Source organism: Marmota flaviventris, chromosome 7 (genome assembly GCF_047511675.1).
Source record: "Marmota flaviventris isolate mMarFla1 chromosome 7, mMarFla1.hap1, whole genome shotgun sequence".
NCBI lineage: Eukaryota > Metazoa > Chordata > Mammalia > Rodentia > Sciuridae > Marmota > Marmota flaviventris.
The window spans coordinates 39,760,286-39,829,408 of record NC_092504.1 but is presented as its reverse complement, the minus strand read 5'-3'; the positions used below and the strand labels follow the sequence as shown (position 1 = coordinate 39,829,408).

General features: G+C 37.5%; 2 protein-coding genes across 2 annotated transcripts; both read left to right on the top strand.

Moving 5' to 3' along the window:
• Positions 1-9,117: 9,117 nt before the first annotated feature.
• Positions 9,118-25,294, top strand: Sgcb (sarcoglycan beta). The gene is made up of 6 exons (XM_027938531.2): positions 9,118-9,219; positions 13,152-13,361; positions 17,079-17,264; positions 17,995-18,186; positions 18,638-18,769; positions 22,211-25,294. The coding sequence occupies exons 1-6, from the start codon at positions 9,184-9,186 to the stop codon at positions 22,412-22,414; spliced, it is 960 nt and encodes a 319-aa protein (XP_027794332.1). The 5' UTR covers positions 9,118-9,183; the 3' UTR covers positions 22,415-25,294.
• A 2,796-nt stretch (positions 25,295-28,090) lies between these two features.
• On the top strand, positions 28,091-58,184 carry Lrrc66 (leucine rich repeat containing 66). Its single transcript, XM_071614276.1, has 4 exons — positions 28,091-28,603; positions 47,476-47,645; positions 52,689-52,878; positions 54,092-58,184. Exons 1-4 carry the CDS (start codon positions 28,111-28,113, stop codon positions 56,104-56,106), a joined length of 2,868 nt encoding a protein of 955 aa, XP_071470377.1. The 5' UTR covers positions 28,091-28,110; the 3' UTR covers positions 56,107-58,184.
• Positions 58,185-69,123: the final 10,939 nt, after the last annotated feature.

Genomic DNA, 69,123 nt, shown 5'->3' with positions numbered 1-69,123 from the left:
TCCGCTGCCGGGCGCGCCCTCCTGGTTCCCCCGCCGCCGCCCGCGAGCCCCAGCCATTTATATACCCTGGCGATTATTAAACAAAACTTGACGTGGGCAGGCGGCTGCCAGGGACGCCGCGTCGGGGCAACGCTCTTGCCACCCCACCCCGCCCTGCAGCGCCCGGCCTCTGGACTCAGCCACTATGAGCCACGCCGCTGCTCCTGAGGCTGCTTTTCCTCCTGCTCCTGCTTTTGTTGCTGCTTTTGGTGCAGTGGGGCGAGGGCGAGGAGCGCCAAAGCCACCCGGATTCGGGATCGGGCAGGGAACTGGAAGGCTCCGAGATCCGAACCGAGGCGGTGCGACCCCTCGATGGGTCCAGACCGATGGCAGTGCTCATTGAGGTGGCAGGAACCCTCCTCCGCACGCCAGACTCTGGGTGACAACACGTGCCAAGCAAAAGTTAACCCTCCATGGACTTTTTTTTTTTTTTTTTTTTTTTAGACTTTCAGGAAATCACTTCTTTGGCCCTTGCTTTATTCTTTCTCCTCTCAAACCTTTCATGCATCTGCAGCCTCTTGGGATTTGCCTGTAGGAAACTCACTGGAACTAAAACTTCTATCTTTTGCTTTATTTTTTTAGCCCACAGGGTGGGTGTCCAAGTTGATGGCACTAGGAGGTTCACAAATTAGAACCGATCCCTCAGGTTTGGATAGGATTTGGTAGTATGTGCGAGCATATTCGATTGTGCCATTACAGCTTCATTTAATTATGAATTCCTTAAATGAGACTTAGTAAAAGTTCCCACCGCGATCTGTCACTATTTCAAAAGAATGCATTCAGCCACAGTGAGTTGTAGTTTGAACTATTAAATTAAATCATTTCAACCATTAACATGTTAGAAGCAATCTCTTGTTTTATATACTATCAAATGATGTGCTGATTGCAAATCACCTGTTCATTAAATCATGGAGGTGAAGCTAACAACTTTAAACTCGGTTTCATTTCTTTAGGTACTTGAGAGGAAATTGAACATTGTGTATATCAGATTACCATAAAATTCAGAATTTGCACCACCTCTTGTTTTTATTCCTTTTAATTGCAGTGGTTTTAATGTTCAATAATGAAAATGAAAGGTTCATTTCTGGAGTCTGCATTCCTGCTAGTTTTTGTACACCACAAAATTGGGTGTGTCACAAAATGTTGGTGTGTCACAGTAGAAAAATTACTAAAGTAAAAAGAAAAAATCCTACTCATTAAACATCTCCTTCCTAAAATGTGGGAGCAGGGAAGAAGGAAAGGAATGGAGGAAAAACAGATTTCTTAATTTGGAACCAATTGCATATTCCAATAGGTAACAGGAATCTGAGCATTCCTGCTTACTTATAATAAAAAATGAAACGGGACAGTTGTTTATGATAAATTAGAGGCTAAATCCTTTTTCCTTGCTCTGAGCACTTTAATTAGCCTGTAATCCTTGTTTCATCATCTGTAAAAACACAATAGTTCTTACTTCATAGAGTTATTATGAGCCCAAATAAGATAATTCATGTAAAGTACTCAGCATAGAGTTTGGCAGTACTCAAAAAATTCTACAATTGGTATTACTAGGAATTTTGATCACAGTATTATATTAAATAAAACTAGGTTGAAATTATCCAAATTTCCAATAACAGGATGATGTTTGAGTAGATCATTCAATGAAATATTGTATAAAAAAGTCTTATTGAGGAACATTTAATATCTAGAAATTCTCACTATATAATATTAAGTGAAAAAGCAGGACATTACATTATATATTGTGTTAAATTATATAATACAAAAACAAGGTGTTAGCTCCTTTATAGTTTTCCAAACTTTTACCATGAACATCAATTGCTACTATGAATATTTATCAGAAAAAGTTAGCAAAAACTTTACCACTCCTAGAAAAATGTTAGCCAAATGGTTAAGCTGGTGATTTAAAACAGAATATGTTTTAAATCATATGTTCAGAAGAGAAATGATTAGATTATGAAAGCTGTAACCTCACTGGTAGATTAATCTATTGATGGATTAATCATTTGAATGGATTACTGGGTGATAACTTTATGCAGCTGGAACATGACTGGAAGAAGTAGGTCAGCTGGGGTATGACTTGGGTTACATCTTCCCATGGCTCCTCTCTGTCTCTCTGCTTTCCTGATACCATAAGCTGAGCATCTTTCCTTTCCAACGCCCTTCCACCATGATGTTCTACCTCACTCTGGCCCAGAGCAATGGAGTTGGCTGACCATGAACTTTGAAACCATGAGCCCAAAATAAATTTTTCCCTCTACTTTGTTTTTATCAGGTATTTTGGTAATAGTGACCCAAAGTTAGCTAACAGAAACAAATTTAGAACATGGACACCGTTGCTTTATTTTACACTCTATTTGTGAATTAATGACTTTATATGTTATTAACCACTATGAGTCACATTTCTTTCATCTATAAAATGAAAAGCATGGACTAGATGAGTTCTAAGATCTCTTGTAGTCCTGACATTCTTTAATGCTATTTTAACTTTTTATATGTTCAGGATCGAACACACCTTGCCCCTTGTTTCCATTTTTGATTCACAGTTTAGTTTGGACGCAGTCTTGATTCTGAGTTTTTGCTAATCACCAAATATGTTGTACTTTTAATAAATTTAGGCCTAGCTCCACTGACAGATTTCCTAACCCCCCAACCCCTAGAGTTCTTCACTCTTCTTCATATTTTCTCTAACTTTTAGACATTGTCACATTACATAATACTTATTTGTCTGCCTTCTCTATAAGCCTGTGTGTTTCTTGAAGGAAAGGGCAAAGGCTTATTCAGCACAGCCACTGGCTTATGAGAAAGGAAGGAAGGGGAGGAAGAAGGGAGAGAGGAAGGAAGGCAGGAAATGATTGGCTGAATTATATTTGATGTCATAATCCCACTGAGGTAGAAAAAATTTACCAGACAGTTATTCATCCTTAAGCTGTCATAATTCTACCTCACAGCCAGAAATCATTTGTTCTAGAGAAGTATAATGTGTCAAATATTTAACCTGGCAAAGACTTTCTGAAAGTCCTTAATTTTGTCTACTCTGAGTTTTATTTGCATCAATCAACTGGACGTATTTTTCATTTGAGATGTTAAGAAGCCAACAAAAGATTAACTAGATGAAATGAGAGCTCAGCATATGTAGTTCACACAACACTGAACATAAATATATGCTATAAACCACAAGGGTATACAGTGGATCCTCATCCTGATTCTTCCTTACTAAGGACAGTGGCACACCTTTAGCCAGTATGGTCATAAGAATAGTCTGTGTCCTGATCCTCTTCTATGTGTGCTGGGCTATTCTTGTCCTACTGCCGTCTGGGTTAGGATCTTGTTTCTTTGGATCAGGGCCTGTAGCTGACCCAATTGCATGACATTGTTTTTAAATACGGGGTTTATTGGTGGTACGCTAAGGCACTTTTCACTCAGAAGGACAAATTCTTATAGGCAGAAAACATTTCTTTGTTTCCTTAGCGTTCTCTAACCTGAGTGCTTTGTGTTCTCATTTCAGGAGCTTCATTTTTGTCCTTTTTATTTCTTTGCCAGATTGGAGGAAAAGTGAAGCAGGGGAAAGTCCCGTTCATTGGGAGGAAGAACTAATTGATGAAAGTCTGAGCTGAAGGCAGCTTCTCCCACTGGGCAAAAGCAAAGATGCTGTGTCCTGTGTGATCCCAATACCAAGAAGCATTTTCTGCTCAAAGCAGCACATCAGAATTTTCCTGCACAATTAAATCATGCCCACTATTGCTTAAACTACAAAAACAAGAGGGGAAACTTCATGTATCACATTGTCTCACCATAGCAGCCAAATAAACTACAAAACATTTACAGAAAATACAGAGTAAAGAGGGAAAATTAAAAGCAAGGTAGGTGTAGTGTGATATTTACCAAAATACTCCTATCTCAATCTAGGTTTCCATCATAGCACAAAAAAGACATCACTGTCCTTGATATTTTGGGCTCAGCTAGCCATATCAGTGGCAAACATAAAGCTTCATTAAATGGAGTATGTGAAGTATGAGCTCAGGATACATTAAGTTATTGCAGAGGAGCACAGGTCATGGCTCACCCACTAAGCATCTCAGGAGAGTGACATGGGACAGCGTGACGGCCATCTCTAGGATGAGGGACGTTGGAATAGAAACTTTTCCGCACATTTAATGAACATTTACAGGATTTCTACTGGGATACAACTACCTGACTTAAGTATGAGGCAAAATTAAACTGAGTTCCTGGTCTCTAAGGTGTCATGTCATTCAAGAGAAAACTACCACAACCATAGTTCACTGTGACAAGTTATAAAATTCTGTGAAAACAATGACTTCCCTTATGGTCTTTCCTGTTCTATTAAAGAAAGAATCAGGGAAAGTTATGGAAGAAGGTGACATTTAGGGCCAGTTCTGAAAGGATGGAGAAGAGTTCACCGTAAAGACGAGAGAAAGTGGGAAGAGGAGGAACAGTAGGTAAGAGGCGTGTGACTGAATGGAGAGTCAGGGAATGAGGAATCCTCACCAGTGTGACACAGAAGAATCAAGGAACAAGAGAAAAGGCCAGAATAGTAACCTATTATTTTGACTAAATATATTAGACTAAAAAAACCTAATTTTTATTTCATAGGCAGTGGGGAAGCAGCCAAGGTTATAAACAAAACTTATAGGATTAGATCTTTTTTATATCACATTGGAGGTCTTAGAGATTAAGTTTGGAAGAGGTGGGACTGGACCCAGGAAGAGCACTTAGGAAACAGAGAGATGAGGAATGATGAGGTCCTCCCCTGGGATGTTGTATGATAAGTGTTAGAATGGACACATGCCAATAATATTTGTTACCCATTAAAAAATTAACCCAGTATTCATTCATCAAAGTTAATTAGTATGTATTATATATTGGTTCCTAATATGTTCAAGACTTAGAGCGACATGGAAGTGATAACACATTACCCCTGCTTTGTAAGAAACTCACAGTCTAGTCAAGACTAAACTAGGGCAGGAAAAGCAAAATAACAGGTTAGTATATTAAGAATCAAATGGGTATCATAGTGAATGGGTACAATAAGTTAAAAGGAGAAAGCAACAATGATTGGCTGTAGTTGTCTGGAAGAGGTATAATTGATAAAGATGGGTAGAATTTGAAGAGGTACAAATACACAGATAAGTAAGACAGATGGGTAAGTAAATTTCCACATAGTGTGATTCATAATAGAGATGTACTTGAGGATCACAGGGAAGAGAATGGATATCAAGTTTGTGATAAGGAGAAAGATTAAGAAAGGTTTGCTAGAAAGGAATCCTTTCAGCTGGGTTTCAGTGGACAAGTAAAACAGCTCAATAAAAAAGAGAAAGATCCACAAAGGGATAGGCTCAGGGACATTAGAGCCTCAATATGTTTAGGCATATGTGTGTGACTACCAAATATTACATGATTGAAATTAAGGATGAGTTTTTGGGAAAGGCAGGAAATGAGGCTAAAAGAGGTAGACCGGATTCGGCAGGTAATAGCCCTAATGTGCTAATACAAAGAGTATAAATGTTATTATGGAAGGACTTGGGGTGAGTGTTTAAGCTTAAGGAGGAGGCGAGACATGATTCAATTTGTATTTTAGAAAGATCACTCTAGAAATAGTACAGAATGACTTTGAGGTGTATGACTGGAGTGGTGTCATTCACTAAGAGAATATAAGGAAAGCAGATTAAGGGGAAAGATTTATGAATTTCAATTTTGGATGTGTTGACCTTGAAGCATGTATTAGTGCCTGTGACTACTATGACAAATTACAACAAAACTTGGTGACTTCAAACAGAAATTATTTTCTCTTAGTTCTGGAGGCTAGAAAGTAGAAGTCAGCAATGTTGATTGCTTCTAGAGGCTCTGAGGGAGGAACTGTCTTTTCTCCTAGCTGCTGGTGGCTGATGACAGTTCTTAGAGTTCCTAGCCCAGTAGTCAGATTGCTCCAATCTCTCTGCCTGTGTCTTTCCATCATGTCCTTTGTGTATACCCTGTCCTCTCCAAAGAGACCTTCCCTTATGGGCCCACACCTCTAAATCCAAGGTCATCTTTTTTCGTTCTGCAGTGCCAGGGATTGAACCCAGGGCTTTGTGTATATTCCATAAGCACTCTACCTCAGAGCTACAACCCTAGCACTGATAATCTTATCTAGAGATCCTTAACTTAGTCTGTGTCTCAAGCCATTCAAGATGCTATAATAGAACACCACAGACTGATTGGCTTATTAAACAAGAGAAATTTTATTTCACCCAGTTCTGGATTTGGGGCAGACTAAGATCAAGGTTTGGAGTCTGATGACAGCACATTTTTAAAATTCATAAATGGAAACTTATCAATATGTTCTCACATAGTGGAAGGGACATATGAACAATCTTGGGTATAATATATAAGGGCATTAATCTCATTCATGAAGGTTTGAATTGGTTCCCCAAATTTTACGTGTTGGAAACAATCTCCAAGTCAATAGTGTTGAGAGGTATGACCTGTAAAATGAGTAGGCCATGAGAGTTTGGCTTCAGAAAGGATTAAGGATTATCTTGTGAAATTAAGTTATCTCAGGGGTAGACTCCTTGTGAAAGGATAAGGATGGCCCCTTTCTTCTCTTGCCCCCTTGCCTTTCTCACCTTTTGCCATCCTATGGTAAAAAGGTCATCATCATATACAGCCCTCTCAACCTTGGACTTCCCAACATCCAGAAACATAAGAAATAAATCCCAGGTATTCTGTTATAGCAGTGAGAAATGGAACAAGACATCTCCCAAAAGCCCCATTACTTCCCAACGTTCCACTTCCCAGTGCTATCGTATTTGGGCTTAGGATTTAAATATGAATTTGGTATTGGCAGAGGCACACAAATATTCAGCTTATAGCAAAACCCTATTTCCACAAAGATCACAAAAATACTGAGGGTTTTATGTCTTGGATATTACTTTTTTGAGGGACACTATGCAACCCACTACAAAGTGATTGAGAGGATAAATATCTTCATAGTCTGCTTCATACTGGGGAGTATGGGCTGTAGAGCTCTGCTTTGTGCTTCCAAATTTAATAACATACAATAGGCAAAGGAAATACAAAACGAAAGGCCGTGTTGTTTGACAGAAACAGTAAAGATTTGAGTAAGATGAACATGAGTTCAATCTTAGCTCTTTCTTCGTTGAAAACTTGGTCAGTCATTTAACTTCTACAAGCCTTGATTTCCTCACTTGAAATATAGGGACCTATCTCATAAGACTGCTGTGAGAATTATAGAGACATTAACAGGCACACAGTGGTCTCTAAATACCATTATGTCAAATTAAAAAGTTTGAAGATAATATACTTGATATTGCTTATGTTAAAGTTGTGATTGTATAAATGAGTTGGATCTTTTCATAAAGGACAGAGATTGGCATCAAGGACAATAGTGAAACAACCTATCAGAGACAAAGATCAACAATGAAGAATCCAAGAGAGGGAGATCTTCAGATAGCCAAAGGAACATTTGGCTTCAGGAAAATTTGCTGTAAGGGAGGTATCTGTTATCAGAACCCAAGTGGGAGCAACCTTGGCAAAATCAAGGCAACACTTTCTAGTCTCAAAACTGGAATATTAGGCATATTTTGAATAAATGTAATAAGCTTCATACTGTAGCAGGCATTGGAGATAAAAGGATGAGACATAGACATACAATGCAATCTGAAGTACTACACAAGGGTAGGAATACAGTTAAGAGAACTCCTAAAACAACCCTTGATAGCCTTGGAAGGATTTGAAGAGAATGAGACATTTGGATGGTCCTTGAGGATAAATAAAGAGTATGTCATCCAGAGAAAGGAGAAGGACTCTACAAATAGAGAAAAAGAAGCAATGCATAGGAATTAAGGGATACCTTTCCAGATTCAGAAACAGAAACTCAGGAACAATTAAAAGCCCAGTTATCCAAATTTATGAATGAAAACAGAGCCAGGCTATTAACAGAGATTTAGTGTTGCCTCCCAAAGTCTACACCCATATTTTTTTTTTTAGTCTTCCTGACTACAATAGCAAGTTTTTCCTAGGGTCTGAGGCAAGAGCAAGCCTTCAGATGTGAGTCAGATAATTTCTAGCATTTGAGAAAGAAGATATGCCGATACTGATGACCAGCAGTCAGATACAGACCATACATAAAACCACAGAATAGTAGGCAGAAAGATTAGGAAGCATTTACTACATTGAATTATCTAATTTAAACTTCACATTAATCCTCTAATATACATTACAGCCGTGAAATAACCATTCCAGCCATCAAAAAGCAAAACTGACCTAGTTCCTGGAGAAAGGAAGCTTTCTGCTGAGAGTCAGCCCTGGGTCCCAGGATGCTTTCTAAAAGTGATTGCCGCTGTGAGAAACAGTTCTTGCACCTTGGTTGCTACTCTTCATTACGTTTTTCTTTTTCGATGAAAGGGTTGTTGGGTAATATCAACGACAAAGAACAATGAATATGTACTCAAGTTACTTGTACCTATGGGTGGCTTCCTGGTGTGCAATAAATGTTAAACTAGGTTTTCTAAGGACATAAATCTTCAACACTATTTCCAATATTATGAGGGAAAACCACCCCCAATACCGTAGGGAAAAAAGCTTCAGATTTCATAGGTCCTCCAAAGTTTAGAAGCAGCCCTGAAGCGACTCGGTGTCGTCCCTGGGGACACTTTCCAAGATTTTAACCAGCTATTGGCAACTTAATTTCTGTCCACCTTGTCACATCGCGTCCTCGCCCATGAGTACGCAGGATGTCACCCCTTCCCACCCTAGCCAGGGAGACGCTGGCCTGGAGGACGTCACAGCTCGGGATGGCAGCAGCCCTTCACCAGGGGGAGTGGAGTGGAAGGGGAGAGGCGAGTTCTGTATTTTGGTGGCTCCCTTTCGGGGAGAATCTAGGGGCGGCTGGGGGTCGCCTGGGGTCCCTGTTAGACCCTTTCCTGACTCGGCGCGGGAAAACTCGCCGCAGCCGCAGTCGCAGCTCAACATCCCGGGAACGCAGCTCCGGGGCGCGGCCGGGCGGGGAGGGGTGGGGCGGGGGTGTGAGCGGCGCCCGCCTCCAGTGCGCAGGCGCGGGCGCGGCAGGCGAGGCCGGGCCGGGAGCGCGGCGGCGGCTGTAGCGGCAGCGGAGAGCGCGGGAAGATGGCGGCAGCGGCTACGGCGGCGGGGGCCGAGCAGGTCTGTGAACCCCGCTGCGGCTGGGGCTAGAGGAGCGGGCGAGGCGAGGCATTGCGGGTAGGCCACCGGAAGGGTGGCCGGCGGGGCGCGAGGGCCAGCGGGGAGTGGACTCCGCGGGGCGGGGCGGGAGGAGCTGTCCGCCACCGGGATGCTGGCAAAGGCGGGACGCGACCCCGAGCAGGAGCTCCCTTGCCGGGAAAGGGGAGCCTGCCACGGCCCTCGGCCTAGCTTGGCTTAGCTATCCATCGTCGGCGGTGAGAAGCGGACACTGTCCTCAGGGATCGGGAGGCCACCGTGCCAGTCTGGAGCCTACTCCGGGACGTGCCCGGCTTGGCAGCCAGCAAAGATGCGGATAAAAATAACCTCAGTCCCGGCCGAGAGGCTCCCCAGACACCAGCCAAGAAATGGTCAGCTGTTGCCTAGTGTCAGATTGTGGCCACGTCTTGTTTCTGCCAACCCTGATATGCAGACGTGCCAGATTTCCCCTCCCACTTTTTGGTTTTTGGAGATTTAGTCGCCAGTATAAAACCTTTCCTGTCCAGTGGGTTTAAAATCACTTTTAGGAATGCATTATCAAGTATTTCCTGATCTGCATTGTAAACTTGTAACTTAGACTAGTTTCAGAGCCCCTCCCCATCAGCCTATATTCATGCATACATATACATACATATATGTGTACATACATGTATATATGGATGGTTGCTAGAGCGGTAATTTTCAGTCACTTCTTAATTCTTGTTTCCCTTTAAAATAACTTTTTAGTTTATCTTAAGAAAGTGTCATTCTTCAACATCGTTGCAAAAATAAATGAGCCAAGTTGCAAACATTCTTTTTGACCTTTGGAAAGATTTTCGTAGGTGATTAACTTTTTAGGGACCTATTAGTTATATGTCTGGAAGTCTCATTCTAAGGGACAGAAAAAAATAGGAAAATGTGAAGTCTGCCTTCAAGGAGACTAAAGTCAAACTGCCAAATAAATGAAGAAAAATCAGCTAAAAACTCCAGTCAAGCTGCTAATTTAGTGATAGTTAATGTAAAGGAATGAGTGAAATGTAAACAAGTTTGGGACTGTTGAGATTAAAGCTGTTCCTTAGCTCTCATGACTTTCCTCCTGATTAAACAGCTTCGTTTTAGATTGTTCTTTTGCCATCTGTCATACCCTCTGATACTCTTGAGATTCTTGATGTTCTATTCTTCCTTTACACATAAGCTGGGTATTGTGATCCCTCCTAATCTTCCTTGTGAGCCATCTTAGACCCCTCTGTATCACACTCACATCCAAGAAGTCACTAAGTCCTCATAGTTCTACCTGTTAAATCTTCTCCCCAGTCTTCTTTTCATCTCCAAAGCCATGGTTCAGTTAGGCTCTCACTTGCACTGTTAGAGGAACCTGCTGTTCTATTCAGTTCACCTCTTTTGTCATGATTTTGCTTGATGTAAATCTGAGTTGTATCACTCATAATTTTTAAATCTTCAGTAGTTCACTGTCTTTTGCAAAAATTCCATTCTTGCATTAGTACTTAGTGTCATTTACTGCCTCCTGCCACCACATCCCTTACTTCCTCTTTTGATTCATTACTCTATACCTATCCTCTCCATTCGCATAAAGTTACCAAAGTTCCTTGACTCAGAGATGACTTGAACTCTAAATCTCAAAGTTGTTCCCTATGCCTAGAATGCCTCTCCCTGCTCTTTTGATGGACTAAATCCTGACCATCCTTCAGAATTCAACTTACTGTAGCCTCCACCCCCTAAGAAGGTTTGCAGTCCTCTTCTGTGCCCTTTTGGTATTGCTTTCACTGCTATGGTACGGCACTTACCATGTTGTACCGCAATTGTTAGTAACCTTGTCTGTCTACCTTATTGTCCTATAAGTAAACTCTTTGAAGGATATCTTGTTTACCAGTTTGGAGTAACTGTTACCACATAGTAAATAGTCAGTAAATGTGAAATACATCAAATTGAAGATAATAATGTAGATGAATTTGCAAAGACTCCATTTTGCCCTTTCTCTCTTATCTGTGGACCTATATTCATACTCAGCCTGAGACCTTTAAGTTGCCCATCTATTAAGCTATCACAAGCCCCTACTGTTCTGTACAATAAAAGAAAGCACTCTCACTATGGCATTTTACTCCCGCAACTACAAAAACAATCTAAATGCATACTCAATTCTAAAATGTTTGCAGGTCATGCACCCTCTTAGGTGTTGCAGCCTCACGAAGTACCCAACCTACACAACTGTATTTACATCTGTTTTGTTATAAAATATTTTTTTAGTAGATTATTTTACTTTCTACAGAGCCTTCCTTATCATTCCTGATCTATGTCAGATCTAGCAATGTGGGGAGAATAAAAGTTTTGGACAAGTAGGGCATGCTGAGGAAGTTGTTGGATAGCAGAGTAGTTTTTTATGTTCTGTGGAGCTAGAGGTCACCAGTGGTTTTTGATCATGAATGACTTATGTTTCAGGGAATGAAAAAGGTAAGGCCATCTGTCAAGGACGAGTGAAAAGGGCAACTGGAATATTAATGTGGTGGCAGAGGTAGCAGGCTGATCAAAAGCTCATAAAAAATGGGAAAAAAGGGAAGTATTTGAGAGTTATATCTGACCCACCTACTCCTCCCCGTTTCCCTAGAAACTACAGCTCATCCTGATTCTCTCCCATTTGAAGCCTGCAGCATGTATTGCTATGCAGTTGGTTTGGCACCTGAATATTCAGAGTACTTTATTGCACTGTTAACTATTTCTGGCATAGGACTGTAATACATAGAGAATAAGGATGCTGGCCTATATGTCTTGTATCCCTAAGTATGATATTAATGTTCAAGCATAAAATTCTTAATACATATCTATTCAATAAGTGAGTTTTCTCAGAGCTCTAAAAATTATATAAGTTGAGCAGTGTCCATTTCTACCATTCCTTTCATGCCTAATTAAATAGGATTATTGCCTAATATGTCATTCAACCATAGTCTGGTTTAATGGTTCTCAAGTTTTTTTGATCTTCTATCTTTACACTTTTAAAAACTACTGAGGTCTTAAAGAGCTTTTGTTTATATAGGTTACATTCATTGATATTTACCTGATTAGAAATCAAAACTGAAAAAAATTTGAAAATACAAGAATGTACAAACATTGCATTATCTCTGAGAGTAATAATGTCATCACATATGATCATGTACCCATTGTCCATTCAAGAGAGGAAAGTGAAAAAGGAAATGATATCTTAACATTATTTTGAAAATGTACCTGGCATTCCAAACCCTGGAAGGGTTCACTTGACCCCATCACAGCCAACACACACACACACACACACACACACTTACATATACACACTCAAAGGACTGCCCAATCTGCTGATCTATGATAATATTAGCTCTAGTCAATGGAGTTTTAAGGAGCAAATTATATCAAGTACCAAGTTCTTTTGAAAATATGCATATGAAAAAATTAAACATGTTAATAAAACATTAATAAAAATAAATTATCCACCCTAAGATATGTTTGTCAACTCCAACAAGAAATGAGGTGTACACCTGATTGACAATAAGACTGTTGAAAGCAAAGAGGGAAAATATGTTATTCAACAGTCACACTGAAGTTTCTGCTACGCAGTGCCTCTAAGTATAGTAATGTCCTTATTTGGAGCCTGCAACGCCATGACTTGCAGGGTTGTAGTGGAAAATATATCAGTAACTAGTTTAGCTTTTTTTAAAAATATTTTTCAGTTGTCAATGGATCTTTTATTTATTTATTTGTATGTGGTGCTGAGGATAGAACCCAGGGCCTCACACATGCCAAGCAGGTGCTCTACCACTAAGCCACAATTCCAGCCCTAGTTTAGCTTTCTTTAGTTATGAATTTGCCCTTAATAAATGTATCAAAAAAGTGTGTTACAACTGTTCCATTGTGCTGTATTTTGTTTTTAGCCAAGTTCCAATGGTCCTGTAAAGAAGTCCATGCGTGAGAAGGCTGTGGAGAGAAGGAATGTTAATAAAGAACACAATAGTAACTTTAAAGCAGGATATATTCCAATTGATGAAGATCGGCTCCATAAAACAGGATTGAGAGGGAGAAAGGGCAATTTAGCCATCTGTGTGATTATCCTCTTGTTTATTCTGGCTGTCATCAATTTAATTGTAAGTATATGGTGCAGAATATTCTCTTTTAATCACCAGGGGAAAATTTTCATCTTGCTTTATGGTGATATTCTGAACTTAGTTTCTGTCACTTGTTGGGGCGGGGGCTGTCTTACTTTCTGATTTTCTATACATGTTTTATCTCGAATAGGCTTTAGTCAACATGTATAAAAAAACCTAGTAGGCTGAGGAGACAACACTAATTGCAGGAAAAGTTGAATGAAAAGACAGGAATCTATTGTTTTAGGAGAGGCAAAGACAATAAAATCATGGCAGAGTTCTCTTTTTGACATGACAGATTCTTCCCTTTAAAGGACTTAACTTTTAATTAGGATAGAGTCAACTCAATAGAGGAGAACTTTGCCATGATTTTGTTGTCTTTGTCTCTCCTAAAAAATAGATTCCTGTCTTTTCATTCAACCTTTCCTGCAATTAGTAATGCCTCTTCAGCTGGATTTTAAAATCATAAACCTTTTTAAAAATTATGATTATTATTGTTATTAACACCATACACAATTTCTTCTTATTTTTTATTTTTAATGGTTAATGGCAGTAAAGATTTGGGTTTTGTAGTCCCAAGTCCCTATTGTCAAGAATGAAAGGATCTGCTGGGTGTGGTGGTGCATGCCTATAATCCCAGAAGCTCGGGAGGCTGAGGCAGGAGGATTGTGAGTTCAGAGACCGCCTCAGCAATTTAGCGAGGTGCTAAGCAATTTAGCAAGACCCTGTGCTCAGTGATTAGGCACCCCTGGGTTCAGTCCCTGGTACCAAAAAGAATGAAAGTATCTGGTAGGTCAATTCATACTATGGTGCTGAGGATCTATAGCCACCTTTTCCAAAGATATTTACTTTTTTACAAAAAGGGCTTATTAGTCTGAGTTCATGACTCTGATGGTTAATTTTGAAATCTGGAATGCATTTAGGTTGATATTTTTATTTTCAGAGAGTGATTAATGGTATACATAAGACTGCTCATAAACATGATCTGTAGCACTTCAAAAGTGAATTTATGTTATTATTACTTCTAATGCTCTCAAGTCAGCCTTGTATTCTATGTACATTCAAAACATTTGTGTCTAATTATTCACTAAAGTCAGCAAGAGCTAACATTATACATTTTATAGTAGGTACCATAAATAGCTTTACTAGGAGCACATATTCTAAATTTATTTTTATCTTATAACCTTGAAGATTTCTGGTTAAAATGGCAGAACAAAGACATTTCTGTCCTCTTCCAAAAAAATTTATCCCAAAGTGACAATGTCGAAATATCTTTGAAGAGGGTGAAAGACAACTGAAGTCCCAAACCACAATATATGAAGACAAAAAGTAGGAGAAGGGATGCCAAACACTTGTCAGTGAGGAGAGATTGCGTGCCTGTTTGTTGGGAGGGGTTGTAGGGTGTTAGTGAAGTGCCTTGCTGAACCCTGCAAAGCCTCAGGAGTTGGAAATACAAGTACTTTGAAAAGCAGAATCAAGACAGGACCTGAACTTGTTTGAAAAAAATCTATAGTAGTCAGATGCCTAGGCCTCCCTCTGTCTCAGCCAGCAGTTAGGCAGCCGCCCCTCTGAACACCATCCCAAACTGGCAGGTGTCTAGACACCTTGGGCCAGACAGGGATCTTTGTGCCTAAGCCTGTTGTAAAAAGGTGGGTTTCCAACCTGAAAGCAGTGCACTGAGGCTGCCTTTCCTGAACTCCCTTCTCCTCCTCCTTCAGCTCCCTGGCATCAGCCAAGAGGCAAAGGAGCCCTCCATAGGTAACTGAAGCACCTAAACAAAAGATGTGACAATAGTGACTTTTGGCAGGTCCTAGTGAAAAAAACATCGACTCTCACTATCATGAAGCCAATAAGTCACAAGCCCCACCCCACATAGAGAATTTCCTATGATCTTTTTCTCAAAAATCACTGTTAAGTATGAACACTGAGCCAGAGATCAATAGATTTTTGAAGAAAGCTCCAGGAATTGAGAAATGAAAAGGACAAAATACCCAAGTCCTGGGGAAGTATAAACTCAAATTTAGGAAGATAAAGAAAATGCAATGATTGACAGAAAATATTAAGGATATTGAGTCCATGAGACAAGAATGACATACCATATAAAAGGAGCAATTGAAGAATAGGAAGAACTCATAAAGATATACACACAGATGGATGAATAGATTTTGGAAAACAAAGAAAAGTAGCTCTTCCAGAATGTTCAACAAAAATGAAGAATCAGTCTGGGAGTTTTCTATTAATAGGAGATTCAGAAGCAAAAACAGAAAAACATTGGAAAGTTATCATAAGAAAAATTTCTAGAAGAGATTAAAAGCTACCATTCTAGCTCTGGAATAATGCATCAAGAAAAAAAAAAAAAGAAATCCAGGCTCTTACTATGAAATGTTAAAAAATAAATAAATAAAAATAAATCATAAATAAAGACCTTAAAATCTTCCTAAATTTTTTCCAGGAAAAAAAAAATGACTCACTCTTATATAAACAGTAAGTCAGAGTGGCATTGGACCTCTCAAAAACAGAAGAGAGCTAGGCATGGTGGTGCACCCTGTAATCCCAGTGACTCAGGAAGGTGGATGAGGCAGGAGGATTGCAAGTTCAAGACCAGCCTGGGCAATTTATCAAGACCCTGTCTCAAAATAAAAAGGGATGGAAATGTAGCTCAGTGGTAGAGTGTTCCCGTTCCAACAGAAATATTTTTTAAAACTAGCAATGGAAACTGGAAGGCAATAAAGCAATAGCTTTCAAAGTTCAGAAAGAACATCGTTTAAAATCTAAAAATGCATACCTAGCCAGAGTGTCAGTCAAATGCAACATTCTTGCCATGCACATTCTTCAGAAAATTTTGCTTCTACTCTGTTTGTGAGAAAACCACTAGCACTAAAGAAAGTTGGAGATAAGGAAACTGGGTATCTTTCTTGCACAGGAGAAAGACAAAAGGAAATTCTAGCATGAAAGAAAATGAAAAGTACAGGGTTACAGCTGTGCAAAAGGCCAGAGATTGGAGCAGGAAATCCGGACTAGAGCAGGAAGACAGGGGTTCCAGAAAGATTTTCTGAGAGAGAAAAATAAATACATTATCTGAGGAGTTTGGAAAGAACATTCATGGAGAGATTTATAGAAATGTTGGAGGGTTTGAGATTTAGTTATATTTTCAAAGAAGCTAAGCAAATTAAAGAAGTATACAAAGTACAAGAAAAGAACTGCCATCATAATATCATATTTGCTTTAGCAATGAGCAGTGTTTACATGGTCATAATACTGAAAATACCGAACATAGATTCATCTGAAACTTGAGGTTGGAGTTGGGAGAGAAAAGAGGTAGAAATAAGCTAAACTTCTCATCTGCTAAAATAAGAAATTTCTAGATAAAACCTAAATTTGATAAATGTAGAAATAATAGTATACATATATTATTTCATATATTATTTAAAAACAAGGAGATAAAGCCCACAGCTAAAATTGTTGAAAGTGATTAGCCTGGGGAATGAGACCTGGAAAGGTAGAAGAAATTATAAACCTTTCCTTGGTCTTTTGCATATAATGGCATGATAAGAATAAAATTGGTTTTGTTTATAAGTGGAAAATCAATTAATATATTCATCTTACTGATTAAACATTTTAGTAACTCTTTAATATTTTGGCAATGATTTTTTTCTTTTCATTTTCCAAGTGTGTCAAGTGTATACCTGTTAACAATGGGCTTGTGCTTTTTTTCAGATAACCCTTGTTATTTGGGCTGTGATTCGCATTGGACCAAATGGCTGTGACAGCATGGAATTTCATGAAAGTGGTCTGCTTCGATTTAAGCAAGTATCTGACATGGGAGTTATACATCCTCTTTATAAGAGCACAGTTGGAGGAAGGCGAAATGAAAATTTGGTCATCACTGGCAACAACCAACCTGTAAGTTATGACATTAATTGAAATGCAGTGTAAATGAGAAAGTGGAATTAGAAAACAAGTCTTTGTAAAAACCTCGAGTTGATTATAGGAAAGAGATATCTTCTTTTAGAGAAAATTAATATATTCATTTTATATTCACAAATGTATTCAATATTCGTAAATATTTAGTACTCAATAGGGTTGGTTTTATAATCTATTAAAGTTATATGCTTTCTTAGTATTCTAGATTTTGTTCAATGGTAGCATTGACAGATATAATTAGTGTAAGAATGGGTAGATTACTAATCTCCACAAGAAGCCATTAAGGAAGCTCCTTCCTGGGTTAGAATATCCCATGTTTTCTGATAATCTGAAAGAGAGTATGCCTCTCTGCTCAGTAGCAGGCCATTCCAAGTGGTTGCTCTAACATAGGCTTTTAACTGAGTGAAACCTTAAGAAGGTATTCTCACTTTCATCCCAGCCACCTTAGGCCTTGAGCCATGTTCCATATGTTCCTCTCTTTATTTATGCAGAGCCAAATAAGCAAATAAACATTTAAGTTTTCATTTTAAAGAATTCTTCTCCCAAGGAAGTAGAGACAGAACACATGCATTTAAAATCATTTGAAGTTAGTCTATTATTATAGTTAGTTAAATAGTGTTTCATAGTATTTTTTTAGAATAATGTTCTTCATGAATTTTGGTTGTAATATTCTTTGAAAATATATTCACAATAGAGTGTTTTTCTGAAGATTGTTTTTCAGCAAGGGACAACAAAGCTCAGTGTAGAAAAGAACAAAACTTCTATTACAAGTGACATTGGTATGCAGTTTTTTGACCCGAGGACTCAACATATCTTATTCAGCACAGACTATGAAACCCATGAGTTTCATTTGCCAAGTGGAGTGAAAAGTCTGAATGTTCAAAAAGCATCTACTGAAAGGGTATGATTTCTTTTCTTCACTTTACTAATGGGAGACAGTTATTGTCTAAAGTTATAAAGTGGGAGGAGAGTTTCACTTCTTTTTTTTAAATATTTATTTTTTAGTTTTAGGTGGGCACAATATCTTTATTTTATTTTTATGTCGTGCTGAGAATCGAACCCAGTGTCTCATGCATGCTAGGCGAGCGCAGTACCACTTAAGCCATATCCCCAGACCCTAGTTTCACTTCTTTACAGTGGTATGAAAGAATGTATTCCAGAACATTGGAAAGGATTAGTTCTAGATCTTTCATTATCTAGTTTATGTGAGCAATATCAAGTCCACTCTTTATTATCAGTTTCCAGATGTAAAAAATTTCCTATCCTCTCTCATGTTTGAAATTCTCATTTATCTGAGATAAATAGTCTCACATTATTTAGAAAAGCTTATCAGTATTTTTTTTAATTTTTAGATTACCAGCAATGCCACCAGTGATTTAAATATAAAAGTTGATGGAAAGGCTATTGTGCGTGGAAATGAAGGAGTATTCATTATGGGAAAAACCATTGAATTTCACATGGGTGGTAATATGGAGTTAAAGGCTGTGAGTATTTTCTTAAGAATTTTAAGAGAGTTATTAGGTTCTTGGATACATAAATCCATGTGTAGAATAGTATACAGTTACTAAAAATAGTGATGTATTTTTTTGTCATGAAAATATTTTCAAAATGGATTGTGAAGTAAAAGAAAGTTACAAAACAATTTATGAAATATTTCATTTTTATTTTTTAGGACATATCTGTTTATAAAAACTTACAATAATATGTCAAAATATCAACAATATTTAGTTATGGGTAGCAGGAAAACAGACAATTTAATTTTATGTTTATTTCTGTTAGTTTGTATTTTCTGAATTTTGTTGGTATTAGTTTAAAAGGCAAAAAAGAAAAACCCAAACTGGAAGATCAAAGTATGCATGCCCTAAAGTTGTTTTGTGTCTTCATGTCCTTTCCTGTTTTTTATCCAGTGTCATGATAAAAACAATTATCAAATGTATCAAGTGTATTTTATTTAAACATCTATTATTAATTATATAGGGAGAAGATTTTTGCCTTATTGCAGCTGCTGAAAATTAAATTTCTTTGTGTTTCACAGATTTTATATGAACTTTAGCAGATATCATACTTCATAGAAGGGAGCCATAAGTTCAAAAACTTTTACCAGCTCATAATTCTGGTCAAATGCCTTTGGGCACTTCTATATACTACTTAAGTAAAACTAATAAATTTGTCTTACCAAGCATTGCATGATAAAAGTCACTTCAAGCCTAAAGACTTATTTACTCCCTTTTTAAAAAAAGTGAATTGCACATTTTTTAGGAATAATGAACTTTAGAAAATGAGGTAGTTGTTTCACTTTCATAAACAAATTTTTTCCCTAAAGCTCATAATTTCATTTCTAAATAATAAAGATAAGCAGAAAGTGTAATTCTTGCTAGAAACACCCTAACATTATTGAGTAGTTTTACTTGCGTTGTACTAAGAAGCCCTTCCTCTAAGAGAGCAATGTTGAGCACCAGCCACAGCTGGGCTGTTGTTTTGTGCATAAGAAAGCTGAAGAGAAAAGCAAGAGGTGTGAACCATTTGTAGAGACCATACACAAATTGTTTAAATATTGAAATACTTGAAAATATGTATACATACCAGTTTCTTCACAGCTAAAAAAAAATGAAAAGATAACTAGCTTTATAATTCAGTTAATATCAATGGTTAGTTTTAAAGAATATAAGCTACTCATAAGAATTTTATCAAACTACCTTTTCAAATCCCCTTTTTCCTCACTTTCTCACCCTCTCTCTCTCCCCCTCCACCCTCCCCCCACCTCTCATTTTAATTTTTCTTTTTTGTGGTACTGGGAATCAAACCCAGAGCCTCACACACATGCTAAGTAAGCATTCTCCACTGAGCTACATTCCCAGCCCTTATTTTTCATTTTTAATTAACATGTCGTGTACATATTTATGAGGTACAATGTGATGTTTTGGTAGATAAATACAATGTGTAATGATCAAAATAGAGTAATTAGCATATCCATCACCTCAAACATTTATTGTTTCTTTGTGGTAAGAATATTCAAAATCCTCTCTTCTAGCTATTTTTAAGTATACAACATATTGTTAACTGTATTCACCCTACTATGTGATAGAACTCTAGAATTTATTGAAAATGCCTAAGTAATTTAAAGAAAGTAAAATTAATGACCACAAGATGGCAGCATTGCAACAAAATTTGAAAACTAATCACTTAAGAATTATATTTATTCAGTATGTAGCTTGAGCATTCCTATTCCAAAAATTTGGATTTGGAATACTTGACCAGTAAAATATTCCAAAATCCAAAACACTGTGAAATGTGAAACACTTCTGTTCCAAGCATTTCAGATAAGGGATATTCAGCCTGTAACACCACTACATAGTACATTAGCCATTTCTATTGCTTTTTAACCATCTTCCTGTCATCTCATCTTGTAAATACCCTCTGCGAGATGATTTAGAACTCCTGCCTCAGCCTTTCCTCTGAACTAATTCATATACACAAATGCCTACTTACTTTCTCCGCTTCCATGTCTAACAGCACCTGAAATCTAACAAGTCTAAAATCTTGATATCCTGCTTCCTCACCAGTCATACATTTCTTTCAGTGTTCTGTCCTGTAAAATGATAACCCATCAACAAAGCCTTCTGGCTTTACTTTCAGAAGATGTACAGAGGCTGGCTGCTTCTCATCACCTCCATCATCACCACTATGGTATGAACTGCCATCATTTTCCTGCCTGAATTGTTGGAACAGCCTCCTAACTGGTCCTTTTGTGACTTTCTTCACACCTGTAGTTATTTTTCTGCCTTTCAACCAGAATGATTTTCTAAAACAGTCACATCACTTTCCCATTCGGAATCCTCTATATGGCTTCCGTCTAATTTCAAATAAAATCTAGAATTCATTCCTTTGACTTTCACGTCTGGTTCCTGATTATTTCTCCTCAGCCTCTGTGCTCCATTCATAGTGGCCACCTTATTGTCCCTAGAACGCCAGGCACATCTTTACCTTTGCATGTACCGTTTTCTCAGCTTGGAATTCCCTTCCCCAGTTAACCTACCTGACTTAAGTTCCTCACTTCTTCCAGTTTCTGTTGGAATGTGACCTTATCAGGGAGGCCTTTCCTGACTTATAAAATACGATCCCCACTTGCTCACTCTCTCTACTTACCCTGTTTTATGTTTCCCCAGAATTTATCCCGTCTGCTGCCTTATGTGTCTTACCTCTTCATTTGTTTATTGTTTGCTCCCCTCCCTGAAATGGCAGCCTTCTTTTTTACTTCTGTGTCACTAGCACCTAGGATAGTGCCTGGTACATAGTGGGCACTTAATAATTATTTATTGAGCGAATGAAAGAGAGAACAAAGAAAGGAAAGAAGTGAGATATGCTTAGTGTTTCCTCTTAAAACAGGGGTTTTAAGAGCCTATGTTATAAAAGTTTTTCTGGAGCAATGGCCTTAAAGAGGAAAAATCTCCAGACAGTTTCCTTTGAGTATCTGGTTTTCTAAATTATATGGTTTTAATCTAGTTAATTCAATCTTCATTAATTAAAATTAATTGCCTGTAAGAGAAAATGCCTTCTTCTTCTCATCATCACAAACTTATCAGTCAGTACCTTTGTTAATATTCTCTTAGGAATTAACAAATGAAAATGAGACATAATCAACATTAGTTTTATTATACACTTAGGAGTTTTGATGTAACTTTAACTAACAATTGAGAGTTATATGGCAGGTTTATTGACATTTAGTCGAACTGAATAAACTAAGAAGTCACCAGTTGAATCTTGATGATTGTTTTGGTTTTTGATGCTGCCATTATTGTTTTGGTCGTGATTTTACTCTCTAACTGCCTTCTTTTCATGTTAATATTCTGGCAAGTTTTGTTTAATAACTTTGTTCTATACTCATATGTGGAAGTAAATAAATTGTACTATTATCCTTTTTGTAGGAAAACAGCATCATCCTAAATGGAACTGTGATGGTCAGCACAAGTCGATTACCCAGTTCTTCCAGTGGGGACCAGCTGGGTGGTGGCGACTGGGTGCGCTACAAGCTCTGCATGTGTGCTGATGGGACTCTCTTCAAAGTACAAGTAACTGTACAGAACATGGGCTGCCAAATCTCAGACAACCCTTGCGGGAACACGCATTAGAAGAGCCCAGAGGTCATCAGTATGTTTATATCTTGACTTGACCTTTTTTTTTCCCCCTAAGTATGCATGCAAATCATGTTTTTACAGAGTTTGTGATAATTTGTAATTATTTTAACTGAAGAGCACTACTGTATCTATTATGTAGTCTCCATATTTAAAATATTCTTGAGAGTCTAAATTCTAATACATTTTATTAAGTTGCACTGATTTTTCAAGTGACAGTCCCCTAAAATCATTATAAGAAGTTAATAAAATCAAAATTAATCTTTAAAAAGTGTTTTTTTTTAAATTCTACTATCCTTGACTAAAGGATAAAGGGCTGACACAACTATTTAGATTCACTGTAATCAGTTTTTGATAATTCTAATGGGAATAGACCCATTAGAGATGTTTAAAAGGCATACCATCAGTGTTTCATGTTCTATCTTTTAGTTTCAAAAAGAAAAGATGTGGATTTTTAGGGTATTAACCTTGAACCATATTCTCACATGCCAGTAAGGTCATTAAAGAACTTGACATTTGTGAGAGAATAAACTGTGGTTCCTTAGCTTTTCACTAAGAAGAAAACACTCTGTGATAGAATGCTTATTTGATATAATGATAATTATTGAGAGTTCACAGTATGATAGAAAGCAGACACATGCTCAGTTTTAACTTTTAAGTAATGATAGCTTTTAAGTCATTTGTTGAGTGTCTTAGATTTCCCAGGCTTTGCATATTTAATGTCTCTAGTTCTCACTGAGGCTCTCTGAATAGGTGTTATTATCCCAGTTTTACCCATTAGGAACTGAGGATCAGACAAGTTAATAAACTTGCCTAAGATGATATAGTAAATAGCAGAGTTGGGATTGGAATGCAGGTGTGATTCAAACCTAAATGTAATTGATTCCAAATACCATGCTCTTTTCACTATCTTCACTGAATTCTCAATTATTTAAAACTCTAGAAAGATGAAAAAGGAATAATTCTAACTTCCCTAAGGTAAGAAAATCAAACAAAACAGTTAGACTACTCTAGTTAAAAGAAATAAATCTTATATCAGATTAAAAAAAAATCACTGTCAGATTTTAACTATCTTTTAAGACAATTCCAAAATACTATTCTATATAGAGGTGTAATTGGCCTACCTATGACTTACCAGTTTTCCAAATAAAGGTCATTGGCACACTGGATTACCTGAATAGGTTCCAGAGGTACAGGGACATTCTCACCCTTCGCCCTAGGGCAGCTCAGTGCAGTGGGAGACAGTAGGCCTAGCCAAGTCCTGCTGGTTTTACTACAGCATACCACACTAATGTCACCCTTTTTAATGGGTCAGGATACGGAACTAAAGGCAGGAGATAATACACAAAATTTTTGAGTGTAAGAAGTTATCTTCTAATATCACTATCTCATTATAATTATACCCTCAAACCAGTTGATTTTTAACATATTTTGTATTTGATATGAAAGGAACTCTCTGGTATTATTAAGACACACACAGGATCAGGGACAGGGACCCCAAAGTAGATTGCCGTAGAATAGGCAGTATAGGTACATATCATAGGTTCTGTTTGCAATGAAATATAACCATGTTCTATCATGGTCACTTTGAACTGTGTAGATAAGAAAATCAATGCAAAAAATTGTATTCAATATAGTCATGGTTCTCTTTTACAGAAAAACCGTATACCTTATAGATTATGAAGTCAATAAATTTTACTGAAATAGGATTGATTTACTATATAATACTGAGAGCAGTTTTTAAGTGAAAAGAAAATGAGAGATTTCTGACCTCTGAGTATTATTAGTTACAGTGATATTTGAAACCTTTTGGATATCTTTTAATGTCTGAATGATTCTCAGAAAAAAATCATTGAAATTTTCATTTAGATGCTCAGTGTATTTTAAAATTGTACATTCATTACTTGTCTATTTAGATTTGTTTTGAAAGTTTCTTTAAATATTTTTATTAAAACCACAGAACACTATATTACAAAGTATTATTTATTGAATCTAATTCATGATATAGTCTATTTTTACTTCTCTTTGAGAAATATTTGTGTTTTTGATACATTTCCATTAAGTGCTTTTGACATGAGAAGATATTTTGGTGTTTTTATAAAACTGACTGTTATCAGGTATAGCATTTTAGGATATTCTATAGGTAGTCTTTGCTTTTCCACTGAAATGTAGACCTGGAAAATTTATTGGGAAGCAGAACAAGAACAAACCACCCATTTTACCTGTGACCTATTTGATTCACAGTGAAATTTCAGCAACTCAATAGCACCCCCTGATGGTGTTTTTCTATAAAGGGATAAATTTACCTCTTCCTGATTCCATTAAGCACTGACAGAGCAAGCAGCAGGTTTGGGGGAGGTGGATGATAGAGGACCCTGAGAAGGATGTAGATACATGCTTGTTTGAATAATGACAGTATTGTAGAGGTGGATTATCATGACATATGGAATAAAAATAAGTAAATGCATGATTTCTTAGAGACTGTCTAATGGACAGATAGGAAAAATGCAAAACAATACAAAGCAGGGACTGCCTATACATAGTCTGCAATATTTTAAAATACACTAATTTGTATTTTTTTGGCATTGTGAAAAAAATAAATTTTGTGTGATAGTTTTGATGATGAAAGATAGAAATTCTATCTAGTTTTGAATGAGTGTTTTTTAAGGAAGTAAAATGTTTTGGTGCTAAACTTGACAACAAAGAGACCATTGAAATGCTGATAGTTTTACTCATCTGAAGTGTTAAGAGGGGCAAAGATTAGAAATCATGCCATACAAAAAAAATTAAGTAGATAAAAATTTGTTTCAGATTGCTAACTTGCATTTCAGTTCATTCAATTTGTAATGACTATTAATGACCTCTTTACAATAAAAATTCTGTAAACTATTGGCTGTTAGTTTTTTAGTATTTATATGTTCATGGATTTCCACTTGATCATGCAGACATTATAAATTTAAATATATTTTGAGAATGGAACTTCATCTGTATTTATGTAATATCTCTGGATATCAGATTTAGAAAGTTGCAGTGTGGATAGTCCTACCCCATTTGCATTGCAGAAGGCGTCTCTCCAGCATCCAGGGAATTAACTGTGCACACTGTTACCCTGGCAAGCGGCCAGTGCTGGAGATGAAAGGGTGAAGGCTTGCCACTTAGCTAGCATGATGGCAGGAGGGGAGGAGCCTCCAAGGCTCAGTTCTGAAATCATCCACTATAGACCCATTTGAAAACTACCTAAGGCTCTTAAGGTATGTCTCAGAAGCATCGTATCATATTTTTTCCACATCTTCTCATCACCAAAATAGTCTTACTTTTTTTTCTTTCTCTTTTTCCAACTTGTTTTTATCTAAGAATGAATTCTTCATTTCATTTCTACTTTTTTTTCCTCTACTGCCTTCTTCCTCCTCTTTCTCTCTGATACATGCACACCCACGCCCAGTATTTCTAACTGCTTCTTCAAACTTCAGCTTGAATATGTCTATTTAAAGACTTACATTTTATCTTATTGTTTTCAGTTTCCTCACAAACTTTTTCTGGAGTTCTTAGTGCTAAACAGCACTAAGAATTTATATATACCCAGTCTATATAAATTTCTATGTAATAAAAATAATGTTTCTTTATAAATAAATAACTTTCACTGTAAGATAATAGGATTATTCTTATGTGTTTTGAACTTAAATCCATTAATGTATCAATGTCTTCAATTTAAAAAGAAGCAAGGCAATAGAAATCTTTAAGTTAAAAACTTTTTAAGAAAAAGTATTTTTCAACTACATCTTTCTCTTCAGTACTACAAAGTGATGTGCTTCTTTAAATGATTTTGTTGTTGTTGCTAATATTATAGTATTAGCTGCATATACAATTATAATGATTACAGCTTGAATGTAGAAGGAAATATTTTCTGCCTGGACAAATTAATTCAGTTTCTGTGCATAAGGGACACACTGTAAATCACTCCTCCTGCTATAGGGCAGCTTTGCAGTTCATGGTCATGTGTATGAATTTAGATGTCATCCAGAATTTGGGAGAACTGACCTTGTGTGAAAAAAAGTTTAAAACTTAACACTGTAAATTTAATTTAGTCCACACATTCATTCATGCAAACAAAGCATAGCCCAGAGACAGACTACAGACTATTAAAAATATAAAATGGAAATGTGTATGTGTGTTTAAAAATATAAAACATGGAAATGTGTATGTGTGTGTGTGTGTGTGTGTGTGTGTGTGTGTGTGTGTATGAGTCATGATCCTTACTTTATTTCAGGGAGTTCAGAACAGACACAAAGCAAAACACTAAAAATGCAGGATAGTATTCATTCAATAAATATTTAATGAAATATTTGTGAAGGCATAAAGACAAATAGAGGCTAGAGCATAGGATTTGAGATGAGTATGGAAGAATGTATAGGATTTCGACAGAGGAGAGGAAAAGGCATTGAGCTTAGAATTGGGAATAATTAAAAAGCTAATTTTGACATGAGATGTGCATATATAGTTTTGTGCCTAAGCCATATCTTGTGGTTGCTCCACATGTATTTTTCAAACTAGTTCATGAGGTCAGCTATATAACTCAAATCTTTGAATGCCACTCTGAGAGATTTGGACTATAGGCAGTAAGTAGCCCTTTGAGGATTCTGATCATCTAATTGATAAGGGAATTACACAAGAAAAACAGTATTATGGGAAGATAATGCTTCAGAATCACCTAAAATGGATCAAGAAAAAAGAAGAAGAGTCAAGAGTCAAAGGCAGGAAGATCAATTAGAACATTCTAGTATTTTAGACTATAGCAATGAAAACTAGAAAGTGTGCCATTAAATCAGAAAGGAAGGAACTATTTGTTGTAACTGCATACTGAATAATGTGGTTATTTATACACTGATTTTTAGGTGGAATTTTAAAACAATTGCAAAAGCCCATTTGCATTTCTTTTTTAAATTATTTTTGTGTATGCATTCAGCCTTTGTGGCTTGTATTTATACTTATAAAACTTTCAGTTGCTTCTCAAGAATTTTTTAATGAAAAAGATACCTGAGGTTTCTATCTCTCACTATATCTATGTGGTTCTGAGGCAGAACATCCTTTTCATAACTCATTTATGTTGTATATATTTAAATGATTTGAAAAGTCACACAAAAACCACAAAGACAAAGATTTTAGTTTTTCTAGTCATGGAAAAAAGTGTATGTTTGGCAAGTTGAACTTTCTACTTACAGGGTTATGGGAAGTTCACAGTTTAGTGTAACTGGGTATCATTCATGTAATAAACCACGTGGCTTACAATTTTCTAGATAAGCATAGCAGACTTTGCTCCCTACTAATGATCAGCAAAGAAACAGAGAAGTCTTCTTGGTAAGTTTCACTCACTCCAAAGCAGACTACGCAGTGAATGATACTGAAAAAGCAGGTGTCAAGGTGAGGACTTATTAAATGTATATTTTCTGAAAATACAGACAAGTCCTTTCTTTAAAGTGCTATAAATAAAATTTTATGCTAGTTTTACCATTTCAGTAACTACTGAAATGTTTTTAATGTCTTGACTTCTAAGAAATCAGTCACTTAAATTGACAATCAAGATAACTTTCCTGAATCTTAGAAGTGGAAATTAAATATCCTGCTTCTTATTTGCTGCTACTTTTTATGTAAGTTATTTTGAAAAGTCAATTTTTTTTTTTATTTTTCCAGGCATTATGAAAAACTTCTATTTCAGAGTTATTACCATAGTTATAGGTGTTTTCTTTACTGGAACAAGAGAAAATCCATCAAGAAAAAGCAGTATTTTATTCAATTCAGAGTACCAAAGTAATAAATATCTCCTAACAAATTGTTCTACTGGAAAGCATGAGCTACCCATGGACTCATCACAGACAGCAGCCACAGTGAACGTAAGCTTCAGTTTCTTTAGAGTTCTCTTACAGTCTCACATGATAAAAGAAGAATGGAAAATAAAACATCTGGACCTCCCTGATTCTCTCATATGGAAAATGACCTTGAGCCCTCTCACACATTTACATGCTTTGGAAATACTCAACCTGAGCAACAGTGCCATCCACTCCATCTCGTTGGATCTATCCAGTCCTCACTCCTCACCAAAAAAACACCAGAGAAGCAGCTTCCAAAATGAACTTCTCTTTCCAAAGGTGCTAATTCTTCAAAGAAATAAACTCACTGACACTCCCAAGGGTGAGTACAATTTGAAAAGGTGGACTAGAGAGAGAAACGAGTATGAGGAGAATTAATGTTTTATGTTAATAAGAATTCCATATTTGTTTTCAGTTTCAAGGGACCAACTGACAATAAAGCAATTTGATCAGAGCAAATACAGTAAAAGGTTTCACAGTGGTATTGGAAGTCATATGTAGAATTTATAATCAATACAATTTAATCCCTCATTATTATAACTTTAATGTTAAATAGTGTTGTTGAGAGACACTAAGAAGTATTGAAGTGCTAAATAAGAAAGTGTGATTTTTAAGCTATTTTGTTTATCAGCATTTTGTTAATATGGAAAAGCATGAGAAACAGCTAGTTCATATATTTTTAATATGTAATGTAATTTAAATTATGTTGCCATGTTTATAAATTTTTCTTTATAGAATATGTTTTGCCTCTTCTGATCTAGTTGTCCTTCAACTGTAGGCCAGAAATGTGCCAATATTACATATAAGTTTGTGAGCTTTCTGATTATCAAATCAAAATCAGAATTCCTTATTCTAGATTCTAACAGAATACTTTTCTTCTTATAGTAAATTCTCATGTGACATTCAGTAGTCTACGTGTTAGAATCCCTTTACTGTGAATTGTTTTATTTAGAAAATATATCAGGTTCATAAGGCAAAACTTCTTTTGCCCTTTTTATATTCTGGAGTGCTGGGAAATTTTCTTATTCCATTATTGTTGTTGTTTGTTTGTTTGTTTTGAGTCTTGTTCACCGTTTGTCAAGCACCTACTTGAAGCAAGATACTTATGCTTAAAAAAGTAATGATTTTGCCTGCTTTCTCCATCTCAAATTATGCATATTTAGCTTTTCTCATTTTTCACTTCTTATGTTTCAGATAGATAGATAGTTATGGAGTTTTTTGTTTGTTTGTTTGTTTTGTTTTTTCGTTTTGCCTTTCCCCAGCTTCAGGCCTTCTTTTAAGAACCATTTGGCAATACTAATCTCACAGGTAAAGGCATGATTTTTTCAGTCACCTTATCAGCAGAACTGTGTGAGAAGGTGGGAGTGTTTTTTTCTCTTTGACCTTCTGCATGAATACAATGTATAGTATTTTCAATGCAAAGTGTAAATGATTAGATTTCATTTTATAATTTTTATTTTTTTTTTCTTATTACAAAAGGAATGTCTGCAATTTGTAGAATTTTCAGGGATTTAAGAAGCATTAAAAAGTAAAATTTAAACTCACTTATGTAATATATAGTCTTTAAGTTTATTCTTTATATCTAAATATACATTTTTCTTCCAGTGATACTGTACATAATATTTCATAATTTGTATTTTCCTATCAGGACATTTTGGGCATATTTATATAATTAAGTAATCTCATAAATAATATTTGAAATAGTTGGATAGTTCTCATATATGTTTCCTAATTGGATTAATAACTTTTATTTTCATTTTGATATATTTAAATAAGCATTATTATAGTTATATGTATCCATTTGACCTAACATATTTTTAAGCAAGTGTCGTAGATATAAACCTCACTCCACAAATTCAAGTGTCCTAGAGATATAACATTCTGCAGTCTCTAACATAATTTGTGATTCTGAGTCCCCAAGGGGGTGGTTGTAGGGATATATAACATCTTTCATTGGCCTTTCTCTGCCTTTCCCCAGATGTGTACTGTAGCTGTAGAGTCTTATGCCCTGACAAAACGTGTGTGTTCCTACCTGCTGCAACCCAGAGAATATTTCTTCTTAGTCTGTACAGTTTGGAGAAAATTCCTTCCCCGTTTTGTTTCTTCCATACCCTGTGTGTCTAGAAGGTCCTTTCCTCTGAAGGTTTAGAACTTATAGACTGGGCTGCCTCTGCCTTGCCATGTGCCTTCTCTGGAGTAGTGAGCATGGAGCCTGTTTTCTGCTTGAATGGAGAGAAAAGGAAAGAGAAAACTATAGGCAAGGATAAAGATAAATATGTCAAAATATTATTCTACCACAGAGTACATAGAGAAGTGCTGAGTCTCTCTCCTTAGAGCAGATGAAGACCCCAGGTTAATCAGTGTTTAGGGCTAATACAATTCTACTTCAGGACCAAATATTCCTATAAATACAGCTACAGACTCATCTTCAAGTTAAACTTCTGCCTCCCAAGATATGTTGAACCTTCGAAGGTCAAAAATAAATAAAATGAGCAAATCCTGTATCTGAAATTCCATTAGAATTCTGGCAGATGAAACCATAGAGAAATGAACAAAGTAGATACTGAAAGTCCAGTGTAAGTCATAATCTAATTAGATATAATTCAGAGTCCTTTTATCCTTGGCATTTGGTGATTTGAATTGTTTTTCTGTTATCATGATATGCTTTCAATTTGTCCTGGGTTGAATCCCCTGTAACTGAATTTAAAATTCCATTTTGGAGGAAAATATTTTATTAAAAATATGCTGCCTGGGTATTGTAGTTTGGATGTGAGGTGTCCCCCCAAAGCTCCTATGTTGATGCAGGAATATTCAGAGGTAAAATGATTAGAAGAGCTGACTCACTTTCTCCAGTTAATCCTAGTTAGCATGGCTTGACTGGTGGTAACCACAGGCCTATGGGACACAGCTGGAAGAAGTGGGTCACTGGGGGTGTGCCCTAGAGGGGTGGTTCTTCCTGTGGCCCCTTCTCCCCTCTACCTTTCTCCCTCCCTCTCCCCCACCACCACATTGCTACCATGAGGGAAGGAACTACTCTCTGCTATACCCGTCCCCCATGATGTTCATCCTCACCTTGAGACCTCCAAAACCATGAGCCCCAAATAAACTTTCCCTCCTCTAAACTGTTCTTGTTGGGTATTTTGGTCACAGTGACAAAAAAGCCAACCAAAACACTGGGTCACTACCCAATTTTTGGCCTTTCCTTTATTCTTTTTCAATTCCTTCATAAGTCTGTTTTGGGAGGTTTGGGGTTATGTTTGTTTGTTTATTTTCTTACTACTACACTACTGGGGATCAAACTCCAGGCCTCTGACATGCTACGCAAGCACTCTACCATTGAGCCAGATCCCAGCCCTCTGTTTAAAGGTAACATCTAAATAATACACATGTTCCTCAACTTAAGATGTGGCTACAACTTTGTAAATCCATCATAAGTTGAAAACATCATAAGGCCAAAATGCATTTAATACACCTCATCTACCAAACATCATAGCCTACCCTTTCTTAGACATGCTCAGAACATTTACATTAGCCTATAGTTAGGAAAATCATGTAACACGAAGTCTGTTTTATTATAAAATGTTGAATATCTCAGTAGTTTATTGGATACTATAATAAAAGTGAAAAACAGTGATTATATGAGCATGCTTTCATACCTTGTAAAGCCAGAAAACCTTAAGTGGACCCCTTATAAATTGGAAACCATCCATATAATATTTATGCATAGAATTGTGAAGATAAATGAAAAATATATCTTAAGAAGCTAATTTAACATGGTAGCTGGCATAATAAATGGAAGCAATTAAACTACATGAAGGGTATTTTGTAGACTCGTACTTTGCAAATGTTAGTTTTTATTGCTCTCTTGGCACAAATTGAGAATAACAGTATACTTAGAAACAAATAATTAATTTGTTTTTCTCTAAATCTCAAGTTAACTTTTAAAATGTTAAATAACTATCGCTGTGGATGGGATTCATAGCCCACTATAATTGATGAGCATCGAACCATTTGTGTCTGTCTAGATGTGCTTGCATTCATCTACAATAATAATAAATTAGAGATATCCCAGAAGGCAGCAGTTAGCCTTGTAGCACATACATACCTTTATAACTCATGTTTCATGTGTATTTAAATGGCGACTGTTTACAGAACACTCAAATGAGCCCATTTTTGTAAGGGTGAATCATCACATTGACAAACAATTATCAGATAATCTCCTGTGTCCAGAGTCTGCTGATGTCACCAGTAAGCTTTGTGTTGGGAAAACACACAGGTGAGGTACTGGCCAATGCAATACACACAAAGCAGAAACCATCCATGAATTTAACCTTAATGATGATTGCACCTTCCTTCCTTAATTTTGAAGTACAATGTTCATAACTGAGAAATTGGTGTGTTCTTTAGCTTTCTGTTGCTGTAACAAAATACCTGAGATAGTCAATTTAAAGAGAAGAAAGGCTTGTTTTGGCTTATGGTTTTGGCAGTTTCATTCCACCTCAGTTGGCTCCTATTGCTTATGAGGCTTGCTGAGGTAGTACATCATGGCAGGAGCATGTGACAAAGAAAGCTGCTTGCCTCATGGTAGCCAGGGAATGGAAGAGGAGAGAGAGCAAGGGACCTGCATCCTATAGTCCCCTTCAAGGGCATCTGTTGAAACATAGTATCTACCTAAAATGTCCAAGGCCAGCCATTAATGCACATCACAACCACTTTCATGTAACCCATCATCATTGACTCACAAAGAAATATTTTAAAAAAACACATTTTCCCCCCATTTAGAAATGCAGCCAAATATCATGGAAGAATTTACTCAGATTTCCCAACTCCATCTTTGGGAATGTCATTTTCAAGGACCACACCAGTTATCTTAATAAAGTAGAATTTTAATTCTCTTAAATTGGAAAAAGAAAAAGTTTTATATAGGAGACATAACTGAACTTTATGGTGTTAATTCTGATCTCCAGAAGAAGCTTACCTTCTTGAAGACTCTCGTTTTGATATTATCAAAGGAGTTGAATAAAATTTTTTATTTCCTTATAACTCTCTATATTCAAAACCACCCATTCCCTCCATGATTGGCCCTGTTCTGGGCCCATTCTCATTTACTCTTATACTTCTGTTATTCTACTTACGTGTTTATTGACCTTAAAGGAATCACTTAACCTAAAAATGCGTCCTGGTCCTTATCTTTAACTGAGGGTAGTTATATACCCAAAGTTGGTGTTATAATTAGAGATAGTGTGTATAATGACCATAACACATGGACTGATGATATATATAAAACATCTCTCATAGTGCTGGTACACAGCAGATACTCAAAAATGATTAGTTCCCTGTGTCAGTCAGCTTTTTTGCTGCTGTGACTAAAGAACCTGACCAGAACAAGTATAGAGGAGGGAAAGTTACACTTGAGGGCTCATAGTTTCAGAGGTCTTAGTCCAGAGAAGGCTGGTACCATTTCTCAGGTCTCCAGATGAGGTTGAACATCATGGCGGAATGCATGGCAGAGGGAAGCAGCTCACATCATGGTGATCAAGAAGCAGAGAGACTGACTCTGCTTGCCACATATAAATATATACACTAAAGCCACACCCCAATTCTCACCTCCTATATCTACACCCTAGCATTTTGGTTAATCCTATCAGGGATTAACCCACTGGTTAGGCTAAGGCTATATAATCCCGTCATTTCTCTTCCAAACTTGTTTGCATTGTCTCACATGTGAGCTTTTGGGGGACACCACATCTAAACCATAACATTCCCCTTTAGCTCCAATTGGTAATCCTCTACCTCTAATTTCTGTTTCCTGTTCCAATCTTTGCTATAATGATCACTTTCTTGATTTGAGATAGTTAAAGATGATTCTAATTTCCTGTCTGTAAATATTCAGAGTTTATAGGAAGCTGAGTATTTGTCAGTAGTCTCGTTGCTACTGTTTATACTGTGCAGGTCTGTGTAATATTGAAGGCCTCTGCTTCTCCTGTTTCTGAGCTCTCTCTCATCTGTCCTCTAACTCTGAGCCATACTGATCTGTGAAACTGTTGACATTATCAAGATGATGACCTTTGCATCAACTTAAGTTTCTTCATGCCCTTTTGTAATCTTTCTTTCCCACTCATCACCTCTCCCCAGCCATTGTTCTCTTTTCTATCACTGTAGATTCATTTGCATTTTCCATAATTTTACATAAATGCAAATCATACAATAAAAATGGCTCCCTACTGATTCAACTTAATGATTACTTGGCTTCATGCTGGTGTGAAAGCAAAACACATTAAATAGCAACTGTACTTTGAATTTTGATCTTCTCCTAGTCTAGTGAAATGGGGAGTGATATGCTGTTGTGATGCTGAGCAGTGGCAGCCAGCCCAGTCAAGCAGCCACACGATCACAGGGAGACAACTGACACCACAGTGCACCATGTTGCTAAGCTGTGAAACTTGGTAGGTTAGGTGTATTAAATGCATTTTTGATTTATGATATTTTTAACTTACGATAGGTTTATTGGAATAGAACATCATAAGTCAAGGAGCATCTGTATGTTTTGTTTTGTTTTGGTATTGGGGATTGAAGTAGGCATTTAACCACTGAGCCACATCCCCAACCCTTTTTTTTTTATTTATTTAGAGCAACTCTCATTTGCTGAGGCTGGCTTTGAACTCACAATCCTCCTGCCTCAGCCTCCCGAGCCACTGGGATTACAGGTGTGTGTCACCTCACCTGGCTTATATCTACTTTTGTTGTAGCTTCTTTCTTTCAGTATAATTATCTTAAGATTTATTCATATTGTCGTGTATATTAAAATTTCATTCCTTTTTATTGCTGAGTAGAATTCCTTCATGTGGATTATCATCTACCTATTGATAAGCTGTCTTTTTTGACTCTTGCAAATAAAACTGCTAATTAAAAGGATGGAGAAATAAATGATTAGATGAATACTAATCAAAAGAAAGAGTATTTCAGACAAAGCAGACTTCAGAACAAGAAAATTATCAAGTATAGGAAGAAATCATCAATTCTTGAAGAAAACATAATAATCCTCAACATGAATACACTTAACAACAGAGCATTAGAATACATAAGAAAAAAAGTGATAGATCAACATCACCTTGCCATTGATAGATCAAGCAAGCAAGCAATCAATAAGGATCTAGTTGACTTGAATAGCACTATCAATCAACTTGATCTAAATTATATCTATAGAATGCTTCATCTAGCCAGACACAGTGACCCAATGCCTGTAATACCCGCAACTCAGGAGGCTTAGGCAGGAGGATTGCAAGTTTGAGATCAGCCTCAGCATCTTAGCAAGACCCCCAGCAACTTAATGAGATCTTGTCACAAAATTAAAAATTCAAAGTACTGGAAATATAGTTCAATGGTAAAGCACCCCCTGTTACAATCCCCAGTACATTCATCAAGTTATGTCACACTATGGATCATAAACATATCTTAACAAACATGGGAAAATAGAAATCATATAAACTGAGTAATTCAGTTACAGTGGAATTGAACCATGAATCCATATCAAATATAACTAGAAAACTGTAAAGTCTCTGGGAACTAAATGTGTTAGTCAGCTTTCTGTCACTGTGATAAATACATCAACTTAAAGGAAAGAAAGGTTTATTTTGGCTAATGGTTTCCGAGGTTTCAGTCCATGGTCATTTGGCTGCATTCCTTTTGAACCTGTGGCAAGGCAGAACATCATGGTAAGGGAGCATGTGGTGGAGCAAAGCTGCTCACCTCTTCATGGCCATGAATCAAAGAGAGTAGAGAGGCCAGGTCTCAATATCTTGTTCAAGGGTGTGCCCCCAATGTCCTAACTTCTTTAAACCTCCTCAAGCTCTACCACCTCCAAGAGCACCATGGGCTGGGGACCACTACTTCAACACATACGCCTTCCAGGGACATTCAAAATAATAATGCATAGGTCAAAGAAGCCTCAAGAGTAGTTTTTAATATTTTGAGCTGGTTGATAATGAAAATGCAACTTATTAAAATTTGTAGGATGCAGCAAAAACAGTGGCTAGAAGGAAATTCATAGAATTAAATGTACATATTAGAAAAGAAGTAAAAAATCAGTAACCTAAATTTCCACTTTAGAAAACTAAAAAAACAATGCAAGCCTAAAGTAAGCAGAAGAAAAGAAATAAAATGATAGACAGCAAAGAAATTAAAAACAGGAAAAAATAGATAAAATGAGCAAAATCAAAATTTGGTTATTTGAAAAAATACATAAAATTGAAATCCTCTAGCCAAACTACTCCTCCACAAATAAAATGAGGGAAGACACAAATTAGGCTAATATCATAAAGAGTGGTTATCAGCACTATTCCCATTGACATTTTTAAAATAGTAAAATTTTGTGGCAATCTGTTTTCATTTCCCTTAAGTAAATAACCTAGTGGTTGAATGGCTGGGCCATATGTTGGATTTATGTTTAACTTTTTAAGAAATTATCAAATTGTTTTTGCCACGTGGCTGTACCATTTTAAATTTCAAGTAGTATTATGTGAGAATTTCAGTTGTTCTACATCCTCACCATGCTAGGTATTATTGGTCTTTTTAAATTATAGCCATACTAATTGATGTACAATATCAGTTTCATTTGGATTTCTCTAAATTACTGATATTGAATATCTTTCTGTGTATTTATTTGACATTTGTTACATTTTTTTAATGATGTTTGCAGATCTTTGACTCATTAAATTACTGAGTTTTGAGAGTTCCTTACATATTCTGGATATAAGTCCTTTAAGAGAATGTGATTTCCAAGTATTTTCTTCCAGTATATAGAATGATTATTCATTATCTTTAACAATGTCTTTTAAAGAGCAGTTTTTAATTTTTTTTATTTTATGAAGTCCAATTCATAAATTTGTTATTTTATAGATTGTTTTGTGATGTCATGTCTAAGAAATCTTTGCCTAACCCAATATCACAAAGATTTTCTCCTCTTGTAGAAGTTTTACAACATCTAATTTACATTTAGGTATGTGATCCATTTTGAGTTGATTGTTATATGTGATGCCAGTAACCGTTTTATTAATGTATAGTTGTTCCAGGTTAATTTGTTGAAAAGATTATTTTTGAAAAGCTTTTTGCTCTTGTCAAAGATTAACATAGGTAAAACTATTTCTGAACTTCTTCCAAAGATCCCTTGGTCTATCTTGATCCCAATACTACAGTGTATTGATTTCTATAGATTTGTAATAATTTTGAAGTCAGATAATGTAAGTCCTCCAAATTTGTTATTCTTTTTTAAAGCTGTTTTGACTATCCTAGGTTGTTTTCATCTCTATATAAATTTAGAGTCAGTGTGTCAATTTCTAGAGAAAATCTTGCTGGGATTTTTATTGGAATTGTGTTGAATCTATAGATCAATTTGGGAAGAATTAACTTCTTAACAATACTGAAGTATTCTGATATATAAACACAGAATTCCCCTTCACTTATTTAGGTCTTTAATTTCTCTCAACAGTGTCTTATACTTTTCAGTGGATATGTCTTGTACATATTTTGTCAGATTTATCTCTGTGTATTTCATATTTTTGATGCTGTTTCAAATGAATTACATATTTATCTTTTATCCTACAATCTTATCAGACTCAATTCTCAGTTCTAGACATTTTTTGTAGATTCTACAGGGTTATCTATAATGACAATTATTACATCTGCAAATAAGAGCAGTTCACCTTTTTCTTTCCATTCTGGATGCCTTTTCCTTACAATATCACACTAGCTAGAACCTCCAGCACAGTGTTGAACAGAAGCAGAGAGAGTGGGTGTCCCTGTCTTGTTTCTAATTTTAGAGAAAAAGCATTTGGTCTTTTATCATTAAGCCTGGTGTTAGCTATTGGTTTTTCATAGGTGCTCCGTTTTGGGGTGATGAGATTTTTTGTATTCCTAGTTTGCTGAAAGCTTTTATCAGGCACAGACATTGAATTTCATCAGATGTTTTTTTGGATCTATTAAGATGATCATATGGTTCTTATTTTTCATCTGCTAATATGGATAATAGTAGAAATTTTCAATATTAAACCAAATTTGAATTTCTGGGATGAATTTCATTTAGTCATGATGTACTGTCCTTTTTACATATTATTGGGTTCAATTTGATGAAATTTTGCTAAGGAATATTGCATCTGTGTTCATGAGGAATATTGGACTGTTTTTCTTTTTTGTAGTATCAGTTTAAGGTATCAGAGTATTACAAACCTCATAAAATGAGCTGGGAGATATTTCCTCTTCAGTTTTCTGGAACAGTTTGTTTAGAATTAGTTTTATTTCTTCCGTAAGTGTTTGGTAGCTTTCCGCAGGAAGCCATCAAGCCATCTAAACCTTCAGTTTTCTTTATTAAAAGAATTTAACTACAAGTGCAATTTCTTTACTAAATGTAGGAATATTCAGATTATCTATTGTTTCTTGAGTGAAAATATTGATAATTTGTTTTTTTCAAGGAATTTGACCATTTCATCCAAGCTATTAAATTTGTCATAAAATTGTTCATGCTAATTCTGTATCTTTTTAATTTCTATAGACTATGATTAGTGATACTGATAATTTATATCATTTCTGATCAGCCTGGTGAAAAATTATTTTTTATCAATTTTATTTTTTATGCTTTATGTTTATTTGATTCTCTCTATTATTTTTCTATCTTATATTTCATTTGTTTTCTTCTCTTTATTATGTTCTTTCTTCTGTTTATTTTTAGTTTCATTTACTCTTACAAATTTTTTAAGGGAGAAGCTGAGGCCACTGTCTTGAGCCCTTTGTTTTTTCTAGCATAGACATTGTATTCAATAAATTTCCCTTAAGAATTATTTAGCTATATCCCACAAATTTTGATATATAGTGTTTTCACTTTAATTCATATCAAAACATCATATTTCCTCAGGAAGCTGAGACAGGAAGATCACAAGTTCCAGGCTAGCCTGGGCCACCAAGGGAGACCCTATCTTAAAATAAAAAATAAAAAGTGCTAAACTTGTAGCTCAGTGGTGGAACACCCCTGGGTTCAAAACCCACAGGAATCTGGAAGTTTTGTTGTTCAGTGCATAAATGCTTAGGATTATTATGTCCTCTGGATGAATCAGTTTATTTGTCATTATAAAATCATGTCATTATAAATTATGCCTGGTAGTACTCTTCTGCTCTGAAATACTATATTTTACATTATTATGGCCACTTCAGATTTATTTTCGTTATTGTCAGCATAATATATTGTTTCCATCCTTCTACTTCTTTTTACAATATTTTTTAAAGATATGATTTATATACATAAAATTCTTCCTTTCAAACTGTTTGATTAAAGAGATTTTAGTGTATTCATATAGTTGTGCAACTATCACCAATATCTAATTTTAGAAGGTTTTAATCACTCCAGAAATAAACCCCATCAACATTAGTAGTCAACCTTCATATATTTAATTTTTAAAAACAGATTTATTAAGGTATAATTAACATAAAATAAGCAACATACATGAAAGTATGCAGTTGGTATATTTTGACACATCTATACACATGTGAAACCATCACACTCAAAATGGTGAACACACTATCACTCCCCGAAGTGCCTTCAACCCCTTTGTAATTTCCCTCTCCTGCCCTTCACCATGCCTCCACCCTGAAGCAATCACTGATCTGCTTTCTGTCACTATAGACCAAGGTGTCTTTCCTAGAGTTTTATATAAATGGAATCACACAGTATGTATACTTTCCCATCTGGCTTCTTTCATTCAGCATAATTTTTTGGATTTATTCACTTTGGCGTATATATCAATACTTTGTTCTTTTTTGTTCCTGAGCATTATTCTAGTATATGGATATGTTATGCTTTGTTTTATTCATTCACCCATTAAGGGGACCTTTTAATTATGTCTACCTTTCAACTACTATGAATAAACCTGCTATGGAAATTTGTGTTTGTATGGAAATATATTTTCTTCACTCTTGGTTAAATGCCTACTTGTGCAAAGCTTGGATTGTATGGTATATTTAACTTTTTAAGAAATTGCCACACTTTTCCATGGTTGCCATACCATTTTCCATCAGCAGTTCCTCCACATTTAGTAACACTTAGTATGTTAGTCTTTTTCATTTACGCTAATCTAATAGGTGAACAGTGCTGTCTCCTGATTTTATTTTGCATTTTCCTAACACCTAGTGATACTGAGCATCTTTTAATATGATTATTTGCTATCCATATGTCTTTTGCTGAAAATGTCTTCAATGCGCTATTAAAAACTTTGGTGGCTTTTTATTTCCGAGTTTTGGAAGCTTTTTTAAAAAAAATGTATCTTGGACACAGCTATATCCTTCTCAGAGACTATTCTCCCATTCCGTGTCTTGTCTTTTCGTTTTCCTAACAGTGCCGTTTGAAGAACAGAGGTTTTCATTTTTGATGAAGTTCCTTTTGTTCCTTTCATTTGTTCCTTTCCTGATTATTTTAGTGTAATATCTAAAAACTTTTTGTCTAGATAAAGGTCTCAAAATTTTGTTTTCTTCTAGAACTATCAGTGTTAGGTGTTGGGTTTAGGTCTAACCATTTTGTGTTAATTTTTCTATAGAATGCCAAGATTTTTTTTCATATGGATATCCAGTTGTTATAGCACCATTTGTTTAAAAGACAAACATTTTTTGTCCTCTTTCAGCTATCCTGTGTATGACTTCATATTTAAAGTGAATTCCTCATAGATATTTTTAAAAAGCAAGATATTATTTGAAAAAAAAAAAAAGCAAGAGCTTTTTTATCACAACTAAGAATCCTTGCTTTATTTAACAGAGGTTCTTAAGTCATTACTTAAATATACCATTTAGGTTTTTTTTTTTCGTGCTTATTCTTTCTGCTGTTTCTCTCTCCTTGTTTCTGTCATTTTTGTATTAGTTGTATATTTTTTAAAAATTATTCTTCTTTATGTCCATTGTATGTTTACTAGCCATAATTCTTTGCCATTTTTTGTTTACTGGTTGCTTCGTGTTTCTAATATACATCTTAATATCACAGTCTGTTTTCATGTAGTATTATATATTACTTTCCTAGAATATAAAAACTACAACTGTATTCTCCATTTTTCTTCTCCTGGCCTTTGTGCAAATATCGTAAGACATCGTACCCCATATATGCTATAAATTTTACAATTCATTTATGCTATTTTTGCTTTAAACAATTGATTGCTTTTAAAGAAATTTTACATAAGAAAAATATTTATTGATAACTCACATAGTTATATTTATGAATTCTTTGTTCCTTTGAATAGATCCAGACTTCCATCTGATTTAATTTTGGGGGCTTGGGATATAATCCTAAAACACAAAACCCAAAAAGTCATAATCTTAAATATCAATATCCAAAAAGAGCAAAATCCCTGAAGTCTGAAATCCCAAAAGTGCAAAAGTCCCAAAATTATAATTCTGGAAAAATAATTTTCAAAGTTCTGTAAAATACATTTATTTACATTTATAAAGCGGAGTTCAAGAAACATAAAAACATAACAATATATCATAGGCTACTTAACACAATAAAATTGGCAATAATAATAAATATAGTTTTGCAAACATAAATACTCAAGTACACTACAGCAGTCACACAGAGTTTAATAGTTACAAGTAGACACACCATATTCATAAGGAAATAGATCAAAAGAGACATGTGTAAACACTTATCATTGTGGTTGCTTATTGTGTGTACCCAGTTTTACCACTGCAGTCATCTGAAATGCCTGATGGACAACTTAAGTCTTTTGACAAGATTAATCAAAAGCCAGGATGGGTCACTTCAGACTGCTGGTGTAGGCAGTCTGGCACACGTTCAAGCTGTTGAGCTCGGGAGTTGTGATACTCAAGGCTGCAGGAGGAAACACTGCCTCAGCTCTCCGTCACCAATTCACCTTCTGTGTTTACTCTCTGTGGGGCCAATTGGCTGGCGGTTTCCCATATTAAGGGCATATTTTCCCCACTCATACACTCACAGATAGACTCAAAAATTGTATCAGGTATGGGAAACTGAGGCAGGAGGATCACAAGTTCAAAGCGAGCCTCAGCAACTTAGTGAGGCCCTAAGCAACTTATCATTGTGGTTGCTTATTGTGTGTATGCCACAGTCTGGCTGGGCACAAATCACCGAGCTGCCACAAAGCACTTGTATGTTCAAACAGGAAACTTTATTGCCTGAACTCCAACAGCACTCCACGCACACTCCCAGGGAACTCTCCCGAACACCACCCACCTGGCTCCTCTCTGGCACACCACACCAACTGGAACTCCCTCCACCGGAACTTCCCCAACCAACTCGAACTCCCCAGGAAATCCCCGGAGAACTCCAAAGTAGCGGGTGCCCTAGGCAGACGGCAGGGGTCTATATACAATTGAATCAATCCAGCATCATCTTAATGGCTCGCCTCTCAACCATTACTTTTGGCAAAATGCCAGGGGCCATTCCAACTTGGCTGTGGCTCTCAACATGTGTACCCAGTTTTACCTCTGTAGACCTATTTCAAAATAAGATCCTGTTTCAAAATAAAAACTAAACAGGGCTGGGGATGTGGCTCAGTGGTTGAGTGCCCCTGGGTTCAATGCCCAGTAAAAAATGCTTCATCAGGTTTCTAGTTATTTATCCACCTAACACAATACCACTGTGTACAATCAAAAACACACCAATCTTCCCCAGAATTTGGCTTTCTACCCCTTTGTTGTTGTTGTTTTAATTAGTTACATATGACAGTAGAATGCATTTTGACATATCATACATAAATGGAGTATAACTTCTCGTTCTTCTGGTTGTACATGGTGTAGACTTATACCAGTCATGTAATCATATACGCATATTGAGTAATAATGTCCAATTCATTCTAACATTCTTTCCCCCTTATCCCCCTTCTCCCTTCACTCCCTTCTGTCTAATCCAAAGTACTTTAATTCTTCCCTAGCCCCCTCCTCCTCATTGCAAATTAGCATCCACATATCAGAGAAAACATTTAACCTTTGGTTCTTTGGGATTGGCTTATTTCACTTACCATGATATCTCCAGCTCCATTCATTTACTGGCAAATGCCATAATTTCATTCTTCTTTAAGGCTGAGTAATATTCCATTGTGTATATATGCCACATTTTCTTTATCCATTCATCTATCGAAGGACATCTAGGTTGATACCATAACTTAGCTATTGTGAATTGAGTTGCTTTAAATATTGATGTGACCGTGTCCCTATAGTTGCGGATTTTAAGTCCTTTGGGTATAAACCAAGACATAGGATAGCTGGGTCAAATGATGGTTCCATTCCAAGTTTTCTGAGGAGTCTCCATGCTGCTTTCCATAGTGGTTGCACCAATTTATAGTCCCACCAGCAATGTATGAGTGTACCTTTTTCCCCACATCCTCACCAACATTTATTGTTGCTTATATTCTTGATAATTAGCATTCTAACTGGAGTGAGATGAAATCTTAGAGTAGTTTAGATTTGCATTTCTCTTGCATTGATATTGTATTTCTTCTTTTGTGAAGTGTCTGTTCAGTTCCTTAGCCCATTTATTGATTGGATTAATTGGTTTTTTGGGGGGGTATTAAGTTTTTTGAGTTTTTTTATATATCCTGGAGATTAATGCTCTCTCTGAGGTGCATGTGGTAAAGATTTTCTCCCATTCTGTAGGCTCTCTATTCACATTAAAATGTTTCCTTTGCTGAGAAGATTTTTAGTTTGAATCCATCCCATTTATTGATTCTTGATTTTACTGCTTGCAATTTAGGAGTCTTGTTAAGGAAGTCAGTTTCTAAGCTGACATGGTGAAGATTTGGGCCTACTTTTTTTTCTATTAGGCACAGGGTCTCTGCTCTAGTGCTGAGTTTGTGCATGGAGAGAGACAGGAGTTTAATTTCATTTTGTTGCATATGGAATTCCAGTTTTCCCAGCACCATTTGTTGAAGAGGCTATCTTTTCTCTCTCATCATCCCATTCACAAGTCTGCCAGCACTTACAAAACAGTCCAGAATAATTCACACAGTCACCTGAGGCTGATCTCACTAAATGACTTAGATTCTATAAATAAGAAAAATACTGTGGCATTCAGGAGCAGCTCTGATTCTAGTCTATCACAATAGGTTGTTATCCCTCAGGAGATTATACCTATCACCTTGAAGGTGATACAGTGGGTCCAAGTCTATTCCACATGTCCCTCAATTGGGGAAGCCAGGCCATGTTCTTTTTATGGTCCTGGCAGAAGCCAAGAGAACAAGTGCTACCACATATATATGTTTGAAACCTTTGCTCATGCCATATCTGCTGACATTCCAGTGGCCATAGCAAGTCACATGGCCAAAAAAATCTCAGTGGGAGGAAAAGTGTATTCTGCCCACTGGAGAGTGAATGTTTGCTGGACCATAATCTAAACTATTAAGGCTTCCACTGGGCTCAGAAGGCTGGAAGATCACAGTAGTCAAAGCAGATCTCATTTTCAGTTGTGAGAAACAAGTTGTAAGGAAAGTAACTGAGACATGGAGACCTTAAGTGATGTTCCCTAACTCACATCAAAATCACTAACAAAGATGGACTAAAACTTTCTAAAGTCCCCCTTCAGGTCACTATTCCATGGCACAAGCAGGATAACTAAGCAACCCTTAACACATTTGACAGTTTTATTATGTATTCCATGATCCAGACCTTTCTCTGATTAGAGAGTCCTGCCCTCTGCCTTCTTTTCCTTTTTTTTTTTTTTTTAACAATCAAGATGGTGTTGTTTTGTTTTGTTTTTTAATTTGATTGTGGGCATGATGACTGGGTAATGTTAAGATACCTGAGTTTTGATCCCAGCTCCATCTACCATGACAGTAGACAAGTTCTTACCTTGCATGAGCCTAGGCGATTTCATTCATAAAATGGTGATAAGCCCCAAGACTTTGTGAAGAGTAAAAGGAGATGTTTGTAAAATGCTTAGAGCATAAAGAGTGTACAACTAAATAGTTCCAAAAAAATTTTCCCTCCACTTCAAAGCTAGTCATGAGCTCTCCCTTCATTGAGCCCTAAGTTACTTATTCAATTCAATTAAGCTCTGAGGATATTTTAGGAACCATAAGTTCAAATTCCGAAATAGTCCAGGCAGATATCATGAAAATGTTAAGGAACCTATTGAGTCTTTCACATTGTTATCTTATGCTGCATTTTTCTTACAGATCCATACATTTGCATATTAAATCATGTGGGAATATTCTCTGCACAAAGAAACATATTTTCTCCAGGGATTTTATTAAAAATATTCAATGACTGGCCTTCAGCCTGGGCTCTTCATTTGGATGCTTTATGGCTGAGGTGTTGGAGCAGGGTCCTGCTAGACTGAGGAGAGTGAGGGGAAAATAGACCAAAGTGCCCAGGGCCATGGGGCAGCACATAGGGACTCAAGCAATGGCTATTTATGAACCAATATGGCAATATTTTTTACTCTTATGTGTCAACTAAACATGAGCTTTGGTTTCTCTCATTGTTTTTTAAACATATAGTCATGTTGGCTATCCTTAGTATTCCTATTTTTGTAGAACATGAGTACAAAGAAATCATAGTCTCGTATATGCTCAGGCCCCCATCTGAAGCATGCAGCCCTCATTCAGCTCCAGCCAAGTGTTGTCTTATGCCAGTTGGAACTTCCAGTTTTTAAGAGAAGCCAGAAATGCAAATTTTTGTATTAAATCTTTAATGTTGGTTCAATGGTTTCTAAATCTCTGCACAGGGCAAACCCTATGGCCTCTGATCTATTGAATGTATACTATATACTCCTCAGACATTGCAAGAATCCAAGCAATGAATTCTTCCCTGAAGGACTTGATCCTCTGGTGGTCAAGTGGACAGTCAAATAATAGGTAATTTTATAGTTGAATGGTGTGCATAATAAACTAATTTGGATAACTAAGTATTTTTTTTCTTTCTGTATATCTTATTATTCAACCAGAATAAGCTCCTTAAGGGTAAGAATTCTGAGCTCTATTTGTCCTTAGCACCAAGTCCCTTTTTCATAATGTTTTGATTGACTTACTGCCCTAGGAGTCTCTTGCTTAATCCATGTAACTAAAATGAATGTGTAACAACCTACCTGGTGCAGCCATTTTAATTAAATCATCATCTCTGCATAATCAGTCAGTCCTACAGTAAGTACCTTGCAGACTGGTAGGCAAGAAATAAACCCTTCTGGAATTGAATCAGTTTACTCTGATATGCGGTAGTTAGTTAAAGACAGCCACATGCTAGAGCAGAGCAGAAGAAAATGTAAATATGCAGGCGCTTCCTTGTGAGACCCATCTGGGAAATCAAATTGGGGCGATTGCTATGACTGGCACCTCATTCTCAACCTTTATTTTCAATGCCAAACAGACCTTCTGGTTACTTCTTGGAATCAAGTGAAGTACAAAGGCAGAAACCAAACTTCAGTTTGATTATTGTGCTGAAAAACAAACTCTAGCTATAATTTATTACCTTTGAAAATGCAAGAATACCGAGGAAATGGTCATAATGACAGCAATAAATAGTATAAGAAAGGACATGGCTACAAAATACAGCCAGATAATCTTAAAACTGGAGATATTTATTTATGTAATAAAGCACCAAATGACATATTTTCTCAGTTATCATAACAAAATTATTCAATTTTATCCATGGTTCAATAGAATAAATAAATATTTATTCATCACCTCCTTTAATCAAGGTTGGATTTTCACTGATGCTTTTATTTAAAAGTAGTGTATACTCATTGTAGGAAAGAACTCAAAAGTACATAAAATAATATAGTTTCCTTCCATTTCCCTCCTCCCTTCTCTCAATAATCCTGCTAAGTATAATGACTACTAATAGTTCAGTTTATCTCCTAGGCCTTTTTTCTGCTCAAACATATAGCTGTCCCCCCACCCCCCCCAAAAAAAAAAAATTGGAATCATACTCTATATAGTTCTGCAGCTTAATTTTTTCCTTCCTGTTCAGTCAACTCACAGGTGTATCTACCCATTCTCTTTTAAAACTGCCTATTATTTGATAGTATTAATACACCATATCTGACAACTTCTCAATGGAGAACTATTAATGTTGTCTTCAATTTTCCATGCTTACAAACAATACTGCAGTAAATGCTACCAGTTTAACTTATATATATATATATATATATATATATTTTTTTTTTTTTTTTTTTTTTTTTTTTTCTCCTTTTAACAGGACTATGGAAACTGAAGTCATTGCAGAGTTTGGATCTGTCATTCAATGGGATATTGCAGATTGGGCTGTCTGATTTTCATAACTGCCTGCAACTGGAGAACCTTTATTTAAAAAGCAACAAAATATTCAAAATTCACCCAGAAGCTTTCAAGGACCTCAAAAAATTACAGGTTCTAAAATCATTTTTATAATATCTTAGATATTCAGACATATGGGCAATTGCATTGGAAGACTTTCCTTTGAGGAGTATTCTCATATCCTTTTTCACTGGTTATTAATCAAAACATGTAAGTGTATTTTAAAATCCCCTAGAAGAGCTGAAGTCTCTTCATTGCTTCAGAAATCAAAGGCCACATTAATGGACATGAACTTCACCCAAACAATACTCCACAGCAAAAACTGGCACATTATTTTCTAAATCAAATTAAATTGAACTCCAAGCTTCCACTTACCATTTGGCAAGAAATTAAATCTGCTGTTTGTGAGGCTGCCTCCCTAAACTGCAATATGAGTCAAAGCCCTTGGTGTCTTACATGCAAACTGGAATGCTTGGGGAGACCCCTCTGAACCACTCTGGACAATGCTGAGTTGTCAACAATTCAGACTATCTGGGCCACTAAGAGCCTGTGACCCTTTTGCTTCTATGCCAAAATGATGATGCTAATGCATTTTGTACCACACCCACCACAGGCCGCATACTGTTCTAAACATCAGACACGTACTGGGGGAACCTGTGTCACATTTTGGAGCTGTGCATTAAGTTTCCTGAAGTCCTCACAGCTGTGAGAGTGAGGAACCCCAAGCCCTGTTCTTGGTTTGGCAGCTTCAGCCCCTTTTCCTCCAAGCACTTTCCTCCATGCCCTTGTGCTTTGGAAAGACATTGTGAAATCTTCCCTCATTGGTCCTTTAGAAATACCAGAAGGGCCTCCAGAGTGGCACACAGAAATAACCTGGGAGAGTCTTCAGTTATAACCTCTATCCCCCACCCCCATTCCTTCCATAGGCCAGTATTATTCACAAAAACAATGTGAGCCACACATACTATTTTAAATGTTCTAGTAGCTACATTTAAAAAGTTAAAATAAGCAAGTGAATTTCATTTTAGTTATATGTATTATTTAACCCAGTATATTATCTTTTACACATGTAATCCATATAAAAATTCTTAGTGAGATATTTTACATTCCCTTTTTTATACCAAGTCTTCATACCTGGTGTGTTTTATATCCCAACATGGACTACCCACATGATAATTTCGTGATAGCTACATGAGGCTCATGGTGGTTTTTATTAGGCAGCACAGACATAGATAACTGACATTTCCCCAGTGTGATGGGAACTGCTATGGAAGCATAGCCATGAAAAAAGTCTCTGGCTCCCAGAATGGCTCCCTAATCCCTCCACCATGGAAAGGAGACTGGGGAAGCAGTGGTCAGGTTCGGGAGAGGCATTCTAGAGCCAGCTGCATGGGGTTCAACCTAGACTCTGCCACTTTCCAGCCACACCATCTTGGTTATCAGATTTCTCATCTATAAAGTGGAGATGACTTGGTTCTTTCTCATAGAGTTTGGTTGAGAATTAAATGTTTTAATGCATACGAAGTTCTTAGAACAGTGCTTAGGATTCGGTAAAACTCTTTGTTCATGTAGACTACATATAGAAATTTTAAAGTGGCCACAGTACTCTGTTCTGTTAATATACAAATCTGATCATGCCATTCATTGGTTAAAATTCTTCCAAATTTCTCAAGAAGGGTCTTGGCCCTGCCTGCTTCTCTAACCTCATTTGAAGCCACTCTCCCCTTGCATACTGGTCTCCTACCTGTTTTCACCTCAGGCCTTTCCCACTTGCTGATCTTTTACCTGGAAGAGCTAACTCATATTAATTCTTTCAACTTTAGCTTGAATGTCAACTCTTTAAGAAGGGTTCCAGATTAAGTCAGGCCCCCCTTTTCCCCCCACACTTTATAATATGCTGTGTTTAATGCTTATTGCACTTATCCCAACAGAAACCATTTAGTTTTAGTGTGGTTAGTTTATAAAACCCATGCCCCCTCACCCTATTACCAGATGAACACTCTTTAAGTATATACATCATGTCTGTTTTGTTTTCCAGTGCTTAGCTAGGACATTTAAAAATATTTGTTGAATAAATAAATGAATGCATGAATAGATGATGTTCATGGATAATTAGGAAATTATTGCTACATAACAATTTACTACACATTTAGCAGCTTAAAACCACGCACATATAATATCTCACAATTTCTGTGGATCAGGAATTCAGGGATGGCTTAGCTAGGACCTCTACTTGAGGGTATCTCAAGAGGCTGCAATCAAAGTCTTAGCACAGGTTAAGACTCACCTTAAAGAGTCTCACCTGAAAGAGTCTCACCTGAAAACCCAGCTGAAAAAGTATTCATTTCTCAACTCTGATGGTTATTGGCCAGACTCAATTCCTTGTTGGGCTGTTGAGCTTAGAGTTCTGCTCTTTACCAGCTGGTGACGAAAGCCTGCCCTCAGTCTCCTGCCTACGGCTCCAGCTCCTCCACAGAGCACTTTATGGCATGGCAGCTTGCTTCAGAGCAAGTATGATTTACATAATGTAATTATATAACTTAAATAATGTAAGTTCCATTTTATATAATGGAATCACCAAAGTGACATCCATTGCTTTTGCTGTAGGTTCTTGGCTGGAAACAAAGCATAGGTCCTGCCCACAGCTGAAGGGAGGAGATTGCTCTAGAGCCTAGGAGTTAGGATCACTGGGGACCATCTTACAATCTGTCTGCCATGGAACTTATTAGAGAAGATGAGACGGTCCACTTCATTTGGCAGTGCACGTAGATTGACAAATTGCCTGGGAACCTCATTTAGTGCATTATATATGGATTATATTTGTATGTGTAATTTTCCCTATGTCTGTTTACTTCCTGTGCATTTTTAGTGTACTTTATGAGTCTTCTGCAACTCACAGGTGATAGATGCGAAAGACAAGCTGTAATTCTCAATTCACCAGAACTGCCAAGAATCCTACAATTCCTCCTTCTCTATTACCCTTCCACATGCTTGGCAGTAACTTTAAAAACTGGAACATGATGAACATATTTGGTACCAAAAAAGCTGAATATCACAATGGATGTTGTTTTTCTTCTGGGAGATGAATTTAATACTTGCACTATTCTGTGTGTATTCCCATGTGGGAATCTTTTCAGAAGCTAGATGGATTTTTCAAAGCATAATTTCATCACCATGTTTAAATGCAATAAAATATGTTCCATTGACATTTCAAATTAGCATTTCTTTTCTTAATCTTATCTCATTCTTCTTAGATGCAGTGATTTGTGAAACACTATTTATATGCTTCTCCAGTCTCTCTGTAATGTACAGCCTTTTCAAATGCTAGTGGATGAGTGTTTCTTTAGGCAAGTGTTACCATTCTGTTTTAATCTTTTCTCAGAAATTTTTTCCTCCTGAATCACTTTATTAATTTCCTTTCTTCCCTTCAGTTTTGCTTTCAGTTCCATGATTTGTAATATAAGATGCCAGGATGAAAACAAAATGCACTACAAAGAAAATAACTATCTGAAAAACATCAGAATATCTCACTCTGCTGTTGAGGAGGGCTACATAAGAAAATAACCATCTGTCTTTTAAAAAATGGGATATCTCAGTCTATTAGATAGTTATTTTATTTCTCAGAGAGTTATTTTCAAAATGCATTTGAAAGGGCTGTAGATTACAGAAAGACTAGGAGATGCATATAATATTGCTTCACAAATCACTGCATCTAAGAAGAATGAGGTAAGAAAGCTACTGATCCTAGGCAAGACAAGGCCAAAGCAAAGTGTTTTCTCCTTCCCAACCCCAGTCTTCTGCTTCCTGTTGTTAGCAACCTTCCTTTGAAAGTCAAGATTGCTCTCAGAAAAAGTTCACCAGGAATTCTGATTCTATACATAGCGTTCTTGTTTGTAGCACTATTTAGTTGTTTGAATTAGCTCTTCTTGGGAATTTATATAATCCAAGAAGTAAATGCTGATTTCCCCCCTGATGTTTATAAAAGCAGTTGGCCTTGATAACATTTGGCCTTTAGAGTTTTTATCCATGGGCCTCTTTTTTTAAAGCAAGGTTTGCATTTTCTGTTTATGATTTTCTCTTCTCCCACCTGTACCTGCCTAAACTTCACATCCCCCCTCTGTGTCTCCTGCTCCAGGCCTCCTCCACCTTGTCCCTCTTTCTTTCTAGTGTGGTGAGTCTGGGAGGGTGTGTTCTTCAAAGGCACATAGCTGTGAAGCCAAATCAAATTGCAACTCTGCCACTTCATTTATTCATTCTTTACTGAACAGCTGCAGTGTAGCAGGCCCTTGTGCCAAGGTCTGTGTGGAATGTACTGTGTGGTTCAGCCCAGTTTCTTCCTCTGTAAAAAAGGGGGAAAGTGAGGACATTGTCAGAGTATTAGAGATAATGTTTGTGAGGAACCCAGCACAGTGCCAGATATACAGCAGTGCTCTGCAAACAGTAGCTGGAGCTGCATCTGACTGTTTTCCACTGCTTTATCCTACCCCTGCTAGGTCTGACTGTTCTGGGTCTCTAAACCGTTGAGTCCTTTATTTTTCCCAGTCTCCCCACTGCATTTCTTATTAGACTAGACAGATTGTCATCTTGCAGGTTCTAAATATCCATAGATGCAAAGAACTGCAGTACTATCCTTGAGAAAATGTTTGATGTAAAAGATCTATCTTTGCAACTTCTGGTCAACCAGATTTCTTCTGTGTTCTTGGTCTTCATCATCTGGCATCTTTTGCTACTTTCAAGATCACAGCGTTTCTAGAAATTCTAAGCCTGTATCCATTTCTAGACCTTGACAGCACAAAACTCTAGGTATATTTAACAGTATAAATTATAATTCATAGGAAAGAAGAAAGAGAAAATGCTTGGCCATCTAATGCAGATACCATGCTTAAAGCTTTCACATACATTTATTCCTTACAACACCTCTGGAAAGTAGGTTTGCAAAAAGCAAACAATTTGCTTAGACTTACAGAGTTTTTAGGGGCAAAGCAGACAATTAAACCCAGTACCTTCTGATTTTCAAATGAGTACTAAACTCATAGTGTTTCCATAGAGATGTAAACAATATCATTCTATAACATTTATTTTTATCTCTGGATATCTTTGTTCACAACTTTCTTAAATTTGTTTCTTCTCAAGCAGGTTGTAGACCTCAGCAACAATGCTCTGACCACTGTCCTACCAATGATGATCATTGCTCTAGAATTTCCCCATCTGGAGGTTGACTTGACAGATAATCAATGGCAGTGTGATGATAGAGTGACATTCTTCCAAAGTTTCATTTCTGAATCCTGGAGGAGAAAGTGGAATATACTTTGCAATAAGTCTGTAGGTAAGTCAGTCACACTTCTTTCCTCTGAAATGGTTCCATTTTAACTGAAAAGTGCATATAAAAATGTAGTGTCATTTGAAACAGTGACAGTCCCTCTAAAAGCAAGATTGTTGAACCCCAGCATTAGTCAGCCTTGGACTGTGTCACAGCCATTGATGCCTTACTATATCCTCAGTTTATGAATGATTTTCTTCATGTAGTAAAAAAAAAAACTAGTTCAAATCACTCAGAATCAATTGGTTATAGTAAAAAATAAATTTCAGTAGAAGAAAATTTTACCCTGAAGCCTCAAAACATCAGTTTTACCCTAATTCTCGAAAAAATTGATTAAAGAAATGACTTTTAAATTTTGAAACATGATTTTAAATGCTTGCTGAGACTCTGAAAATGTGATACTATACATACACAAAAAACACACATATTTCCCTTTGATTTGTTCCTTGCCTCTCCCAAAATTCAGTTGGAATTAAACATTTTGGGAAGTTTTTTTTCCCCCCAAGCTATCTTGAAGGAGGAAAAAAAAACTTGAAAACAGATTTTCTAAAAACTGAGCCCTGGGCTCAATTCTGTTCAGGACTGCCAATAAAGTAGAATCAGAGAGATACCTACCAGGCTCAGAAGACATTCACAAAGAGCAGAGGGAGGTTAGAATGTTGTCCACCACACTTACGTCATTCCTTTGTACAAACCAGTACTGGCATTCTGAATAGAGAAGACAGAGGCCAGGGACCAGAAGACAAAAATGAATGTATTTTTCTATTTACCAGCACTGAGGAATGGTGAGAAAAGAATACTGCAACCCTGGGAAGGAACAAGACAGATTTTGCTGGAGCTAATAGAATGTTCTGGCAAACATGAGGTAGTTGAGTGTATAGAGGGAGGAGGAGCGATATGGTTGTCCCTCTGGTCTGGCTTCTTCCTCCCATAGGCAGCAGGCAGGAAGCCTAAGAAACATGCAGCCTCCTGGGGCCAGCAGCAGCTCTACTCCTGACAGCTATGTGTAACTGTGCACAGAACCATGTGTATACTGTTGGCATTAGACAAGAATGAATGAATGAAGGAATGAATAAATGAATGAAGACTGCTTGTCATCATTTAATATACACTTGAAAATATAGTAAGATAAGGACTGAGGAGAACTCATAGCTTTGATACACCCTGGAACCTTATTTTCATATCCACTCAGTGTGTGGTTTTTGTCTCCCACTTACAGGGAATGAGAAAGCACATTTGGAGATTCCCAAAAGCAGAATTTCCAGGGAAATTCACATTCCTCCCATTGATCTGAACCACATGAAAAGCCTCATAAGGAACAAAGCAGCGAGGCCCCAGGGAGGAGCGTCTGTGCGCTTTTCCACTCTGAGGAAGGAGGCCCACACCGGCTCTGATCTCAGGGAGATTCAGGGACAGCTGCCAAGAGTGGGCAGAAATGCCAGGGATGTTCAAGCTTCTGGCAGAAAGGAGGACGCTTCCCAGGACCTCATCCTGGCCATCTGCCTGTCTGTGTTCATCACGTTCTTTGTGGCTTTCTGCCTGGGGGCTTTTACAAGACCTTATGTTGACAGACTGTGGCAACAAAGATGCTGGCACAAAAGCCCCGGTTCAGATAATGCCTATTCAAATGAGGGCTTCTATGATGAAATCGAAGCTGCAGGGAGCACACAGCATCCAAGGACCGATCTGCACCAAGCTTTGCATGTTCCAAAACTCTGTGAGAACCAGCACTTTTTTTTGGTGACAGAGCCAAGTCCACGTGCCACTGTCATTCCTGACAGAACTCTGGGAAGCAGCAGAAAGGAACCTGGCAGTCTGCAGAGCACAGAACAATGCAGGGCCAACACTGGGGCAGCAAGTAGAAATGATAACATGTTTCCAAACAGCAGTGCAACCCATTTCACTCTGTGCAGACATCCAAACGCTCATAATGATGAACTAATTTCAGCAGCACAGGACCACATCTATAGGAATGATATTCTCGGGGAATTAAATTATGAAACTGTGGCCCAGGAATATTCTCCCAGTGAGCATTCAATGGGTGGCTCTGCCATAGCTGGCACATTAAGGACTTTCTCTGGCTCAACCCATAATCATTTGAATGAATTAGACCCATCACTCCCCAGAGAAGTGACAGCTTCTGAATCCAAAATGCTAACACATGCAAATGCACAGAGGACTGGAGAGAGTAAGGAAATAAGGGGCCCTGAACAGTCACCTTTGGAAACTTCGGGTTTGCAAATAGAATTTTCTAAGGAAATGCAAGTGAGCAATTTCATCAGCTTGCTGAGTGCACAGCAGCCAGGGAGCCAGGGGGCCAAAGCTGAGGAAGAGCATTCAGAAATCTACAGTGCAAGCACTTGTATCGACCCAAGAGATGCAGACCTGTCAGCCCTCATGCCAAGATGGGCTAGTGACCTCACTGTCACTCCTGCTAATGAGAAGCCAGTGCCCAAAGGTACACCATTTGACACTCAGTATGACTTGGAGACTGACTACGATTCCGACGAAGGATCTTTGTTCACCCTCAGTTCAGAGGGTTCAGAGGTGATAAGGGACATGACTGAAGAAGAGCAGCACGGTGAGGAGAGCAGTGGGGCCACCAAGCCCCTGCAAGTTGAGAATCCAGGGATGCACAAGGACAGTGTGATGTTAGTGGAAAGTCTTCAGGACAACATCACCTTCCAAAATATTCTGGGGAAATATGAAACTCGGGAAGATAATTTTGAAAATTCTCTCATTTCTGGATCAGACTCTGGTTTGCGCAAGACTTCTTTGGAAAGTGCCTCTAACATCAACATATCTGAGGATCCATTAACCTGGCCCAGATCCCTGGGTAACAGTCCTTCAAGAGCTGAGATTCCGGACATGTCCGCTTATGATTATGACATAGCTCTGCAGGAGACCCCAGAATGGCATTGCTCACTTAGAGACCTAGAATTTTCAAACATGGACATTTTACCACAAACACCTCCACATTCTGCTGAAGATCCCTCAGATACTGTTGAGAGAGCCTGCCATGAAAAAGATCTAGACACTTGTAGATATGAGCCTTTCGTTCAAGGAATAGACACAGCTCAAAAAGATTTTGCTCTCAAGATTTCTACAGGGGAAAACTTAAAACTCTCACAACAAGATTCCCAAGGGGGAGACCAGGATTCCAACCAAATGGACACTGATGCAAATAAGGGGCTTTATGTCCATTTGAGGACACAAAATCCAGAAAATTCATAAGCTGAATGTAGGTGTTACAATCCTATGGTGATAAGCTGGCTCTTGAGTGTGAAACAGGAGAATATTTTGGAGATAGTTCCAAGAACTAAGCACTATCATTACAAGAGCTTCCAAATAAACCCAGTTCACTAAGAGCATAAGAGCATTTCAGTGATAGAGACCAGGGTAAATATTCAGAGGAGAATCCATAGAAAAGATGATTACAAGGTCTGTGCTCAGACGCAGACCCAGAGCAACCTGATGGGAGTTGGCTGTGTATGTGAACAGCCCCATTGTGACAAAGACAAGGATGTTCAACCTGGTAATTACAGGGAATTCAAGTGACATTTTAGTCCACAATGAAGCACTTACATGGAAATGTTGAAGAGATTTTTAATGAATTCTCCACAGAGACTAGCACAGCTTTTTGAAGACTGATCATGAAACCATAAGATTGGAAGGGTTTAGAACAATTTAAATATTTTTAATAAGTTACAGAGAAGAGAGACCATTTTATACAACAAAATGTTAATTAAAATTCAATTTTCAAGAGAAAAAGAAATGTTTTCCGTAAAAGAAACACCATTGTCCTTGATGAGCCTTCTTGGTGTGACTCTCCAGCTTGGTCTCTCATGAGCTGTTCTGTTTATTCTTCAGCTTCTCTGACATTTTCTCAGTTTCCTTCTTGACTCTCCTTCTTTGCTTGCCCCCTTAAAGGCAGTATTCCTCCAGGATTTTTCCCTAGTCTTTCCTTAAGACCCCTTTACCAGTACCAGGGAATGGTGAAGAAACAATACTATAAATCTGAGTTGGGCCAAAACAGGTTTTGCAAGGACTGATGGAAAGTTCTTGCAAATGTGGAACCTACTGCTTCACAATCAGCTTGATATAGATGATGCCAGATCTGCACAACAAGGCCCAGCCTCCCTGTTACGTTCCATACTCACATCCTTAAACCCACTTGCTCAATCCATGTGAATTATCCAGCACCTAAAATTCATCCTTTTCCTTCACAGACAGCACATCCTATATTGTCTTTCTTGATTAACAATAGCATGGCATCCTCCAAGTAAATCCAGTTAGTTACAACTTCTGACTTAGTTCTGACTCATTCTCTTTCATTTCCTACATCTGAGTAGCCTGTAAGCCAAGTACATTGGAAGTTCCTGGATGGCTACAGGATAAGGAGATAGGTATGGCAACCTGGATGGATGCTTGGCAATTTGGCTAAATCAAGGTTTATGAAAAAGATGGAAATTGATAGAGTGTGGGAAAGAACAGAAAGATTAAGAAAGTCCCTTAATCTACCTCATGTTAGAATCCTGTGGGATCCATCTCCTCAATAACTCTTAAACTTGTTCTATCTACTCTCAGTCTCCAAATAAGGTGCATCTCTTGCCTATCACCTAGATTATTGTGATCTTTAATACTTCTCTGTGCCCCACTCATCTCCTAACAGTCTTATATCCAGTTTACTACTCCCCTGCTCAAAAACCTCTGATGGATGCTGTTATCTTTATAAAAACCAAATTCCATAATATGGACACATCCCACCTTTCCAATTGCCTCACTGTACATTCTATTCTTGTTTATATCATTTACGACAATTATTTATCTCAGCAAACTCCTGAGACCCTTACTGGATTCCTGATTAATTTCTTTCCCACTCATAATTACTATTTTAAAACTTTGACTATCCTTGATGTTTCACTGAGAAAATTTGGAAATCTGGACTGTGAGGAAGAAATTCCTTTCTTTTACCCCATAGCTGTAAACATGTTTATATCCATATTTACCCTCATTATTTTTCTCCAATCTAAGAATAAATCAGTATTCTTTGGTCAAGGATAATCCCTCCAGTCTGCTTTTGCTTCAGTCCTGGGTATAGATCCTTCATTCACATTTCCCATTTCTGCATGCCCAAGCTCTCCATATCTATTGGATGTTTCTTGATGTTTCATGCTCAAGTCCTCTCAACATTAAAATTAAAGAAAAGAACACCTAGCAGCTCCCTCAAAATACTACCTTCTCTCTATCATAGCTAAGTTCTTCAAAGCAATGGTCAAAGGACTGTCCATTGACTTTTCGGCATGCTGTGGTCAAGCTTCATCCTCCCTCTAACCTGTGCCATTAAAAGTCAAAAGCAACTTTCAACTGACACATTCAACGGACTCTTCACTCTTCATCAAGTAAAACCTCTGCAGCACTTGACCCTTGGCCACTCCCACCTGGAAACGTTGGGTTAGTCAACTTCCCACTGCTGTGACACAAGAACTGAGATAAATCAACTTAAAGGAGGAAGTGTTTATTTTGGCTCATGTTTTCAGAGGTTTCAGTCCAGTTTACTTTGGGGCCTACAAAGAGGTGAAACATCAGAGCAGTGGGAGCATGTGGTGGAGGAGGCTGCTCCCCTCATGGTGGCCAGGAATCAGACGAGAGCTAACTGTACAGCAAAGCCCTTTGACAAAACCCACTAACCTACGAAACCATTGTTGAGGTTGGAGCCCTCATGATACAAACACCTCCCGAAATTCCCACCTCTGAACACTGCTGCACTGGGGACCAAGCCTTCCACACATGAGCTTTGGGGGAGAGATTTAGGATCCTGTGCCTTTTGTGATATCGTTCAGTAAAGGTGAGGATCCCAGAAGGACAGAGATTGCCAGAAACAGGGATGACTGAAGACACCTTCATGAAGAACCATTTGCAAAGACCCAGGCAGGGTTAAAGGAAACTAACAAGGGAAGGTGAAGGATGTGAGGGCTAGCAAGAGGGGAGAGGCTTTACCAACCTCAGGCCTAAAAGACTGGGGAGTTGCCAGTTTGCCCGACAGTACAGCAGGAACAAGCCAGGGAACCCGGACCCTCAGCCTCTCCATCTTCCAGTCTCCTCACAGCGCCTCCCAGTGCCTCCCAGTGCCTGACCTCCAGAAGCTAGAGTGGTCAGCCTTCCCAGCCACAGAGCAGGATGGAGAAGGGTAGAAAGTAGGTTTTGGAGAATATCCACCCCACACTGGCTCCTAATTCTGCTCCTCGGATTATTCTTTCTCAAGCTCCTTTTCCAGCTTCTCTTTCTATGCTCACCTCTTAAATATGCAGGTTTTCTAGGGTTTGGGCCTTGACTATCCTGTCTTCTCACTCACCTCACTTTCCTTGTGAGAGCTATCAATCCTCATGTCTTCAACTACCACTTAATGGCTAATATTTCCTATTTCTGTAACTCCAGCTTTGAAATCTTTCCAGAACTTTACACTCACATCCAATTGTCTATTGGACATCTGCATAGGCACTTCAAGCTAAGCATATCTAAAATAAAACCCAGTATCTCCCCCTAATCCTCTACCCACCAAATCTAATACTTCATGTATGTGATGTGATTACACATAATTACCTTCACATGGGAGAGCTTATCACAAGTAAAATGATTATTTTATTGGTTATTAGTTTAACATATGCCCATTCTATACAGAAAATACCAACAACAACAAAGGTGTCTGTCTGCCCAAGGTCTGGCATTTAGTAGGTCTCAATATATGCATTTATTGAATAGATAAGGAAAGAGCAAACTTGTTAGTACAGGACAAGGACATCCATGGTCTGTTTACCCTCCAGCTTGCCTTTCATTGTATCCTTCCCCATTCCTGGTATCCAAAATTCAAGCCAACTGTACCAACCTGCTCACAGTTACAGACACGCCCGCCTGCATCACTTAACTCTGCCTGGGCCCTCGATGCTGCCTACTTTTTTAGGTTGCACATCTGATGTCACCACAATGAGCTGGCAAGCTTCTTCTCTTCATTCAAGGCTCTATTTAAGTGTCACCTCCTCCGAAGCCTGGCTCACTTCCTTCCAACCCACGTAGAACTAGCTCTCCCTCGCTCCCTTAGGCCTCCACTGCACTGTTCTGCACTGTAGGAGAAATGAGGTTTCACATAGCTTGATAGAGACCTACTGGACTCTTCTGTTGACAAAATTCCAACTATTTAGTGATTTTCAGTCCCATCATGCAGTCTGTGAAGTTAAAGGTCATCTCAGTGCTGGCAGGTATTTCATAAAGTAAAAAAATAAATAAAAATTTTAAAAAATTATATTCCAGAAACAGAAAAAAAAGTATGCACAGCTTTGAATATTTTTGTTTGCTTTCTTATTTTTGTTCAGACTTCCCAAAAGAGTTCTGGTAGTGTGGCATAAACATCATAAGCTTTTTAGTTAAACAGCTCTATTTCTTAGCAAGCCCCTTGTTTTCTGTAAAAAATAAAACTTTTGGGCTGGGATTGTGGCTCAGCAGTAGAGTGCTCGCCTAGCACAGGTGGGACCCAGGTTCGATCCTCAGCACCACATAAAAATAAAGGCATTTTGTTGTGTCCATCTACACCTAAAAATAAATATTAAAAAAGGAATGTTTTAAAAAATATATTTTTTTTGTACCAGGGATTGAACCCAGAGGTGCATTACCATTGACCCACATCCCCAACCCTTTTTTATATTTTGTTAGAGACAAGGTCTTGCTGAGTTGCTTAGGGCCTCACTAAGTTGCTGATGCTGGCCTTGAACTTGCAATCCTCCTGCCTCAGCCTCCCAAGTCACTGGGATTACAGTCATGCGCCACCCCCTCCCATAAAAATAATTTCTAAACTTCTCAGCTTAGCTTGATGTAAGATTTGAGGCCTGCCCTGTATCAGATTTCCAAAATTGCTAGGGATCTGCCACCAAATAGCCTCAAACTTTAAGCTGCTCAAGTTATACTGAGTCCCTATTCCCCAGTTTTGCCTTTGTTTTAGTTTCACTTATTCTAATTATGTTTCTAGTTCTGGTCTTACTTCAATGGCTTTAAATCACATCTTACTGTTTATTTCAATAACCTTCTTTGCATTTCTTTGGCAGAGTAACTCTTAAATTTTCATCAGCCTAACAATTCCTTATCATGATATTGTAACCTAAAAAACATTTTTTAAATCTCTGATATAAGTTATCTTCATGTGTTTCTAAAGCCATTAAATAAATATTGGATCAATACTTACCTAACCCAAAGCATGAAATTTTAATCCTCTCCTTGAAGAGTAGCAGGTACTATAAATGATTTGTCATTATTTAATGCTGCATCCTAGAAATCCTTCAGCTTCAATAAGGTCATGTTGGGATCAGAAGGACAGAACTTTCCTCCCCGTCCAAGGTGTGAGGCTGGTCTTTTGTCTCTCCTGAAGAAAGTTTTGTCCAGTTGTTTTCCAGGACCATGCAGGGCAAAAGGGAGAATCAAGAGAGTAACCAGGAGTACACAGGAATAATTCTTAGAACTACCAGCAGAAGAAAATAAATGCAGTCAAGCGGATGTCCACTTGCTTACAATCTATTTGAAATATGAAAGCCACTCTCTCAAGGCTGCAACTTTTGTTTGAAGTACTTTGAGATCCAAGGGAAATGGAGGTAGGAGGGATGGAAGCAGTTATTCCTATGTGTGCCAAGTTTTGATGGAGGTCTGTAGTGCTTTATATTAGATTAATCAGCCATCAAGAAAACATGAGTGGCAAGCTGCAGGCTTACCGCAGGAGGTCTGGTCAGCCTGCCCACTGATTTAAGGGGAGAGAGGCCCATCTTTTTGCTGCCTGAATACATCATATCTTTTGCACTTGAAGGCAAGACTGTCTAGCTCTCTGAATCTAGTTTCTGCACAAACGTATCCAGTTCACTTTTTTCAAACTCCCACCTTAATATTTCATTAAACTCTAGGAGACATGGGCAAAGGATGTGTGACTAAATTCTCAGACTCTCTCCATAATTTGGTATATAATGAATGTACCTCTGAAACTACAGAGAAGGTAAGGACATTCCAAACCTCGGCATGAAATTTTTTCAGTCTTTGGTTGACATATATTTCATCTGCCTGTGTGTGTGTGTGTGTGCACGCGCGCGCATGTACTCCTGAAGCAATTCATAGAATTATGCAGGAATAACATCTTTGCTCATTTGAATATATACAACACTCACTTGCTATTTGAAAAGAAAATTCTCATTACTTTTCTTTGGCTATCATTACCGATTCTGGCTTTTCACAACTGAACATAATTTCAAGTAGCCATAATTTTTAATTTTATTTCTTGATGGCCAAATTATCACAGCTGGACCAATGGGATCCCCTCTCAGCTGGCTTCTGTGTGTTAATCCAGAATTTCTAAATTACCATTGCTTTTTGACAATAAATGTTCCAAGACGGTCTATAATATTATCCCATGATTGGAAATGAGATTATATCCAAGGACCCTGCTTTCTTTTAGTGGAAAATAAATTGTTCAGGTTTTTGTTTATTTGTTTGTTTGCTATGATGTGAAATTTGTATTAATAATGGGAAAAAGCCTCACACTTCATACACCTCATTCTACAAATCCCACACCAAAAGCCAAGGAGCTTGTGGGGCAAATAAAGCTGGGGAGACTACAGAGAAGGTAAGTAATCTCATAACCAGAGTACTAAGGAAAAGTCACTGGTATCTTTGAAATCACCTTGATTGACACAGGCAGGCAGGTAGGCATGGCTAGAGGCTGTAATAGTAGAGATTAAAAATTCACATAAACCAACCAGGCACACTGGCACACACCTGTAATCCTAGCTACTCAGGAAGCTGAGACAGGAGGCTCCCAAGTTCAAAGCCAAACTGGACAGCTTATTGAGACCCTATCTCAAAAAAAAAAAAGAAAGAAAGAAAAATGGACTAGGGATGTAGCTCAGTGGAAGAGCACTTACCTAGCATGCACAAGGCCCTGGGTTCGATCCCCAGTACCCAAAAGAAAAACAATCCTATAAACCACTCAGTGGAAATGCTGGCCCCAGTACAGTTAGGGCAGCTAACTATAGTTAGGCCAGCTGTGGGGTGCTGGGAAAGTGCATACAGAAGGTGATCTAAGCAGAGACTCCCTAGGCACAGGCCCCAAATGTAGTCTAGGCTGGAACCCAACATTATGGGGCTGCCCAGGAAGCCTGTGCAGGTATTCATTTTAATTTTCACCTATCATATCCCAATATCCCATGTATAGGCCACCTATAAAAACTTCATATTCAACTTCATGTTCAAGTTTTTATGGGTGTCCTGTACAGGGGACATCAGGACATAATGGGTTCAAACACAACTCAAGGAATCTTGCTCCCCAGACAGCAGCCGAGTTATGGAATTTTTCCCTTCCTGCTGAAGAGTATTAGTCTGCTACAGCTCTTCTGGCTCCCCTTGCCTAGGAGAAATCTGCCATGATCCAACTTGACTTCTAAGTTAGACTGACTTCATTTTATAATGGGTAAGACCTGATGGATGTTATAAACGTGCTTTATGAAATCATCAATTTCTTCCCTCCCTGTGCATGTGAGATACACGAAGAAGTAGAATTTGTTCTTCTACCTTGAACCTGAGCTTATCTGTGCCTGCTTTACCCAATACAGAACAGTGGAAGTGATACCACAGGACTTCTGAGTTTTTCATAAGAAGCTTTGTAGCCTCTGCCTGGGTTGCTCACTCTGGATGAAGCCAGCCACCTTGTAAAAAGTCCAGTTACCCTAAGACCACCATAATATAAGGAAGCCCAAGTTGGCCATGTGAAAAAGCCACATGGAAAGAGAGATGCCCAACTGCCTCCTAGTGGTTCCAGACACCCTTCCCTGATACCAGACATTTGAATAAAGATGATTTCAGTCCCAGCCCTGCAATCCCATAAACCCTGAAGCAAGAATACTTTGACCAAACCCATCAACCTCCAGAGATGTGAAAAAATAATAACAAATTGTCTTAAGCTCCTAAGTTTAAGAAAGACTTGTTTACACATAGTCAACCCAAAAATAAAGGTATGTACTATACTAGGTATGTACTCTATAAAAATTAGGCATGGGGTCGCATAAGATTCTTTGTCTTGAGAGTCATGCTGTAGTAGTTGCTGCTGAGCTACTTTAGGGGTGCAACTGGAAAAGATCTCTTGCATTCATGAATGCATGTTAGTGCTTATTAAGTTTAGTTTTATATTTGCTCTATGACATACACACTAAAATTTTAATTCCTATTCCAAACTTTAGTTTTAATTCCCTTTCTTTCATAATTTGCCAAGTTATAGAACCATTTATAATTTAAGGACAGTACCTTTAATAAAGGGTGTTGAGGAAACTGGAGATTCAAAAGTAGAAGAATGAAATTGGATTCTTATCTCACCCATATACAAAAATCAACTCAAAATTCATGAAAGAATTCAATGTAAGACCCGAAACAATAAAGCATCTAAAGAAAACATAGGAGAAAAACTCCATGACATAGGTCTAGGCAATGATTTTTTTGGATTTTTTTTTTTGCCCAAAAGCACAGGCAAGGAAAACAAAATAGACAGATGGGATTGCATCTAACTGCTGCACAGGAAAGAAAACAACTAACAGTGAAAAGAGAACCCAAGGATTGGGAGAAAATATTGCAAACTATAATCTGATAAGGGGCTAATCTGCAAAATATATAAGGATCTCAACTCAGTAGCATGACATAACCCAATTCGAAAAGACAAAGGACCTAAAGATATTTCTTAAAATAAGAGAGATTAATGGCCAGCTATAAATGAAAAAAAAAAAATGTTCACTATCTCTAATCATCAGGGAATTACAAATTAAAACCACAATGAGCTACCACATTTAAAAACATCCTATTACTGGTTGCTTCTCAAATTTCTTTGTTTTGATTTACCAGGGTTGATATCTAAACAATGCTTCCTGTTGTGTTTTGGATTGGCTACTGTTTCAAATACCAGAAATCAGAATATCTTTTCTAAAGTATTGGTAGGACCAGAAATAGATTTTAGTAGAAAAAAGAAAAAACACAATTTGCTTTAAGGAGATTTACATTTATATTAATTAACAAACACCACTCAGTATCTTTTTTTGGGGGGGCCGGGGTGAGGGAGTACCAGAGATTGAACTCAGGGGCACTCAACAACTGAGCTACATCTCCAGCCCTATTTTGAATTTTTTATTTAGAGACATTATTTATTTTGAGTTGCTTAGCGCCTCACTAATGCTGAGGCTGGCTTTGAACTTGTGATCCTCCTGCCTCAGCCTCCCGAGCCACTGGGATTATAGGTGCATGCAACCACACCAGGCCTGTCCACTTAATATCTATTACTGCCTCTTACCATAGTTGTATTTTGTGACTTTTGAAACTTTTCCAAAATCTATTCCATGATGACTTACATACAAACAAACAAAAAAGAATTTACATTTCATGTGGATAAAAAGGAGGCTTTTGTCATAGAACAATTTATTAACAAGAGAGTTCTGATAGCTTTACAATGAATAGCTAGAAAACAGACAAAAAGGTTGTCAACAGAGGCAGGACTATCACACTTATTCTTACCTGAGGCATGTCTCCACCCTGTTATTTAATAATTATACACTTAATTACAGCATCTTCTTTTCTCAATAAAGACATATCATTTACATAGCCCCATTAAACAAATGTACATTCAGGTGCAAGAGATTTTTGTCTTATGATTTCTTCTGATTAAAATATATTCCTTTCTTGGTGCTGGGATTGTGGCTTAGTGGTAGAGTGCTCGCCTAGCATGCATGAGGCACTGGGTTCGATCCTCAGCACCACATAAATGTAAAATAAAGATATGTGTCCTAAAGCTAAATATATATATATATATATATATATATATATATATATATATATATATATATCCCTTTCTTAAAGAGACTTATATTTTTTTGTTTGGTTTTTCATTTTGCTCAAAGATACTTCCACTACTTCCAGTTCTCTGGGGCATGTACTCTGTTTGACTTCCTTGTCATGCAACATTGCCATGTCTTGTCATTTCTGCCTGTGAACTACCTTCCCTGTTAGCTCCATGGCCCTCCACACATGCCCTTGACCATGTAAGTCTACAGGGGGCTAGCTGTTTCCAGGCCACCTCTGCTCAAGCACTATGAGATTTGGTTATTCTAGATTAATTTTTACAGGAGCTTTACAGATTGGACAAGGCATATTGGAGGGAATGAGGTCAACAAGGATGGTCACATGGCTATGATTTGGGCATCAGTTCATGAAGGTATGCATCAAAGCAGTGTCAGAGGGAGAGGCCTGGGAATGAAAAACCCACTTGAGAGACATTGTAGGGTAGAATCCCCCGTGTTGACTACTAACCTGGTCCAGTCATGTGGTGGCTGCTGAGTAGATATATGTCAACTACGTGGATAAAGAAATGAAAGGATTGAGGGAGGGAGCAAGGGAGGGACAGGGAGATGGAACAAAGAAAATCCTGATACAGTGAGGTATAATAGGTCTTTTAAAATCTGGGTTGATAATCTACATTAATCCTAGATTAATCTTTACTCTATCGCCACATCTTTCTATGCCAATGGAAAGAAGCTAAAGAAGCAAGAGAGATTGTTCTGCAGAGGGACCCATATTCTGGATTTGCTGATTGCTCCCTGGTGTCATTCATTACCTTTGTTACTTGGCATCTTTGTTGTTCTGTCGCAGGGACTGTGTTTCCCCATTACTTTCCTCTGAATGTCCTCTGAGTGTCCTGCTCACCCATCCAGGCTGGCCAGCTGCTTCTCATGTTTTTATAAAGACCCTCCTGATTGTTCCAGAATCAAACTTCCTCATCCTTCTCTCTGTGTTCCCCAAGCACATTTCTTGCACTTCTATTTAGCCTTTATTTCATTCTGTCTTGCACTTGGTCCTTTTTCTGACTGAGCTGCGTCTCAGTAGATGTCTCTGAATAATCTCCTTAGGGAGCCAGCCTCTTCCCTAAAACTGCTATTCTAAGACTTCCACTTGATTTTTTTTAGTTATCAGCCTGTTCCCCAAACTTAACAAAACAAAAACCTGAATAATTAAATTTCATTGCTAAATCACAGCCTAAATTTAGGCCTCAATGTTATGTTTGAAACTTGAGAGTAGAATTTACTTTGGGCCATATATTTTTATGGGATTGGTGGGCTTTGGGGTTGCCAGGGCAGTCCAGGTCCCAAATGTTGGCCTATCTCAATGTGGGTCAGGACTACACTAGAGACCCCATAAATAGAGAGGGCCCTCTGACTTTCTCTCCAGGGTAGCCAGAGGGAACAAGATGTGCACCAGACCCTGCTGTTACCACTTGGAGACCCCAAGCTAACAGAACAATTCCTTCCCCTGCCCTTCTCTGAAAATACTCAGTGCTCTACCCAGAAGGGCTGGAAATGGCACTGAAACTCACAGGGGATTCTACCTATACTTTGTGGGGCTGCACCAAGATTTACTCCTTTAGAGAAAAAGAACCTACTTCTGATTCTGTCCCTGGCTAGAAAGCTGTCCTTAGGCTAATGCACCCTGTGTCCTGGACTAAGTTCAATGAGAGCCAAGGTCAGCCAAGCCAAGGTAGAAAGTAGAAACCTTCCTGCCTTCCCCTACATTGCAGTACTACATATTGAACAAAACTTAATGGAACGTCAAATTCAAATAATCCTTGTTTGGTGAATTATCTCCTCAAACTAAAGAAAGAGTTGACTATTCCATTTTATTAAAAAGTATTTACATTGTAGCTAATCAACAAGGAGAACTGGCAGAACCTCAAAGGATTCTGGATTGAACATTGTTATCTCTCAATGCAGATAAAGCTGGAAGGAATGGATCCAAGGGTATCTGTGATTTTTGACCAGGACCTGGTGCAAATGCGATTAGAAATGCTTTTAATTCAGGTGTAAAGTTCCAAAATGAACCAAAGAACTTTAAAAATCCCCTCAGTGTCTACTTTTGAGAAGCAGAACAATTATTACTACTATTTTCCATAAATTCTTCACTCTCATGTAAAGTTAAATTTTCTTTGTACTCGATGACCTTAATAACTAGTGCAGATATTGCAGTCATTTCTTATATCAAAGTAAGAGTTAATTTTCCATTCAAATTCAACGCTTTGTCTATTTATGCAGTAGTAACATGAAAACAACTATAAGGGAAAACTTTAATTACACATTCATTCATTCTTTTTTTTTTTTTTTTTTTTTGGTGGTGGTGCTGGGGATCAAACCCAGGGCCTCATGCATGCAAGAGCTCTGCCACTGTGCTACACCCTAGCACCATCGACTCTTTTTAGATTCATTCATTAACATTTTGCTTCTCTCTTTCTCTGAATGTTTTTCTCTCTCTCTGAAAAATATATTTATATTTTTTAAATCTATATCAAATTTATATACATTAAAATTTATGATTTATATGTTAATAAGTATATGTAATCAGCTAACTATACAAGCTGTCCATAAAATCTGGAAGTCTAGGTGGATATACATAATATTGTCACAAATATCTTCTATCTGAAACAATGTTGTGTATGTTCCCAGAGTCTTTGGACACCCTGTCAATATCAAAATCATTCCAGATGCATTTTTGTCTTGCCTGAGCATTAGTTCATTAATGTTTATCACTTTCCCTGGAGGCCATCCACACACCCTTTGGCAATTGAGGAGTAAAATTCTGATGCTGGAAGATGAGAAATAACGTTGAGAATTATGCAGGGAATAACACATCTTTAGCCCTGCCCTGTTTTTAAACTTGTCATTCTGTTCTTTCTTATAGCTAATGTAGGTAACTGAACTGTCGCTGGAGAAATATGATTCTCGTTTGGAGCAGTTTCCAGTTGAACAATGAAAACTGAACTGTTCTGTCACAGATAGTAAGTTTCTATGCCCAGGTCACCCAGATAGTTCTACTGTCCAAACAGAATTCCCTGTGGACATCTGCCTTCAAAGAGGACACTCTGTCCTTGTACCCAGTTCTCGGGGCTTTGCCTCCCTGCTGGCTGGCTGGCTTGATAGGGAACCCTGTCACCCTGTCACCCAGGAGCTTTCTTTGAGGCCTCATGCTTTCCCAGAAGAACCAGGTGCCTGCAGAAGCACACGCCATGCTGGGCACCCTGCTGCTCCCTCACTGAGAAAGCAGGCTGTGTCTTTCAGTTGGAGTTATCCCTGTGCTTTTCACAGTTCCTGCCTGAACCTTTATCTTCCTGCCATCTGAGAAGCCCTACAGAGCCAGCTTCAATGTCAG

What these genes read in the sequence shown, in the direction of transcription:
- Lrrc66 (XM_071614276.1), top strand. Translation starts at nt 28,111, where the DNA reads ATGAAAAACTTCTATTTCAGAGTTATTACCATAGTTATAGGTGTTTTC. An exon ending in ACTCACTGACACTCCCAAGG is followed by an intron (nt 28,604 to 47,475) that starts GTGAGTACAATT and finishes TCCTTTTAACAG; the next exon opens with GACTATGGAAACTGAAGTCA. An exon ending in ACTTTGCAATAAGTCTGTAG is followed by an intron (nt 52,879 to 54,091) that starts GTAAGTCAGTCA and finishes TCCCACTTACAG; the next exon opens with GGAATGAGAAAGCACATTTG.
- Sgcb (XM_027938531.2), top strand. Translation starts at nt 9,184, where the DNA reads ATGGCGGCAGCGGCTACGGCGGCGGGGGCCGAGCAG. An exon ending in TCACTGGCAACAACCAACCT is followed by an intron (nt 17,265 to 17,994) that starts GTAAGTTATGAC and finishes GTTTTTCTGAAG; the next exon opens with ATTGTTTTTCAGCAAGGGAC. An exon ending in AAAAAGCATCTACTGAAAGG is followed by an intron (nt 18,187 to 18,637) that starts GTATGATTTCTT and finishes TTTAATTTTTAG; the next exon opens with ATTACCAGCAATGCCACCAG.